At 43.8% G+C, this 70,504-nt stretch overlaps 5 protein-coding genes, 1 long non-coding RNA gene and 1 other non-coding gene across 12 annotated transcripts in view; 5 read left to right on the top strand and 2 right to left on the bottom strand.

Annotated features, from left to right (window-relative positions):
* The window catches only part of slc12a5a (solute carrier family 12 member 5a), a 126,870-nt gene extending 125,469 nt beyond the window's left edge, over window positions 1–1,401 (bottom strand). For 2 of the 4 annotated variants that reach the window (XM_035630457.2, XM_035630459.2), the window contains exon 1: window positions 958–1,374. In XM_035630457.2, coding sequence (XP_035486350.1) covers window positions 958–1,111 — 154 coding nt within the window. In that variant the 5' untranslated portion in view covers window positions 1,112–1,374. Of the gene's footprint in view, window positions 1–957 lie in introns of all 4 variants that reach the window. The other 2 variants (XM_035630458.2, XM_035630460.2) reach the window with 2 other exon arrangements.
* Window positions 1,008–6,128, top strand: LOC118308957. The gene is made up of 2 exons (XR_004793371.2): window positions 1,008–1,146; window positions 4,189–6,128. It is a non-coding gene; the product is annotated as an uncharacterized LOC118308957 (long non-coding RNA).
* A 15,861-nt stretch (window positions 6,129–21,989) lies between these two features.
* Window positions 21,990–29,362, top strand: LOC118310037 (1,25-dihydroxyvitamin D(3) 24-hydroxylase, mitochondrial). Its single transcript, XM_035632779.2, has 12 exons — window positions 21,990–22,361; window positions 22,499–22,689; window positions 22,961–23,054; window positions 23,160–23,253; window positions 23,887–23,978; window positions 24,414–24,525; window positions 25,814–25,959; window positions 26,628–26,794; window positions 27,839–27,917; window positions 28,250–28,447; window positions 28,595–28,706; window positions 28,931–29,362. Exons 1-11 carry the CDS (start codon window positions 22,110–22,112, stop codon window positions 28,703–28,705), a joined length of 1,536 nt encoding a protein of 511 aa, XP_035488672.2. The 5' UTR covers window positions 21,990–22,109; the 3' UTR covers window position 28,706; window positions 28,931–29,362.
* Window positions 29,363–31,851: 2,489 nt separating this feature from the next.
* On the bottom strand, window positions 31,852–31,924 carry trnat-ugu. The gene has a single exon. It is a non-coding gene; the product is annotated as a tRNA-Thr (tRNA).
* An 830-nt stretch (window positions 31,925–32,754) lies between these two features.
* LOC118309132 (nuclear factor of activated T-cells, cytoplasmic 2) lies at window positions 32,755–43,700 on the top strand. The gene is made up of 10 exons (XM_035630886.2): window positions 32,755–33,100; window positions 34,053–35,019; window positions 35,203–35,374; window positions 36,386–36,588; window positions 37,175–37,344; window positions 37,614–37,754; window positions 38,944–38,999; window positions 39,238–39,370; window positions 40,360–40,971; window positions 43,216–43,700. Exons 1-10 carry the CDS (start codon window positions 32,980–32,982, stop codon window positions 43,260–43,262), a joined length of 2,622 nt encoding a protein of 873 aa, XP_035486779.1. The 5' UTR covers window positions 32,755–32,979; the 3' UTR covers window positions 43,263–43,700.
* Window positions 43,701–43,923: 223 nt separating this feature from the next.
* manbal (mannosidase beta like) lies at window positions 43,924–46,181 on the top strand. Of its 2 annotated transcripts, none has more exons than XM_035630891.2 (3): window positions 43,924–44,095; window positions 44,737–44,890; window positions 45,656–46,181. In XM_035630891.2, exons 2-3 carry the CDS (start codon window positions 44,741–44,743, stop codon window positions 45,764–45,766), a joined length of 261 nt encoding a protein of 86 aa, XP_035486784.1. In that variant the 5' UTR covers window positions 43,924–44,095; window positions 44,737–44,740; the 3' UTR covers window positions 45,767–46,181. The 2 variants fall into 2 exon arrangements, with proteins under 2 accessions (XP_035486784.1, XP_035486782.1); XM_035630889.2 differs by having other exon boundaries at window positions 43,927–44,095; window positions 44,734–44,890.
* A 1,142-nt stretch (window positions 46,182–47,323) lies between these two features.
* Window positions 47,324–68,503, top strand: LOC118309134 (proto-oncogene tyrosine-protein kinase Src-like). 2 transcript variants are annotated; one of them, XM_035630887.2, is made up of 13 exons: window positions 47,324–47,959; window positions 56,225–56,503; window positions 57,638–57,737; window positions 58,659–58,676; window positions 60,441–60,539; window positions 60,856–60,959; window positions 62,898–63,047; window positions 63,173–63,328; window positions 63,583–63,762; window positions 63,905–63,981; window positions 64,479–64,632; window positions 64,796–64,927; window positions 65,490–68,503. In XM_035630887.2, exons 2-13 carry the CDS (start codon window positions 56,233–56,235, stop codon window positions 65,696–65,698), a joined length of 1,650 nt encoding a protein of 549 aa, XP_035486780.1. In that variant the 5' UTR covers window positions 47,324–47,959; window positions 56,225–56,232; the 3' UTR covers window positions 65,699–68,503. The 2 variants fall into 2 exon arrangements, with proteins under 2 accessions (XP_035486780.1, XP_047188734.1); XM_047332778.1 differs by lacking the exon at window positions 58,659–58,676 and having other exon boundaries at window positions 47,326–47,959.
* Window positions 68,504–70,504: the final 2,001 nt, after the last annotated feature.

The following is a 70,504-nucleotide window of genomic DNA, read 5'->3' as shown; positions in this document are numbered from 1 at the left end:
CAGCTTCATTCATCCTTTGTTTTGTGCGCAGGGGGCGTCTGCAAACTCACGATCGGACCACTTTGGCACTGGTTCGGCTGGGACTCCTAGAGGGAATTGACACAACTTCACGGTTGAACCTGACCCAAAACCCTTCTTTTAGGATGGACACTGTGATTTTCCTGTGTTTTGATAGACTGTAACACGCACACACGGGAGTCACTAAAGAGCCACATAACACACTTTGCAAGCCGTCATCTTGCACCATCTACTGCTAGTGTCCGTGTACATATATATATATATATATATGTATATATATATATATATATATATCTAAGGAAAGCCACAAGACTGGAGAGCACTTGACATTGACATCTCCTGGTTAAACACCGGGGAAGCAGGTAGTGTCCCCGCTCACATGCTGAGGTTTCAAGTGCTATGACAAAGCCTGCAGCATAGAGGAGGATTACTACTGGGATATGTAAGCATAAAGAATCAGGACACGTATACATTAGGGTTTCACACACTGGGAGCTGGAGATGAGCACCTACTGTCTGACAGTGACACAGGAAATATAAGGAAAATAAAACGATGCCCTTCAGACATTGGAAAGCGTGCAACATGTCTGAGGTCGTACACCGCCATCGACAGGTGTGAAAAACAAAGAACAACAAGACCAAGGTAGACGTGGACTACAGATGTGCAACTTCCCAATATTTCGCGCAACACACCTGTAACGTGTGCAAAAAAAACAAAAAAAAAACGGGCTTTGTTCCTGTGCACTGTGCGCACATTACGAATTCAAGGCACACACACACACACATCTGTCCACACACACACACACACACACACACACACACACACACACACACTGTCAAGCATCAGGACCGCTAGCATGCTAGCTTGCAGCTAACAAACAGCGCGTTGAGGATGAATGAAGCCGGCGCGCGCGCCGCGCGCGCGCGCGCGTGTCGTTACCTTTCAGCACCACCACCACCTCGGCTGCGTCGTCCCCCTCCGCCCCGCCGCCGGACGCGGGCTCGTCGCCCTCGAACAGCTGGTTCACCTCCCCCTGGATGTCGGAGGGGCGCCGCTCGCCGTCGCTCTTGGAGACGGTGAACCTCTGGCTCATGGCTGTCGCCCGGTGAGACAAGCGGCGACCGCGAGGTGACGTTGACACACACACACACACACACACACGGGGGGATGACAACTGCTCCGGCTTCTCTGTCGGTACAACGGTCCCGTACCACCCCCCCCAAAAAAGTCGTCCGCCTGCTGACTTCACCTCTGACTGCTGCGTCCCGGGCGAACCGCCGCTCGTCGTCGCCTTGTCAGATGTGTGTCACGCAGACTGGACCGTCTCATCAACCGGTGTCTGCTGGCCGCCGCCGCCGCCGCGCCGCCTGGGTCCTAACGCCGATCGGCCACACTCTGTGGCGCCGTATAAAAAAAAAAAACCTGAAACACAAAAACAATAACTGAGAACACACTTTGTAAATCACGGGAGACGTTTTTAGTGTCACACATCCACTGACTGTTTTAACCCGGCGTTATTCTACGCGTGTTTCTAATTGCAGCGTTCTAAAACCAAAGCATCCCTCTCACCGTGCCATGTGCTGAGTTGGCGTCGCTAGGCAACCGCAGAGTAAGATGAAGCCCTGCCTGAACCGGCCGCAGTTTATCAGTTCTATGAAGTTTATGAAGTATTCAACTTACAGTCAACTTACTGAGACAGACAACCATTCAAACATTGTGTGTGTTAGGGCTGCAACTAACGAGTCTTTTCATGATCGATTAATCTGTTGATTATTCTCTCGATCGATTTCCTTTATCAATTTCTAATCGATTTTGGTTGTTTGGTCATAAAATGGTGAAAAATGTCGATGGCGTTTCCCTAATCCTCAAAATGACGTTTAGTTTTGTCCACACACCAAAATATTCAGTTTACTGTCATAAAGGAGCAAGGAACATATTCACATTTAAGAAGCTGAAATCAGAGAATTTTGACTTATTTTTCATAACAGCTGACTGATTATCAAAATAGTTGGCGATTAATTTAGTAATCGATTACTAATAGATTAATGGATTAACTGTTGCAGCTCTACAGTAGAAGAGATATGTCAGAGAAATAATTTAATATTGTTGACTCAGAATCGGAGCAGATTATTTCTTGCCGTCTGTTTGCAGCCTGCTTAATACCAAAAAAATTCAAAAGTGGTGTACAATCCGATTAAATGTTCAAATGCAAACATTATACAAGACTTATTTCTGCTAAATACAGGCTCTACAGATTGTTGCTAATGATAAACAGTAGAGGGCACCATTTACCTATATTACACTGAAACACCTTCAATGTGAGTTTCAACAGCATTGTATTCACAGATTTACAGAACATGATCATGAGATTATGAGGTAAAATATCTGGAATACACAGGTACATATCACTGTATTGTTAAGATTGAAAAGCAAAAGCAACAATAACTCAAGTAATGTACTGTACTCAAGTAATAGAAAAAGACAATTTTGTGTGCAGGGGCTCATAATGTTGTTTTTGTTGTGTGGTAACTTTAATAGGCTTGTTGTAGTTGTACTTTATATAAACGCATGCATGTGATTTGCCTGTATCTTTTGTATTATTCGGATACCATAAATTGTTGGGCTTTTTGTAATCAACAATCCTGTTCAAAATTGGTGTGGTCTGTTTTGGTTTTGTCTCCTTTATTCAGGTGCCATATTTGTTCATCATATTATAAATTTGAGTGGAACCTAGAACATACAGACTCGGGACTCTTTGCCACAGATTTGAAAAAAATCTATCAAATTAATACTCCACATTAACAGTGTGAGAATTTCACTTGTATTCAGATACTCACAAGTAATAGTAACAGAAGTAAAAGTAGCAACACAGTGAAGTGCTGGTACTTTTATGTCAGTTTCATCTCAGTTTGCCTTGATGTCATTTCTGATTTGACCACTAGGAGGAGCCAGTTTTTAAATCCACTGACAAAAATTTGATCAGACTAAAATACACATTTATGATATCCCCCTTTAATTTCTTTTTTAAATTAAAGCCCAATAATAACTTCACTTAAAGAGATATTGACGGGAAATATTAGTGTCTGTGAGTTTTTTTGAGATTGTAATGTTACTCCCATTTGTATGGGGAATTTTCCAGTTGATCCATGTGTTTCCTCCCAGAGAACATACTGTACACTTCAGGTGAATGAATAGCAAATCTGCCTCTGTTTCCTGAAGCAACAGGAACCTTTTGAGGAACTCAGTTCCACGGCCTGAGGTTCCACATGATGAACAATGATCTCAATTAGGTTCCTTGGATATGGGGCAGAGGTTGCAGTACTGAATGTTTCTGATTTAAAAACAAACATGTGACTACAATAGTTTGTGACCAACATTAGCCTGACATCGCCAGAAGGCCCAGACCAATTTGTATTTGCAAACAGGTCTGGACCCTCTCAGTTTACATGCAATTTCCAAGGGGTGTTATCAAAAGTCACAGACACAACTGGACCTCTTTCACCTTAACTAATAGCAAAATGACTGGAGATGCATTTGCTTATTTTTACTTTGTTGTATTGCTGCATTTACTGTAATAGCGAATCTGAATATTTCTTCTACCATGCACAGGCACCCAACCAAAGTTTTAGAGGAGTCTTAAATATCACAAATAAACACACATAGAATACAAATAGATCAGGTGGAAACAGCAGTACATAAACATTATTAAATTGTATTGGGCCAACTGAGAGATTTATGGTTTTGTCATCATGATGAGAAAGTGTCTCATCATGATAATCCCGTTTGTCAAACTTATGGTTTTGTCATCATGATGAGAAAGTGTCTCATCATGATAATCCTGTTTGTCAAACTTTAAGTTACAGAGATGGATAATGATCAAAGTTGAGCACATATGATGAGCTGTCGGTTGTACATACAAAATATTATAATGATACTAAATAATCCAGTTATAAAAAGTTACTTTTCAGATACTTATTATAAAAAACATTGGTTTATATGGTTAATTTTACTAAATATATTGTATTGTTTTACATGACTTGAAATTAAGAAGTCTATTATTAAAAAATTGTAAAAAGTGGCATTACAACTTTTACCATAACTAAATGATCAGAATTCCTTTTCCCACCACTTCCTCTACTCAGCAAGATGTTGTTTTTGTAACCTTCGCAGAACACTTCCAGAAGGGATTTTTTTGGAGAAAACAAGTGACCCACATGCCCCAGCAGAAGGCCAGTCAACAACTCACTCAGCAGGACAGAGGGCCGCTGGCTCCATTGAAACAACATAACTATGCCACAGTATATTACCTTATTTACTACCAGGTGGAAAAAGCTCTGAATGAATCCAATAAGGCTTGTAATAAATGTTTTATCTGTAATTCCCAATGGGGATTTAATGTTGTTGTTTTCACTTTAAAGGCCCAGTAAACGTATTGTTTCTCAATCAGCCTTTCACTGTTAGTAATGGCATCCTACACGAACACAGCGTTTGACAGTTTTGTTGTTTTCACATTTCTCTTTTCACGCGTCTGAAGTGTCATCAGCTCATGAGAAAAGGCTGATGTCACGTACATCTGTGCACCATCAGGATTTAAAAATATCACATATATTTGCAGAGTATGTAACTCTCTTAATCAATAATACCAAAATATGTTCTGTAACTTTGATTGTTGCTTATTTATTCAGGAATGTTTTATGACAGATTGGAATAAATAATGATCAATATTTTTAGAACAACAATATGTCAAATGGTAATGTGAGAGGGGGTAACTCAATGTGATGAACCAACTGAATGTGCCGCTCCCCCTTGACTCTACAAGACTCTATTGTTCAAATTCATTGTTTCTCTGCGTGGCTACAACTGTACTTGTGTTGGTTCACTCTCATTCCTTTTTCGTTTCTGGCAAAGCAGGCAGCTGTTTTTCAGCCAAAGTTGATCATTGTATGCAAATGTTACCAGCTTCCACAAAGGTATAATCTGATATATGAGGGTACTTCATTTCATCAGGGAATTAGAAGTCAAGTTAAGTCACGCTTTATTGTAACGCACATTTAAAAACAAGGGGTTGAGTAAAGTGCTTTATGTAGCAAAGGGAAGGCAAAAAAGTACAGATGAAGAGAATAAGTAGTGCAATGATCTGAATCTTCAATAGTGGGGAGAGATTATTCCCAAACTTGGGAGCAGCAACAGAGAAAGTCTGGCTCCCTTTAGTTTTAGGAAAGGATTTCACCTTCATTTGAAAGTTTGTGTGTCTGACATTGGATGAATGGAATTCATGTCAACTAGCCAGTTAGTTAAAGTAGCCAGCATCCCAATGAGCATCTTTCAGACATGCACTGAAGTCCGGACATTTTCCAGAACTTTTCTGGATGTGAGAATGCAAATGTTGCTCACAACCTCCTGTTTTCCAGAACTCTTCCTGCCAGCCCCACTTGTAAAATTGAAGAAGAATGTCCCAGAAACTTTCCTGCTGATGTGAATGTGTCTGACTTCGACACTCTCCTGCTGCGTTTTTCATATACAAACAGCAAATCTCTGGAAAATGTCTTCTCGACAACTCATTCACAGATCCACATCCCCTTTCTCCTGGATTTTCATTAAAAACTTGCTGAACTGCTCATAATTCTGCTCTTTGGTCCCCAATCTGCTCAGCCCTAACAACATGTAGTGCATAGTTCTGCAACAGTAAAAACACTGATTTCTTAAATATGATAACACAAAAATCTCATTTTAAATTCGTTTAAAATTGTTACCCTGCTAGTAATCCCAATTTTTAAAAAAAAGCATCTGTAATCTGAACGCCGTTCCATGTATTCCGTTACTCCCCAAATTTTGAGCGCACCCACAAACTCCACACGGTGCTTTTGTATCTTTAAACATGCGTATATATATTTATATATATTCAAAGGTGTAAGGCTACCTGTATATGATATAAGTTTGATAGAATAATTACTGTGATATGGTAATGAATGTAATATAATTTCTATTATTACTAGTAATTACTACAATTGTCTTATATTATTATTGCATATCCTTACTATGTTTACCCATATGTGCCTTTCTATTCTATGCTGATCTGTGCTCATTCAATAAAGAAATGGTTGAATTTCTTTTTTTTTACTATTTTGTCCACTTTCTTTCCACACAGGCAGCAATCTTCACCCCATTAAAGGGTTTGCTGATTCCTTCTGTCGGTGCGTCTCATCTACATCTCTCTGAACAACCCTGTACCCACAAAATCAACACATGACACTTGTTTTGAGTTCATCTCCACACACATTTCAGGTGAATGACACTTGGCAGCACTCCAAAGTAAAGAGTGCGACTGAGAAGCCAAAGGTAAAGTTACTCCTGCCTGTGTTATAACACTTGGCAGTGTGTTTGTGTGCTCTCTATCTGTCCGTAAAAGGCTTTGAGTTCAACACTTGTGAAAAAGCCAAACCAGATGGCAACACTGAATCTGTGTCAGTTGTTGAAGCGGCTCGGGGGACAAACATGCCATGGTCTGTATTGTTAAAGGCCTTGAGAGTCAACACACTGCACGTTTACACGCTGTACTTTTACAGATATGTACAACTTGTCATCATGACTAAGCACATTGTTGATGTTGAATTTTATAAGAACAAAGTTTACAGTATTCATTTGACAGTCAAGACAGCTCTTCAATTCCTCGTGAGGAAGACACAGGGATGAGGAGCAAACCCAAAAGTGGATCACAGAAGAAGATGCAAGGATGTTAGGAGCCTAGTGAGCAGCAGAAACATGTAAAATGATGAAGTCCATTACAACAATAAATCCACTTCCTCTGGATTCAACCATCAATGTTGCGACCTGATACACTGTGAAAGATAAATGCTATTCGTTTTGCATTAGTAATTTAAATCATCAACATTTAATATTTAAAATGTTTAATTGTAAACCAAATCAAGCTTGTCTAATACAGCAAGAGACATCAAGCTAATTTTCAACAAAAGCGTGTAAGTAATATTTTATTAGTGCATATGCTGATGACATTTATTTGTAATGCTTAGAATAAGCACACACATCTCGGTTGTCAGAGTTTTGCAAGAGGAGGGTCAGGGTTACGAGCCACATTCAAAGCTGGAATGGTTGAAGAACTGAACTCGAGGACATGCGAATTGAGAAGTGATCTCTGTTATACTGAAGATGAAAACAAGTGTTTCTTTTGTAAGAGATTTATAAGGAAGCAAGGAAGGAAGGAAGGAAGGAAGGGAGCTTTCAAGATTCACGAAGCAAAGATAACTACACGCAGGTCCAAGGTAGATGAGATAGTTCTGCAAAGAGGTGAAATTGCTCAATTGGCCGCATTGTGACCACATGATTATACAGACCCCCAAAAAAGAGGGCTTAATTTAGCTTGATTAACTTCCAGGGGTTGTGTCGGACGGGTTTGGCAGATTTTTTATTTTTTACAGGCGTCCGCAAACCCTCTACACGTTCAGAAAGTGGTGCAATAAGAAGATCTAATATGGAAGAGAGACAGGTGAAGATTTATTCAGATGGTGTCAGTATAGGCTCATAAATTCCCCTGTTACCTTTTGTTGTTTGTGTGTGTGTGTGTGTGTGTGTGTGTGTGTGTGTGTGTGTGTGTGTGTGTGTGGCCTTGGTTCTGGACTCCCTTACAATCCAACTCGCATGCCTTTTTATATTTATTGGACTCCGACAGTACAGAAAGAGACAGAAAAAGGGGGGGGGGGGCGATATTAGGATTTGAATGTGGGACTGAGCATATATACGGGAAACTTTTTAGGCACTTAAAGTAACGTGAGGGCGCTTTACTTGTCAATTAATTTTATTGCAGCGCAGTAAACTTTTACAATTTGAGGTTGATTGTTCCCTGAATCTTGAAGAAAAAGTCACTCTGGGGATTTCGGCAGAATGATTTCAGGCCGGCCCTGGATCGGGGCTCTGTAGGGCCCACGCCATCTGCGAGAGGACCCCTTGTTTTGTTGTTTTGTTTTTCAATGAAGAACGTTCTGTATGACTCTGGCTGCATGTTTGGGGCTATACTTGGATCCATGATATGGATGATAATAGAGAGACATCTAAAAATGGCCTGAACTTGTGCACAGTACTTATGGCCAGGGTGAGAGCCCGCCCCTCGTCTCATCTTCAAGGCAAAGTAAGCAGACCAGGCATGACCGGAGGTTCTTGAACGTCTGAGGTCAAGTAAAGCAGAGGCCGCGACCGCACAAGAAAACCACCGTGGTTTCCAGGCTGCCTTGTTCATTAGGAGAGCAACACAAAACTGAGAGGGTCAAGCACTGAGGCGAGTTTTTCTCAGCAAAAGCAGCACTGTATGTATCAATTTGCTGTTTTGATCGTTGCAATGACGCTGATGCATTATCTTACCCAACCGACAAACATCTGCGCACACATGCGTCCAACGAAAGGAACAGAGAGTTCGGTTTCACAACTCTGGATTACTTACTTACTAGTCACCCTGGCAAACATCCTCCAGTTGCACAAAAAGAGGGGACAAATGCCCAAGTACACACACACACACACACACACACACACACACACTGATACAGGTATGAACACAACACCACCAAAATGTGTAATAGTGTGTTTGATCGGGTCATGTTGACAGATCGACCCTTTAACGATAAACAGACGGGCATCTCCTCTGTGCCCCCCAGGAGGCAGCAGACCGCAGGACCCCGACTTCCTCTGCGGGCAGTTAACGGAGAACGCAGCTTGGGTCAAACAAATAAACAGGCCGCTGGACACGCACAGAGACCTCCCCGCTCCAAGTTTACCATTTGTGGGGTGTTTTTTTTAAATTTATTTTGTTACCGTAAACGGGCGACATGAACAAAATGTTTTTCTGACAGCCTTGACCCTCTGAGCCAATAGGCTTGATAAGGCGATAGAGGATGTCAATTCAAAAAGGACCAGTCCAGCAAAGTTTGACCTGAAGCAATAACAGACGATGATATACTGTGAAATAGATAGATGAATAAAATACTATTTAGATATCATGAGGTAATCGTGATGCCAAAACTTTTTCATGGTAAATACTAATCAGTTGATAGGAGTTATTTTAGTTAAAGCAAAAACGATGAAACAGCTGAAAAAAATACTAGCAAATATATTTCATGTAGGATGTACTGTATATTCAAGTATTATTTTTATATTGAGGATTGACATGGCTGCTTCATGAAGCGTTCAGACCCCTTGGCCTTTTTCGAGTTCATCGATCTGATCCAAAATTGACACAGCAACCCGTAAAGACAGAGCTTAAACTGGAGCACATATCTTTAGCATTTGTTTACAAATGTGTTATGAAAATGAATCACGTTCTTGAGATATCTTGAACATCGTTGGACTAAACAGGACGTATGTGAGCCGAGGTTTGAAGTGCGGTTGCAAACGATCTGAATGCTTTTGAACAGGAGCGATAAATACTGTTGTTGAAAATTGCTCAGTTGTTGTGGACCTTTAGACATTTAAGTGCCTTTAGCTCGACTCTTGCACGAAAGGTTAAAAGTTTGATCATTTACTTTTCCAATGACAAATGAGTGGACTGATGAAGACCATGCGATACAATCAAAAGACTGTGGAAAGAAGGTTCGTTTTTGTCAATTAAAACTTTTCTCTGTAATCTCCTTTCTTCCTGAACTCCTGGTTTTCATTTCTGGTAATCCTACATGGCAACAAAAAATGAACTTTTCACTCTGGGACACACTTACAGGTTTTGTGCAGCTCCACACTGTAACTCAACACAAATGACAGCAATTAAATCAGGCCTCATAGCGGCTTAACTTAATGCTGAACAGAGCCGTATAACGTTTAACAGTGCTCTTTTGGAGAAAATGACTTCCGCTACGGTGAAATAATATTTACCACCCGATAAACTGTCACTAATGCATTATTAAGATTAACTACACCTCACAACTTTTATAAGAAACTTTTACCGGCAGTTAAACTGCTCCGAGTGCTCTTCCGATTACAGAAAGCTAACCCACAGAGACACGCGACGCCGCCTCCCTCCCACTGACAGCGTGTTTTCCGACTTTCTGCAAGTGGTAAAAAAAATTAATTAAAAAAAGAAGGAAGAAGAAAAAAAGATCACAACAAGTTTACGGCAGATCAGAGTCCTCCGGTTGGAGACCTTGAGGAGGTGGCCCAGGCAGAAATCGATACCGTCAAATGAAATACAGTAGCAACAACAGAGTTAGGAAAGAGCGAGAGAGATGGAGAGAGACGCAGAGGAGACTACACACACACACACACACACACACACACACACACATGTTGGTGTGATTACGCAGCGAGGGGTTAACGATCAGATGGGCGGCCTCATTGGTGTAATAACATCTGTGCAGAGGTCAGTCACTCTGCTGCCCCGCTGGCCCCCGACAAGTCGTCCGACGTGAGCCTTTAACCGCACGCACTGTACACATGTAGTTCATACATCAACATTTGAACAAAAACAAGTCAACGAGAGCAAATTGCAACCACTGCGGCCTCCTGCGTGTTTTTTAGAAGTGATTAAAAAAAAAAATCACAGTCAGGCAAGAGTTCAGACAAACAAGTCGTACCGGCCCACGTTCATCAAGTTACCAGTGCCAATGGTTTATAGTCAGTTCAGCTCATCAAACTAAGCAGTCGATAAGTAAAAACTTTTTTAGAAACTTTTTCTTAGGACCGAAAATACTTCTCAAGTGTGTGGCACCTTCCAATCAGCATGGAAAATTCCAGACCCACAGGGGCACGAAAAAGAGTGAGAGAGAGAAAAAAAAGTTCATTCTGTATCATATGGATCTAGGTCCTTTTATTTATTTCAAATCTGTCAGAAATTTGCTCCACGGTTGTGGAATATTACCCTTGACAGGTGGCCCTGTTCTTGTAGAGTTTTTCTCTGTCAGGAAATGTGCTTGCAGGAAACCTATCCCAGCATTTCATCAACACACTGTATTGTCATCTCACAATTGTTTTCATCATATCATTTAGTACAGTTTGGAGGTTGTATCCAGAAAGTGCTGCTTTGTTTATTGGGTTAATGTGACTGCAAATATCGTTTGCTGCATATGGGGAGGGTGGGAGTGTGTGGGACAGGCTTTTATTTCCCTGTAATATGAAGAATCATAGAAATATATCAAAAATAGAGACATTCTTTTATGTGTTTTATATATTTGCTGTTCGCCCATGTAACAGACAGATAAACCGCTGCCGCTTGTAACTTCAGCATGGACATCTACAGGAAACGCCGCAGCTCAGACATATGTTTTCGGGAGGTTCTGCATGTTATCACCGTCACATCCACACAAGTGAGTGTTGAGGCAAACATGGGCAAAGTGTGCGTATGTGTGTGTGTGTGTGTGTGTGTGTGTGTGTGTGTCGGGGAGGGGAGGGGGCACCACTCTCCACCTCGTTGGCAGAGGCAAGGTCGACCAGTGCATGTTTTTTAGCTCATTCACTCATTTACTTACCACCACCACCCCTTTCACCCCTTTCACCCCCCCCACACACACACACACACACACGCACGCACGCACGCACACACGCACACACAGAGGTTGCAAGAGTTCAGCGCAGGGTACACAAGGACCCCTGTGAACTCGACAGGCTGGCTCCCTTCGCAGCGAACATCTCATCTCAATTGCACAGCTCATAACACAGCAGAGTCTCCGTGCCCTCGCTACCTCGTGCATTCACAGGCTCACACACACCGCACACGAATATAAGAAAAAAAGAAAAAACACAGCTCAGTATACTGCCGTACTTTCCAAAACAACCGGGTTAGTCCTGCCCAAATGTACTAAACAAGCATTTTAAAACCCTCTTTTGATCAGACTGGATGAGCCCGGGGGCGCCGTTGCTCTGCGACATCAACACACAGCATGGACAACGTCAAACACATGTTGTGACAACCAGCGTAAATGATGAGATGGTTGAAGCCGCATCAGACTTCATAAACAAGTGGGAAGATGACGGGAAAACAAGAGATAACAAAAAATGGTAAGGGTGCAGAATGATCACGTACTGCATGACGTCAAGCACGTGTTAAAACACGAATGTATGGTTCTTCAAAGTTCATTTCCAAGCATGCCTGTACACTGTGTGTAGCATATGAAAAAAGACTCCTACGGCTCACATTTTGTGAATTAATTGTATTTGCAAAACACCTTTCGAGCAAGAAGTACAGTACACGGTCAGTCATACGCACACAAAAGACACCCTCAAAAACATGTAAAGAAACAATAATACCAACAAATAAAAATAACAAAAGGTGATACACAGAGATAACGGAACTATTTAAAACAAATTACCAGTAAACTAACAGTGTACGCTCACAATGACAATCCTAACATGCTAATGTTAAACAGGCATAATGTTTACCATCTTATTTTTCTTGTTAGAATGCCAACAGTTGCTTCAGTTGCCGCTGACGGGAATATCGTTAGTTAAGCAATTATTTGAAATAAACTTTTGACTTGATTATGAAAAGTCAGGGGAACACAAGAGTTAAAAACCTTCAAGTCATCCTGAGGGGGGGACATGACTGTTTGTCAAGTCCGTTAAATATTGAGATATTTCTCAATAAGTACATTTAGTGTAGGATTAAGCCATTAGGATTCCTTCTCTGGGGACCATTGATAATTCAAAGAAACCTGTACCAGATATTTCAGTCCTCACCGAAGTGGTGGACCAACCAACCAACCAATATTGGCATCCCTTGTTCCATTCCACATGTGGAAATTCATACGTAACTAACACTCCCGCTGTTGATGGCTACAGTTAAACTCAAGATTCTTTTAATTTTTCATGTTGTGAATGACTGTGAAGGTAAAACTGACTTTATTCTCCATCTCGTCAGGTGGTTGGTCGGATGGCTTGGAAAACCAGCTCGCCCGCACCTTTCCAACGTTTAGTTAATGGAGACTCCGCGTCCGACCATTTCTTTAACTCATGCCCCTGAAGTGGATGCAGCATTCACATCCACTTCAGGGCGTGATTGGCCGACGGCACAGAGGTGACAGTGGAGTTTAGATTTTTACTCAAGATTTCATTTGTTACAAGATTGCTGCTGCACATTCCATACGAACAACTGGGCTCAACAAAATGTACATTTTGCCTGAAGAGACTGAATAAAATGTTCAATGCCGAAATTTAATCTATACGATGGCCGACTTTCACTCCACCGTCCAGTGTTGCTGTTTGCATCCGACCATTGAACCAACCCTAACAACCCTTGACAGCTCCATCAAAGTTCAAGTGCAAAAAACGACAAAAAGGATTGCCGTTCTTTCGTGATTTTGCCGAGCTGAATACGCAGAACTGCAAGTAAACACCTTCTGCTGACGACAGGTATGTCTCCACATTGCCACACGTTGGGTTTTTTTCACTCTCTCTCTCTCATTCCCCTCTTTCCTTTGCCCTAACGACTACGGTAGATCGGCACACAGAGCCTTCAAAACACCGCCTTGCACAACTCACTTCCACAGGAGTAGAAGTAGTTGTAATAACTTGTTGTGCCTGCAAAACCTCCCTCACACACACTTTTCCGCTCAGAGCCCCTGGATGTTAGTGGAAGAGTCAAGTTTGAGTTACTGCACTGCCTCAACATGCTTGTTTTGATGGTCTTGTATCTCAATTTTCAAGTTCCTCTCCTTGCGTTTACTACGTCAGTGAGCAATGAAGTTCCTTTCCCAATGAAACCCGATATTGTTACTGTACGCTCAGGAATGTTTTTCAACCGGTGAGCGGCAGGGTGTGTTCACATCTCTTTGCCTGTCCCCAAAAAGCCCCCTCGTGTGAGGCTCCTCTATTTTTTCACTCTGTCTTTATGAATGGGAAGAAACATGTCATGCAGAACTGAAGGCACAACTTTTCCTGGAAGTTTGTGGAGGGGCTCTTCTCAGTAAGCCGTTGCTCTGGTTATCCTCGTAACAGATGATACACAAGTGCAAAACAGTCCATCCTTCAGAAGGAAACACACACAAAAAAGCGAGGGGGCGGGGGGGGGGGGGGGGGGGGGGGGGGGTGTTGTTATGATCTTATCCTTGACACCGTTTCATCACTTAACACACACTATAAATCAAGAGCAAGAACCGAAGGCCATAGTGACGGTGAGAAGATGGTTGTTGTTCCCAAAAGCAGCGCTGGATGTGTCCGTTTGTGGATGTGTCAGAAAGTCTGTCTCCCTGTTGATTTGTACCCCCCCCCCCCCTCAACATCAACCTGACCCCAATCATTCATCTCATGTTTCCCATTGAGCCAACATCACAAGAATTAACAATGTAGATGGGCTGTGTGCCAGACAACACTCAGTTTACATCCCTAAAGTCGATACACAGTATTGCCCTTCAATATAGACTCGGGTTGGTGGTGGCAAACATGAATTCACAGATATGAGCCATGATCCAAGGGTGTCTACTATACATCAAGGTATCGGATCTCGACTGGCGCTTTGTGCTTCTAAACAAGGCTCCAAACTAACTTTTCAGGTCCTTGTTCACCAAACTTTGTACAGATATTTATGGTTCCCAGAGGATAGATCCCTATAGACTTTGGCGATCCCCTGAGTTATACTCTAGCACCAACACAAGGTTGACGTTTGTGGTTCAGTATGAAATACTGTTGAAAGCAGTGGTGCCACTGTACAGCCTCACAGAGCTGCTAGTATGGCTACGGACACTCACTTTCAGACTTTGTATCCCTAGCAATGATTATTTATCAAGATAGAATTGCATCAAGGTGATTTAACTTATCAAGTTAACACTCAGCTTGGATGAACACTTGATACCAAACCCTCAATCTTCAAAGAGGACCATAAGACAAACAACTTTGGGAACCTCTGGTATACTAAACTTGTGCAGCATACAAATTCATCTGGACTCATTATAATAGTAGTAGCATTGGTCATTTGAAACTTAACTGGTTCATATTTAGAGTTAGCTACAGAACAAATGCTTCATTTTCCTGCTCAATATTCTTCAGGGCCAGCGGGAGGATCTGCTTTTTTATTTACCAACCACCATGAAGCTCACACAAGGCAATCTGAGGTGCGTACGACCCTGGGGCCCCAAACTTGTGTGTGAATTTTGCTGTTGCGTACTGCCTCCTTTGAATGCCCACCACCAGGCAGGCTGACAGGACATGGGTGCATGATGACATCCACCCGGAGCTTCTGTTTATAATAGATAACAGAGGCAGGGCGATGAGTTGATGGGGCCACGGGGTAATACTGTATCTGTGGGTCAAAACTTTGACAAATTTACCTCTGAGGTGCAGGTCATTGGAGAGGTCAAAGTGTACCGCGACGATGCAATCAACGAGATTGATTGGGGCCAAGGCAGCAATGGTGACATAACACCGGCATGGTGATCACAGTGTAAGATTTATTTTTCATCAGTGAGATGTATCATTATAGCATGCGGAGCACACTTGCTTACTTAAAACAAATGACAGGTTCAAAAAGCGGTGGCATTACACGCTCTCTCGCGAACTCAAGATTGGACTTTTCTAAATGTCATAATGACAATATGAACTAAAAACGACATGACGTGCTTCGTAGTAACCATTGTCCCTTGTCAAACACTACCGCTACTTGTTGCACTCCTTCACCAACAGGCCTTTACATTCTACAGACGATCATACCTGCGAACCTATTGGCTCCATCTATGCAGAACGTAGGGCAGCGCACAGTTACAGTAAATCTGTGCATTTATGTGCACAACAGATCGACCTGCCTTCTACCTTTGGTCAGATAGTCTTTGTTCCTTTAAGGTGCTGCAGCTCTGTAGTAAGGGGGTAAGTGTTCATGACCCGCTAACCCTCTGAAAATACAATCGATACTATTCTATTTAGCATTGCACACCGCTGAAGATTGATGGGAATAACATTACTTTCAATGCAGGCGTTTCAATTAAAAATATATAGATAAAAAGCTGGGGGATCATCAAAGATGGCCTCTTACAATTCATCTTCGGGGGAACATAAATGTCGATGGCCAACCAATAGTTGTTCAACTCTCAAATCTCTTCAAATCAATGATACAACACTAAAATAACACAACTACAGATATATAGTTTTTCAGCTTGCTGTAAGTATATTGTATATTTTGAGCTGATGCCTACTGTTGCCTCCCGACGTTTCAAGAGCAAGCGTGCCCCCGGTGCTCTCTAGTCCTCCGGCTTGTTGCCGTCAGAGAGGAGAAGGGTGGGTCCTCCTCTATCCAGGGAATCCTGACCCAGATACTGAGCAGGCCTTCCCCTACACACTGTTGAACGCAGCCAGGAGGCAACAGCAGCCCCAGTGTATAGGAGGAGGTCAGGGAGTTCACAGAAATCTCCCTTCCTTACAGTTCCAGCTCTTCCGCATCATCTCTATCAATAGGAACGACCTACTTACCGGCCAGAGGCAGCAATCTATGGGCTATTGTGAGAGCCATGGAAACAAAAATTACAACTCTTGTTTGTCAGCGTCACAAATCTTTTATGTTTGGTGATATGAACATTGGCCTGATATCAAGAATTTTAATGCTCAATCGTGGCCAAACAGAAAGTGCAACGAATCGGGACGCATGTGAGAAACTGTGAGGTGAAAGGCGGAGTGACAGTTCAAGTTGTTAAAAAGGCGAGAGAGGGGGGGGGGAGAGTCTTTTGCCTACACTGTCAACACAGTTTAGGAATAGTTCAGTGAGAGCCTGAGTTCATGTGATGTAGGGCAGAGGGTGGAGGATGCATTACTTCACTCCTGCTCCGTTGTAAATATTTTCATTCTTAGAGTAAGGGTGGGCTTCGCGGAAGGGGGCACCTCACATTCCAGGTCAGTGCCGTTATGCGACCACTCAGGCTGAGGTGACTGTACGAAGCATTTCCATCTCTACCAAGGATCCCGACTAATCTCCTCCTCTGAGGGCCTCCACGCACGAGCACGGTGGTCTCGAGCGGCGACACATGAATGTGTGCCTGTGCTCTCACAAATGAATGTGCATCTTTGTGTGCACGCATGGCCGTGTTTGTCCTTCGCGTGTGCCCGTGCGGAGTAGTCCTCCACCCAGAACCCGATCGCCGAACTCACTGACCTGTCAGTCAATTTGAATGCGAGTGAGTTTGAGTCATCAGGTTTGCCTGCCCTGTGTGCTGATGACTCCAATGCTGCCCGAAAGGGTGAGCTGCCCCCCCCATCTCAGTTCATCACTTATCTCTCCATCGGCTGATGTACCGGCTACAAAGCTTTCGCTGATTTGAGTGTAAGAAACAGAGAAGATTGAGTCGGACTGTGATCAAAGAGATATCGGAATGAGATGAGGAGATGATGCGACCTGAGAGCTGAGAGTCCAGCGGGACAAGAATCAGGATTCCTCAGCTTCACTTTAAACGAATCATCCAGCCGGCAGCGAAGATGACAGTGTATCTTGACGCTAGAGATATGAATCTAAAAAGGAAGAATCTGTTGGAAAACAGTTAGTTTAGCACAATAACGTGATAATGTTCTAGGGGTACAAGTATAGGGTGAAGGCATTTTTTGTTGTTGCTGTTTGTTAAATACTATAAAGAGCCAAGAAATGGATGATGATATTTCTGGTTTGCTATGAAGGTATTTCTTTATTCTGTGAATTCTATTTTGTTGGTTATGTTCCTTCAAACTCAACGAACTACTTCAGAAAATCCGATCAAAGACAGACACAACAAAAGACGGTGGGGGGGGGGGGGGGGGGGGGGGGGGGGACACACTTCACTTTTGAAAATTCCTTGTTTGTAACTTCTGGCAAAAATGTAATTCCTCCATGAATTGTATAGCGGTAACAATGATAATGCTCGTACCACAGCTCATATTTTATATGGAATTACAAAAAAGTGGTGTGACAGAGAATGGCTTCGGACCTTTGATGAAGAAATCGAACAAACACATGTCCGCGTTCACATGTATTACAATTCGGCCTTCAGTCACTACATGGGGCCATAGAGGAGGGTATTGCGTAGTACTGTATTTGCCCACAGACAACCTGACGAGAAAACATGTTTTCTCTACGACTTGCGCGCTGCGCAGTGCCAGCTGTCAGTGACACTGCCAGTGTTGCCTCGTGTCCAATATACCGGACCAGACCAGGACACTGCGAGGTTGAAGTCCTGGGATAAAGCCTTGCTCAACAACCTGCTCTGCGTGCACTTTTTTTGCTATTCGGGTAATAACAGGAATAACATTAAAAGTGTGGACATTTTCTCCTCAAGTTATGGAAATACCCGTGTCACACCAATGCAGAAAAAAATATTACTGGCTGTAACTGGCTCTGGATAAATGCCATCTTTCGCAATATTAATTATTCATATTTCCATTGTTTTAAAAAAAAAGTTTTGTTAGTAGCGTACTTAAGTGTCACATCATTTTCACCTGGGCTTCTTTGTAATGATGTAGGCTGCAACTTATCATTTTCTTGACAAAGCTACATCTTTTACATGAAATGAAATTTACCATTTTTCATTTTGCAGATCCTACACAACCTTTTTTTGTCCAAGTCCCTTATACGGTTTGTCATATATGACAAATATGGCAAATTCTCACATTTATGACACTGGGACAGACAGAAATTTGGGGCATTTTGCTCAAAGAAAGTGAGACTATCAAAAAAGTTGCTGATTAACTTTCTGTTGGTCAACTGACAGATTAATTGGCAAATTGTTTGCGCTCTATAATGAGTAGCTCTATACGTGTAGTGTCAGTTTAATCAAAGTATTGGTGAAAAACAAAGCAATTTTTTATTTATTTTGTATAATTGACTTCTTACCTTTCAGATTTTCATAATAAGTATTGAAATGCACCAATTTCAAATTTATTGAACACTAATTTAAATGAGATTTTGACATGAGTGATAACATGAAATGAAGGGGGAGATATTTGAAATGCCGTGCACCAAAGATCCCGGACCGGAGTAGAGGGATGGTGCAATAACCCCTGAACCAATTTTACTTTTACATCAGTTTATTGAAAGTACTATTCAGCTGATGAACACAGTTGTATAATTTCTTCGGTGGCTCTAGATGTGGTTTTAAAAGTCAGAAAATCTTTGGGCTCAAGCCTTCTAATTTTCAGGGATGTTCTTTTATAAATTGGAAACACATGAACGGTTCTAAATCAGTTACAGTTGATTCAGAGAGCTGCTGCCCGAGTGCCGTTATTCTATATTGACAGAGGCTCGGTGTCGTTCTCAATATTGATTTTTATTGTTTTACTTTGTTTTAGACGTGTCTCCGTGGTCTTGCACCAGCAGACATGCTCGTAATGGATGAACAAGTACGACCGCTCAGTCCTCTGGCACAATTGTTTTAGTGTGTGCAGGACAAAAGCTTTAATTGAAACCGCTTTCAGTTTTTATGTTCTGAGTTTTTGGAACAGTCTTTATAGTAAATGCAAACATAAAACGTCCTTGGCCGGGCTTTCAATATCAATGTTTTACAGGCATTATTTATTGTCTTTTTTCAAAACTTGTTTTATTGTGTTTATGTTTTAAAATGTTTCATTCCCTCGTATATTTTATTTGTCATTATCTTTTGAATCCAAAAAATGTGTTTGTGTGTTCCTGTTTGCCTTTTTCCAAAAAATCTTTTTTTCAATTGCTTTAGTTTCAGGTTGTTCCCAACTTATTACAGTACACATTTGTTCTGTTTTATTATTGGCTTGTGAGTCAACTGTAACGCTCTTTGGACTGCATGAACCGTTACCAAACGCCCGATAATCAAAGTTTGATGAAGTTTGAAATGCATGGACATTTACCTGTAAGGGTCTGATGAAACACTTTTATGGAACAAGTCCTCCACATTAAAAGACAAAATATATCACTCGGATCGATCTCCTCAAGAACAACAGACACACACGTCGTTTCTGATTGGTAGGACCACATCATTTGTCTTTGTCAAATTGATTCTGTTTCATTGTGTCCTCCGTGTATTGCAGGCCAACTGCCGACTTCTGATACTTATAGCCAGACAATAAATGCGCAAATGTGTGTGTACACAAAAATGTGGTATTTTTGTTATGGATTATAATGTAATTTGAGTAGAGGCAACATTCTTTTTTTAAATAAATGAAGCGTCACTGGCGTAGCTTGCTGTGGCGGATGCAGGTGGAAACCCACCGTGACGTCAGCCAGTGGTTTGTGAACTTCTGTTTCGAAGCCCCCAAGTTTAACAGTTTGACCAGCGCCATCTTGGTTTAACAGTGTTTGCAACCAGACGTATGGAGCAGGGCACCGATTGGACGGTACCAGCTGTCAATCACGCTGTATCCACGCTCCAATCTATATGGTGCTTTGTCGTCTATTTTTCCTCTGAATCAGAATGCAATTTACAAAATGAACATCACGCTGTATTGGAGAAGCTGGAGACTATAATGTTAGTGATTTGCCAAAAACACAAGTTAATAACATCCTCAGTAAAGTCGTAGAAAATGTGATATTGTTCCATCTGTGTTTTTGCTATGGCTAATTAGTTGTAAGTTCTAGCCGACAGAGCAAGATGAGAAGACCAATTCCACTCCACCGTGTGTTAATGATGACTATGAACATATGTTCTCTTCAACATTGAGCCTGACTGTTCAAAGGTAATAAATCCACCTTGTGGCGTCTCTGAACCTCATTATTTGCTTAATCTGTACCGACGGAAACCGAACGAAGTCACCGTGTCCTGCCAAAACATACACCTGCACGTAACGTTTTGTGCGGCTCGGACAAGCAAACAAAGTTATGACAGCAAACGCGTTAAATGGCTGAGCTTTAATACTGACGTTTCATCTGCTTTCCAGACCGGCTGTTTGAGGCGCTATTGACCTTCTCGTCTGACATTAGGCAAAAGAAGCTGAAGATTTTAAACTCCACCTCCTTTGCCAACAGGCTGTGGATAATATTAATAACAATTTGACAAAAAAGCGGCCCTACATCATGTGATGATGCCACTTAATGTCAGGCGTGCTCCGAGTCCCCCGAGAGCCAAAGCAAGTGAACACTGTGCGTTTGTGCTGCTTCTTTCTTTCTGGGAGGGTGGGGGTGATTGGTGTGTGTGTGTGTGTGTGTGTGTTACACCTGGGGAGGCTCTTACTCACTCCCCAACACTCCTCGGAGATCAAGGTTGCTCCGATGCCACCTGAGAGTCTGTGAATGAGGACTTTTAACGGGGTAATAACACGGGGCCCCTGCACATGTTATTTAAGTCATGCCAGCTCTATGGGGGCGGTGTGTGTGTGTGTGTGTGTGTGTGTGTGTGTGTGTGTGTGTGTGTGTGTGTGTGATAAGTTTCACTGCTGGTTAACCCATCTATCCATGTCAATGATCCAAACAAATGTTGAAGTGCTAAATTCTTTACAGCCTTTTGCTTAGAATAGACATAAAATTCTGAATCTTTCTGCTTCCCCCCTAAAGAAGTGAAAAGACTGTTCACATTTGATTGAAACGATCTGAAAAGCTTAAGATTGTTTGGATCAGCTTTTACGGAAAGGTCAGTTTTATACTCACGCAATAATGAGGCGGCAACCTGCCAAATTGTGCAACTGTCAAAAACTTGAAAAAAAAATTCCCTGTTACCCCCCTTCACCCCTCCACAAAGAACACACACTCCAAAACACGAGCAGAGCAAACACACACACACACACACACACACACACAACCTGCAATCGGTCAAATATTTGCCCACGGTGCAGAAGTGTGGCACTAGTATTTGCTCTGCCAAAGTTTCGGTTCTCCATCGGCGGGTCGCTTCTGAAACACGGTTCAAGCGAACCGCGTCACCTCCGCTGTGTGTTTATTTATAATGCGAGGGGGGGGGGGGGGGGGGTCCTCGGTGTATCCGGGGTCAGATCCTCTCAACGTGGATCCATAAATGAATGGTGGGCTCGACGGCCACACCATGCAGCACTGGCCCCTGATTGGTTCGGTGCACGGCGGCAATAAACACTCGCAGGGTATATATACAATGCAGTAAGGTGTGACAGTTCCAAGAAACAAGGAACCCCCCCCCCCCCCCAAAACCAACCCAACCCCCCCCACCAGAGATAACAAAGCAGAACCATTACTTTAATATCCTGCATTCCGGAAAGGAAAAGGAGAACGAAGAACAAAATCGAGGATGAGGGCGCAGATCCAAAAGGTCCCTCAGATACTCGAGGTGCTGAGGAGGAAGAAGTCCGTGGCCCTGCAGCAGCTCCAGCCCACGTCCTCCGCGTGCGTCCTGGAGGAGAAGGACGTGGCGCCGTGCGCCCGCGCCGCGCCCAGGGCGCACAGCCTGGCCTCCATGCCGGGACCCACCAACCTGCCGCTGGTCGGCAGCCTGGTGGAGCTGCTGTGGCGAGGAGGTCTCCGGCGACAGCACGACTCACTGGTACGGCCGCTGGTACACTTGGACACCTCCTCATCCTGCCGCCGCCGCGACGGGTTGTGTGCGTAAAACTGGAAAAAACAAAACCTCTAATCTGTTTTGTTTCTGTTGTTGTTGTTTTGTTTTTTTTAATTTTTCAGGTTCATTATCATAAGAAATTCGGGAAGATTTTCCGCATGAAGCTGGGCTCGTTTGAGTCGGTGCAGATCGGCGCACCTTGCCTGCTGGAGGCGCTCTACAGGAAGGAGGCAAACCACCCGCAGCGCCTGGAGATCAAACCCTGGACGGCGTACAGAGACCTGCGGGACGAGGCGTACGGGCTGCTCATCCTGTAAGTACGGGCCCTTTCCCCCCCCCTGCTGCGCTGCTCGCGGGTCGGGAGGACGCGTTCTCCTCCTCCTCCTCCTCCGGTGGCGGAGATGGAGCGATGGAGACGCGCACCTCCTCCGGTGGCGGAGATGGAGCGATGGAGACGCGCACCTCCTCCGGTGGCGGAGATGGAGCGATGGAGACGCGCACCTCCTCCGGTGGCGGAGATGGAGCGATGGAGACGCGCACGCTCTGATCCGAGGTGTCGGTGTGTGTGTGGTTCTTTTACGCAGGGAGGGGAAAGACTGGCAGCGGGTGAGGAGCGCCTTCCAGCAGAAACTCATGAAGCCCACGGAGGTGGTGAAGCTCGACGGCAAAATCAATGCGGTGAGACTCCGAGCAAATCTGCAAGTGGGGTTTTTTTTTGTCCACTGCCTCCGGGGTCGGCGAGTGTCTGACACTGTGTGCTTGTACCAAAAAAACAAAAAACAGGTGCTGGCGGATTTCGTTGGCAGAGTTGGACAAATAAACATCTGCGGGAGGATCGACGATCTGTACTACGAGCTGAACAAATGGTCGTTTGAGAGTAAGTTCACATTATCCTGCCAATCAACTGTTTTGGTCTGAAAATAATGCAAGGAGAAATTGCAACTTCAAAAAGTGTCTTAATTTGTCGAAAAAAACCCAAAGAGATTAAATGACTATGACATAATGTGACAGAGTATTTCTTTTCATCCATTCATTTTTCTAAACTAATACATTGATGGACCGATCAATTGGCCCATCAAGTTTTACTATTTATTATTTTGTTGAATGCATCATCTACTATTTATTATTTTGTTGTATGAATCATCTACTATTTATTATTTTGTTGTATGCATCATCTACTATTTATTATTTTTGTTGTATGCATCATCTACTATTTATTATTTTGTTGTATGCATCATCTACTATTTATTATTTTTGTTGTATGCATCATCTACTATTTATTATTTTGTTGTATGCATCATCTACTATTTATTATTTTGTTGTATGCATCATCTACTATTTATTATTTTTGTTGTATGCATCATAACTGATTTTATGTTATTTTCTGACTACTAACAATACACCTACAAGAATGTCAATTCAATCCCTCTCTCCTATTGTGTTCCCAACCTGTCCCTGCGTTTAACTTTAATCTCACTGTCTGCTTCCTCTTCTCCTTTTTGCCATGCAGCCATTTGCCTCGTCCTCTACGACAAGAGATTTGGTCTGCTGCAGGAGGAGGTCAACGAGGAGGCCATGAACTTCATCACAGCTGTGAAAACGGTGAGTGCGCGTGTTGTTGTTGTTGTTGTTGTTGTTGTTGTTGTTCCCCTCGCGTAGTGGCAGTGTGCGTCCTGCGCGGAGAGGACGCTCGTGACGATCTGTGTGTGACACCGGGGCTGACTGAGGCGCTGCGGTTCACCGGGTTCACTGTGAGCCGGGGGTGGGGGTGGGGGGGTGGGGGGGTCGGGTGAACTGCAGCGGTTCAGTGTCTGACTGACGCCGCTTGCTGTATTTACTGGGGCAAACCGATATCATCCAAAGTCAGCAGATGATACGTGCAGGCTCACAGAGGTCCCACGGGGGAGCGGGTGCAAGAAAAAGCCTCGGAAAAGATTGAATCAAAGATTTTCAGGGAGGGTGATGATGATTACTTTGACCTAATCCTTCTCTCTCTCTCTCTCTCCCCCCCCTCCATTGCTATGTGCTTCTGTGTAGATGATGAGCAAATTTGGCAAGATGATGGTCACACCGGTGGAGGTCCACAAGTACCTCAACACCAGGACATGGCAGGCACACACTGCAGCATGGGACCGCATTTTCAGCACAGGTACAAACACAAGTTCACGCTTCCACACAAAATTACACCAACGCAACCCCCCAAACCCCTCAAGTCCTGCTTCACTTGTGTGAAAAGGGCATGTCACTTTCCAGGACATTTTGCGCGTCATGACCGCACAGCTTCAGTGTTTCGCATGTCATTTGACATCAGTCTTAGTGAGGGGTTCGGCGTTAGCGAGTAGACAAATGAAGTGGCACGAAATGACACGCCAAAAAAAAGAGGAAAAGTGCCACGATATCATGCAAAACAACCGACGAAATCGTCGTTCTACCCACGTGTCGCTCGGTGACGGCGGGCTGTTGTCTGAGCCCACTCCCAGTGTAGATGGATAGATAGATAGGGAAGCGCGGAGGGAGGGCAGGAGTGATATCTGAACGGGGGCGCTTCAGGGTTTGTGTACTTGGCACTCTTGGTAAATGTCAGAGTTGTAGTAAACTGCATGACCTAATCTGCCAAATATTTGTAGAGACGGGGGGGGGGGGGCACAGAGGGAGAAGGGATGATAGTGCTGGATGTGCTGTTTACTCGACTGTATGCTTACAACCTCTCACTAACACACACACACGAACACACACTTTTCCAACAAGATACTTGCCGGGAGAATGAACACGAGTGAGGTAGTTTTCATAATTCGTCCAGTGTACTTTTAGTTGCAGCTGACTTGCCAGTCATTCAGTCCGTTTAGTTCCTTTTTGTGTGATGCGATTTAAATGATGCCCAGGCCTCATAAGCTTGTGACACACACAAACGGTCAGGGATCAAACGAGTGCAACTATAGGACGGCAGTGGCCCGGAACAGCGAGGCCCTGGTGCCGTGCAGTCTCATGCGATCCCGTTCGTACGGACAACATGTCACGCGTGCGTGCACAGCATCAGACCTACACATTCAAAAGTAGATATTCAATGTCACCCACTATCTTTGGAAATACCTTGAGGGAATTCCTTCAAATTGGGCACGAGCATTCACTTGGATTTCGGATACAAGTTATCAGGACATCTGGCACAAACGTCCACTTGGGCTCAAGGGTGAACTGATTAGTATTTGGTTGTCCGAGGTCAAAGTCCCTGTTTATGATAATTGTTATCAAATGAGTCATTTAAAAGAGATTAATTACTGTGAAAAGAGACGATTAATACTTAATGAGTCTGGGTAGACAAGGCAGTAAACAGCAACTTGAATGGTTGTTGGAGACAAACAACCTTGAGGTGCTAATTCAAGTTTGCTCATGAACTGTGGACACGCGTCTTACATCTTTACTCCCGTGTGGTCCCTCAGCCAAAGTCTACATTGACAGGAAGCTGAAGAGGAACGCCGACAGATCTCCGGACGATTTGATCGGTGACATCTTGCACCAATGCAGCCTTTCGAAGAAGGAGCTGTACGCAGCCATCACGGAGCTGCAGATCGGAGGAGTCGAGACGGTGAGCGATATTTTGTACCACAAAGACACTACGTTCAATTCACAGCAGTAGTTCCGCAGCTTTATCTTTGGACAGAGTGGGGCTAGTTCTTCCCCTTTCTTTCCAGTCTTTATGCCAAGCTGAACAAACTCTTTATGTCCTTAGATCCAACAAAACCGCGTCAAAGAGTGCTCATCATTCTTATCATCCAACTCTTGGCAAAAAAAAAAAAAGGCAAATGTTTCTCCAAACTGTCAAACTCTTTCTGCCTGTTTTCCGGCTTTTGATTTATTGACATTCTACGCGCATTTCCTCTTCATGGAGCTGTGTAGAGTGATTACGTGGCTGAAACACGCCACCATTTTGTCAGGAACAGGAGTTGACCTTTTAAATGTTTTACCTTTCGCCTATTTTGCCTCAAGTGGGGAGGGAGAGAAAAAACTGTTCAACCTCCGAAACAAACAGGTGGTGCAGCTACGGCGCTTCAGAGGGCAGAAAATGAATGTGGTGTGGATGTAACCGAGGGGCCTTTGAGGAACCCCAAACATTCCTTAGCTCCTTTCAGGACCCCACAGAGGAATGTACTTAAAGTAGCTGCCGCACTAAGTGACATTTCCTCTCTGCCTCTTTCTTCCTTTCTCTCTCTCACTCTCTCTCTCTCTCTCTCTATCGGTGTTTATTTTTCCCAGACTGCCAACAGTATGCTGTGGGCTATTTTCAACCTGTCACGTAACCCTGTAGCCCAGAAGAGGCTGCTGGAGGAGATTAAACGGGAGGTGCCCCAAGGCCAGGACCCGTGTGGAGAGCACCTCAAGAGCATGCCCTACCTCAAAGCATGCCTCAAGGAGTCTATGAGGTACAGTGCGACGGTGTCACACAGAAAGCTGCTGCCTGCTAACGCACCTACACGAGGGCAGCCAGTCCCCTAGCTTTTCAAAACCCTATTTCTGACGCTAAATTAATTGTGAGTTCACTTTTAATTTTTTGATTTGCCCCGGGTTTCACCTTGCAGGCAGCCCTGGGCTTTAAGCCCCCTGAAAGAGATGCCTGCAGACATAACTCAAGGGACGTGTCAAAATCTGAGCCAATTCAGTTTTTCTGTTAATGTTTATATTTACAGTTAACGCCGTCATAAAAGAAAACATCATTTTCGAACATCAGTCAAAGGAGGAGGCAGTAAAGCAAAGTTTTCTTTAAATAAATACAAATATGACTTTGACTTTGTCTATTAGTAAGATTTAGGTTTGTATGAAGAAAAAAGTTAGACATTTAGAATTAGGCCATTAAAAATGTAGCATTCCTTTGCTACCATTATTATGAATAGTACAATAATCAATTTTGTCCCAAATTTTGTACTTTTTAAACTTTTCAATGTATATAAATGCTGGAAATAAGGAGCATGACGTATAATAATAATAATTAATAATTGTAAAATACAGTTAAACCCCAAAACTGTTTTTCTGAGACAGTTATCATACCATGAAACTCTCGTCAGCAGTTGCATCATTTCTACCCAGTTCCACGGAGATTAAGAGGTAAACCTCACGCACATGACCGACTCAAAAACAAGCTTCATGAGATACGGTGGCATGACGAGCAACAGCCAGTGGTCCCAGCTTAAAATATACCATGTGGTCACGTTCAGATCACGTCCTAACCCCCATACAGTCGACGCTCTCCCGTCGCGAGTCACGAGGAAAAGTTGTCTTAGGTGATATTTAAGGCTAATTCCTTCACCGCAGCCATCGAGGGAATGTTTATGACCTCAGACTGGAGATAATATCTCACCCTTTCTTGCTCTGTGTGTTTAGCTCCCGTTAAACAGCTTAAAAATGTGTGTCATATTATACCAGTCCATATTCCCATGCTCTTTTTCTTTTTTTTTTTCAAATTCTTACAGGTTATCGCCATCAGTTCCATTCACCAGCCGGACCCTGGACAAAGACACTGTGTTGGGAGATTATGCCATTCCCAAAGGGGTAAGTGGCTTAGTCTTTAGTTTCCATACACCTAACAAGAGCAGATTACCCCTTTTGCATTAATATACATTTTACTGAATAAGGAAGCATACTAGAAAAACCTGCTCAAGTACTGTACAAAGTCTAAATGGAGCAACACAGCATGTGTACTTCAGCAAGCTGGAAGGGTTAGTTTACAGTAACAAGATCTTTATTGGACTTGAACTTTGTGATCTACTGTACTATATTTCATTTTTTCTCAAGCAAATTGTGAGAATCTTTCTACGGTACTTTTTTTCAGCGAAATCCGTACAATCGTAATAACATTTGATGTTTTTTTTCTCCAAATACAGACTGTTTTAATGCTAAACACCCATGCACTGAGCTCCAATGAGGAATACTTTGATGACGGCAAGCAGTTCAAACCTGAGCGATGGCTGCGAGAGAACAGCACCATCAACCCCTTTGCCCACACGCCCTTTGGCATTGGGAAGAGGATGTGCATCGGCCGGCGGCTGGCTGAGCTGCAGCTGCAGCTGGCCTTGTGCTGGGTAAGATAAGCCAAGTTCAGTATATAGAATAAATCAACTTGGAATATTTTAGATACCGTACATTAAATATATTTTGGGGTCACATGAGCATCTGAGAAATTTGAATTGACCAGATTCATTCATTTCCGTTTGGTTCGCTCTCTACAGCTGATCAGAGACTACGAGATCGTGGCAACAGATAATGAGCCGCTCAATGTGATCCACTCAGGACTGCTGGTCCCCAAAAGAGAACTGCCCGTCGCCTTCCTGAGGAGATGAGGTAAGAGGAAAAGTCCGATCTAAATGGTTCGAAGCCGAGAAAAAGTCGGACACACAACTGTTGCCAAATGCCAGTTTTGTGCTGAGCTAATTGGCTGCCCACTTCATATTTACCAGACAAACTTGAGTGGCATTGCGTTGATATTGAGTTCTTAAGTTGAATCATTCACTGTAACAACACAACGACCTCAGAACTAATGAATTATTCCTTCTTGCCCTTTTCAGGCTCCACGTTCAACTCCTCTGGACATAGTGACGGAAAGATGATACCTGTTTCCATGGCCCTGATGGTCCAGTGACTCCCTGTATTGCTGCTCTGTAAATAGAACAAAAACGACAACAACATTATACACGTAATCATGCCACAATTACCTCAAACTTATTTAAGACTATTACTTATGACTGTTAATGGCTGACCAAAATCCCCTTTGTAATGAACAAATTGAATGTCTTACGAAGGCAGCTGTCCTGAAATCTTAATGTAATGTCCTCATCTCAGACACGTGTATGTAGATGTCAAACTACTTCTTCATGCTATGCTTTTCTTGTAACAGTGTATATAATAATAATAATATTTTAATAATGTACATTGTTTTATGTAGAGAAATATTTTATTCACTTCTATGGATACAATAATAAATGTATTAAAGACTCAAAGCCTGTGCTTATATTTCAAACTGGTGCATTAACAAGTCTTTGACTGATTTGAACTTTTCATTGAAGTTTTACAGCTCAAGAAATGGGGCTATATAAATATTTAAAAGCTTAGTTCAGCATGTGGGCAAACTGCTTCTTTTAAGTTGGGATTAATACTCGATTCAAATAAATATAGGCCGACTCAAGTGTTATTCAAGCAGCTTAGCTTTAACATCAAATGAATCTAAATCCTATTCAGGAAGGTTGAGTGTAGTTAAATAGAAAGAAAGTCATTTGAGTGGTCACATGTTCAGAATAATATATATTTATTTGGCTGTAAGGAGTTCCCAACCTCTTTACCTTGTGACTCTTAAAATGAAGATAGGTCTACTCGTGACAGGTTCTGGCCTCAGTGTGGACATGACTTAATAGTTTTTCTTCTCAGACTCTTTCAAAAGTATCCAGTATCAGACAAGAAACAAACTAGCGGCTCTCTGAGGCTGTACCTGCACACAGCGATGCTTTGAGCTAAATGTTAACATCAACATGCTCAAAATGATGATTCTGTCGTGTCTTCTATGTTCATAATCGCAAATATTTATTCATTAACAAGAAACAAACGGGATAGCAGAGGCCGGTGGGAATGTCATTACTTTTGTAGGTCTTGATTGAATGTTGAATCCCACAACCCTTTGACTTGAATATGGTGCACGAGGAAAGGTTAGGGGATAGTCTAAGTCGTCATAGTTTATCTTGAGGGGGGTATGAATGTTTGTACGAGAGGAATTATAAGGTCACCAAAATCAGTAGGATAACAAAAAAACAACAACAGGTAAATGTGCTAATTTCAAAAAAATGAAAACAAGTAAGACATAAACCGGTAACAGAATAAGGAGAAGAACTAATAAAAGGGTCGTCCACCAATCGGAGAGTCAGTGGTTCGATTCTCGGCTTGTCCACTCCACAGGTGTCCTTGAACCCCAGCGTGTGAATGCGCTGCACGGCTGATAAGACAAGGCACTGTATGAATGTGTGTGCGAAAGGGGGGAATGTTTGCCGCGCTCTAGAGGGCTTTGAGAGGGCGAGAAGACAAAGAAAGTGCTTCATAAATGCAGTTGATTCCATTTACCAACTTGTCTGAAGTGAATTGGTGTAAAAGTCTTTTTTTTCTTACCAGATTTTATGCTTTTGACCCCAGATTGACTGGAAACCAAAACTGTCAGTGGTGAATTACACCTGCAGCATGTTATGATGTAATGACCGGAAATATAGCACTAATAAGTGAGAATGTTTAGGATTCATAATAATGATATAAAGAGAATAGGGCTAGTTTAGTTTGGACCCTGTTCTTGAGTATTAATAAAACACATGACAAAGAACTATGGTTACCAGTATTGTATTGAAAACAGAACAAAAAACACTTATAGTTAATCAAGGTGAAATTTACAAAAGATATATATATATATATATATATATATATATATATATACACACACACACACACACACACACATATATAAGTTGCTTCTAGTAGTCAGTAAATTAATTCTTTTACAGTGCACGTTTAATGATTGTTCATAAAACAAACATTTCCATTAACATGCTCTCCCACAAACTTCACACTTCTGTGTTTGAAATGTTTCAAGGTGTGTGGATAACGTTGATGAGAGTTCAGGAAATCTGGTGACCAAGGCTAGTGAGACGAGTTCCAAAAGTGTTATCTTCCAAAAGGTTTTTCCTCCATATTCAGAAGATTTCCTCGGGGGAAAATGCAATCACAAATTTCACATCTTAATGTTCATCATCGTGGCTCACCAGAGTTCATCCAAAAGACTCCTCATCCACAGCAGCACAGCAGCAATTCCAGTAGTGGTGTGAAACTGTTGAACAACGGTGGAGGCATGGATTGCTAGCATTAGCTTTGTTAGCAGTGCTAAATTAGCAGCGGTGCTAAAGTGCTTCCACAAGGTGCAGTTGGTTGAGAGTGAAAGGAGTATGGAGAGTGTCAGAGGGTTTCAACTGCTAGGTGAGATCCTTCAGTTCCTGTGGCCGGCTAGGTAACGTTTGAATGATTTGTGTTTCCTCTTTCCAAAGGAAGTAATGCAAGGCCGAGAGAGCTGATTGGCTCACAGCTGCAAGGTGGAGAAAGGTGATTGGCTGCAGGTGTGGCTCAGGTGTTTTGATTGACAGATGACAGATTGGAGCGTCAACCATGGTGGGACAGCCATGAACTATTCCAGAGTGAATGAAAATGAACTAGGATGATCATTTATTTTACCAGTTACAGAAACACATGTGGATTCATTCCTTTAAATAAAGACTCACAACTAATTAGGTGTATTTAATCAAGTACTGTGCTGTTTGCATATAATGAGATACACGAATGTCACTTGAGTATTTTCATTTTATGGCACTTTGAACATTATCCGAGCAAGCTTAACTAACTAATGACTTTTCAGGTGGAATTAGGATATAGCTACATTAGGAATCATGATCAGAGGATTATAAAGAGGCTCCAGTGAGGATTGAACTCACGACCCCTGGTTTACAAGACCAGTGCTCTAACCACTGAGCTATGAAGCCAGATATAATCTAATTAATATCACTTGAAATGCTAATCAGTGTGATACAAAGCCTCAGAGACAGGAGACACATATATATTGAGGAACAAATCATTTTAAAGTTCACATACAGAGTTATGGAAATCATAGCATCACTGAATTATATTTATTGATAATATATTACAACAATGTGGAAAGTACTGACAAATATCTCAGAACCACAGCTTTGATATCTACAATACCGCATACTACAACAGAGAAGCGAGAAAAGTATATACAGTGAAAGCTTTCTTTTTTAAAATTTGGGTGAACTGACCCTTTAAATCTGAGTTAGTTTGTACAATACTGGCACTCAGTGGCCAAAAGCTCCTTGTGCTTTTCTATTTTATTTGACGTTGTATTGTATTTATTCATTGTAGGTGTGAACAACTTACACATTTTAATTTTTTTAACTTTTTCTTTTCTAGATAAGATTAAATTAAAATCCACCTTATTGTCCTTGTGCAGAATACAGATAGAAAGCCATAGACAAACAGTTAACATCTAACTATAAGTGCAAAGAAACTTCTTTTGTAGTTGTCTACTACAAAATACATTATACTATATCTTATAATATGTGCAGTGTGTATGATGCAATAGAGGATATTAACCATTACATTGACTCAGCCTAAATTCATTTCCTGTAGATTCTAACTGTCTTGTCTCCACAAGGAAGACAGGTCCTTACATGTGACTGTGTAAACTGTTTTTGGTCCCCACAACCTGAGTAATACCCACCCACCCACCCACACACACACACACACACACACACACACACACAGACACACACACACACACACACCTCCTGTCTGCTTGTCATCGTCAGCAGTGACAGGAAGCGTCGACTCTCATTTTCTCGTGCAGGATGTTTTATTTGAGCAGCTGCTGATATTTTAAACGCACCTTTGATGAGCTTCTTTTTTTAAAAACACATTAGCTACCTGGCTTTTAAAAAAGAAACTTTGTTTATTTGGTGAGTTAGAAAGTTACTGTAACGTGTTGAGGAGGGGGAATATATAGATATATTTAGAGCTGGACATGACTTCTGGAGGTTTGGGGCTTGCCGAGAGCCTGGGTCAAGACATCAATCAGGAGGAGCTGGACTTTAACGACCTTTTTATGTATAATCCACCTGGAGAGGATTTTGGCTGTGACAAGGGTAAGCTTTGTTTGTGTGCAGTTGATATTCGGCTTTTGTCGAAAATTGACATTGTATTGACATTGCATAGTGAATATGTAACTGTGATTAATTGGCTTTGTGAGTAGCCTAAAGCACTTGGCTGTCAGGTACTGATGTCAATTCCCCTTTCAGAGCCACTGAAGGTGAAATCAGGGCCCTTCGGTCCAATTTAGGAACAATATTTTTAGAAACCTTAGTTTCTAAAAATAAAACATTTAATATGAATTGAAATTTGAATTATCCTTCAGTATAAAAAAACATAATTTAATGTATTAAACTGTGCAATACCATTTATTTGGAAATTGTGAAACTAGAAAACACCTTTCTCTGTGCTCAACTTTTTTTTTAATGTATTTTTTTATGTATCTATCCTTTATTTAACCAGGAAGTTCCCATTGAATACCTCGTCCTTGTCAAAAAGCGGCAGCAAAGACAATGAAAAAGGTTCACTGCAGGGAAAGATAACACAAAAAACATACTAAAACACAGCGAACAGTTCTCTTAAATCTGAGCTTAGGACATATGTATATACCTGCATGATTTACCGACATCAAAACTAGTTTGATATCCAGTCCTATGCAAAGGAAGGAAATTTTTACGAGAAAAGTTAAAGATTCTGGAATACAGACTTTTGCTGTATGAGACACTTTGCAAGCTGTAATTTCAAGGATTTTTAATGTGGTAATTAAATGTATATAAGACACAGTTACTTATATTTCTTTCCAAAGTGACTTACAACCATTGAGGCCACTAGTCAAACCCCAAACTCCTGTACCCAAGTCAGCCATGCAACCCACTAAGCTATACGTGCTACAAACACAAACTTCATTCTTTAATGTGTCTGGATGGGATCTTTAAGTTATCTCATGGTACAAGTAGTTGTGAGGTGATCACGTGTGCACAAATGAATCTTCGCTTTTGTTATCGACAGATGATCCAGGTGCCCTCTTTCAGAATGACAAGCAGCCTCCTGTGCTGGTGTACGACCATCACACTGAGTACGTGTCCAACTCCAGCCAGAACCCCTCCTCTCACAGCGCCACCAAAGAGAACCTGTTAGGGGGCGTGTACGACTCTCTGGGGCTGGCGTCAAGACCAGGGAACATACCTGCTCCCAGCCCCAGGATTGAGATCACTCCGTCAGGCGACTCTCTCAGCTCTCAGACCCTGCAGCTCAGCCCTGCCTCCAAAGTCCTGGGAGCCTACAGGGAGTGTGTGAGCCCTGCCAGCAGCAACTCCTCCACAGGGTGGCCAGTGGAGTCATACTCCCCTGTGGCATCACCATGCATCTCACCTTCCGTTGTCGGTGGCTGTGGCATGGGGTTGTCCGCCTTAGACCTCTGCCCCGGCCTCCAGGGCATCCACACTTCCTCTGCCCACTCCTCTCCGGGGGCCTCGCCTCGCAACAGCATCATAGACGAGACCTTTCTCCTGCCGCAAACCCAACACGCCGCTGCATCCTTTCCCCAACAGCGCTCTCGGTCTGTCTCGCCACATGGAAAGCGAGCCTATGAGCAGGCCCACTCCTGCCAGGGGGGCACCCCTGTCAAGCAGCGCTCCCGGAGCCCAAGCCCCATCCCCTCGCCGCATGAGCAACAGGGGTCCCACTACCTTCACCAATACCAGGCCCAAGCTGAGTTTCAGGCCCAAGTTCAGACCGCCTCCCCGAGTCTGGAGGAGGAATGGAGCTCCGGTCTGTCCAGAGCAGCGCCCTCTGTAGTGGTGCAAAGTGCACACGGGCAGGCCCAGAGGCAGGACTGTGTGTATGGAGAGGTATACGACTGGGCCGTTGAGCAGGAGAGGACTGACAGGGCTGGAGCTGGGATCAAGCCTGAAGCCATCTATATGGTCCCAGCGGTGTGGCCTCCTTCTCATCCATACCATCACACAACATTCAGGTGAGTTGTTTTTCCTGTTTGATGACTTTCAGGCAATTCATGTCTTTCTAATTAGCTCAAATGTCGAACACAAATGAGAGTTCATGGAGTCCATCTTTTAGTTTTTACATCTTGCAATAATTTGTTGTCACTCTCATACATTTTTCCCCCCCTATTGCCTCTCTCTCTCTTATTCTCTCCCAGTGGTCTCTCTGTGGCCCCCTTTCTCTCTTTCGAGTGGTCATTGCCCAGTGAGTCTGGTCAGTATGAACTACTGATGGAGCAACAGCCCAGATCTCATCACAGAGCTCACTATGAGACTGAGGGCAGCCGCGGGGCAGTGAAGACACCTAAAGGAGGGCATCCGGAAGTGCAGGTAGCTTTACACTATGCCACGCTGTAGTCAAAGTCAAGGTCACAGCATGGCGTCAGACTTTTAGCCTTTTATGTAATATTTTTTGACTTTATTAACACCAAAATGGGTATGCAGGTCATAAACTATGGCCAGCATCAACCAATCTATTTTTGCAAAGGGTGGGGCTTAGCAAGTGTGGGCTTCAACTCTTTGAGAAATTGTCCAGTCATCCTAAATTTTGGTAGATATGGACAGACCTTGAATGGAAATAGGAGACTTCACAAACACCAAAAATGTGTACCTCAATGTATTATTATTTTTACAGGCCTTCATCCCTCTTATAAATGTAAAGTCATAATGATTTCATTCAATGAAATCCACCTATCCGCCTACAAGTCAAAACTATTGACATTTCAGCAACGTAGCACACATTGAATATCCAGGACTGCATGCGGTGTGGGTGTAGGATCACCGCGAGTGCATCTCTAGTTTTGTTTTGCGCTTGGAAGGTGTGGGGGATTGTGTGTGTGTGAATGCAAGAAAGGAAACTGAAAAAAAAGATCACTCTCACCTCACACCTCTGTCACTGCCCTGGGAGAGGAGAGTGGGAGGATGAGGTTGTTGTAAATGTAAGTTGGTATTTTCCTGTTAAGCCAGCATTCATGCAAATGAAAGAAAGAGCCTAATGTCACTGTCACGTCGGTGCTCCTGCAAGGACAAATTATTAAGGCATGCATTGTTTCAATCAGCTAAAAATCCAGAGGTAGTTAGAATTAAGGTATATTGACAAACCATACAAGCACTGGCACATGGGTCTACTTAATTCACTCCTCTGATGAGTTGATTGATAAGCCATCACCGTTGTTTTGCTGGCATTGTTGCTATGCAATGTCCTTGCTTTGCCAATTAGACCTGGGAAATTGGCCCCACGGGGAAAAGAGATTTTCTCTGCGGTCATGCAAGTCAATGGCATTATAGTTCATTTAATTCAGTGTGAGGCATGTAATCAATTGTCTCCATTGGCCCCACCAGCTCCGTGGGTATCAAGGCACAGCTCCTCTGGGGCTGCAGGTCTTCATAGGGACAGCAGACGAGAGGCTGCTGAAACCCCACGCCTTCTACCAGGTCCACCGCATCACTGGCAAAACAGTCACCACGCCCAGCATGGAGAGGATGATCAACGGGACCAAAGTGCTGGAGATCCCTCTGGAGCCGAAAAACCACATGAGAGTCATGTGAGTAAAATAAGGAAGATGTGAAATACATGCTGGCCGAAAATAAATCACAAGTAAATCACAAAAGTACCGATTGAGTGTTTAAGTGTGTGTGTGTGTGTGTGTGTGTGTGTGTGTGTGTGTGTGTGTGAGTGTGTGTGTGTGTTTAATGCTCTTTCTTTCTATACTCAGTCATAGTGGCTATTCCTGCCAGTGACAACTACAAGGTTTCTTTTTAAATCATTATTCCTTCTAACAAGTTGCAGTTGGCGGTGACAGAAACTTGAAATGCATCACTTCCTGTGTGCCACTGGAGTTCTTCCAGGAAAGACCTACCAGGCACTGGGTTTTTTACAGCAGCAAATATGAATGCTTTGATGATAATGACATATGATTACTGTAAAACTTATTCGAATGAAAATGTCAAAGGTCACCACTTTGACAGAACAAAACTAGAACTAGGTTATAAGTAACTAATGATTTGAAACAGCAGCTGACTCTCAGTTGACTGGGACTTTTTGTGATTTTGATGAGAATCAGGGAGATCTAACTGAGGCATCATTTCAGAAGCCTTTTCATCTTATCTGTCTTTTCTTACTCTTCGCAGGATTGACTGTGTTGGGATCCTGAAGCTGAGAAATGCCGACATTGAACTGAGGAACGGTGAGACGGACATCGGACGAAAAAACACGCGCGTGCGTTTGGTGTTCCGTGTCCACATTCCATCCGGAGGCCAACTCGTGTCTCTTCAAGTTGCCTCTGATCCTATCGAATGCTGTAAGGAGTGTTTAATTCCTCAGACACACTTGCTAACATTGACGACTCTTTTTTTGCTTGTGCAACTGCTCAACATTCAACATGATCATGCAATTATCATGTACTGTTTCCCTATGGCATTTAATGTGAGTGTGCCCCAGGCTATACCAGTGGATATTGCACTTCTGGATGTTAATTATCAAAAAAGTGGCCAAATGCCCTGAACATTTTGCCAGTAGGTGTTTGTTTTTCTTACACCTTCATACAGCTGTGTTTTCCTGTTTCCTCAGCCCAGCGTTCAGCTCAGGAGCTCCCTTCGGTTGAGAGGCAGGACCTGGACCGATGCTCAGTACTCGGTGGACAACAAATGGTCCTCACCGGGCAAAATTTCACTCCTGACTCCAAGGTGATGTTCTCTGAGAAGACACAAGGTGAGGAAGAGATCCTTTTTTTCCCTGGCCAACAGGTGTGAGAACTCTAACCTCTTGTATACTTATTTGTTTTCTTGCTGAAAGTTAGACGAGATACCACGTCTCATGTCTGCACAGTAAAGCCAGCGTTCCTGTTAGCTTTGCACGAAGACGGGGAATGGGGAAACGGCCAATGCGGGCCCTGGTACCTACGGTACCAGCACCTCCGGTGCTCACAAAACACCTTTTGCGTATTGGTTGTGTGCAGTAACAGACTCCAGGAAGTCAATGGTCTCGACCAAGAAATAGTCAAGCGTCATGCTGTAAAACCACAAATTCTTGATTGCACACTCAAGAGATAAAACGTGTTAATGAGCTTCAGAGATGCAAACATTCAGACTGAGCCTGCAGGCTGTTTCCCCCTTTTGTAGTCTAAACGTAACGACAGCTGGCTGTAGCTGCCCATGACCATGTAGAAATGTAATTTTCGACTAAATATACAATTATAGTATATTCCCTTAAATGTTGAGCTATTCCTTAAATACATATTACTATGCCTCTAGTTAATATGACTATTTTTGATGTATTTAATGTTATATTAAGTTGACCTGTGATTGTTACAGTATATCTGGAAGTGGTGTCAATGATTGAAATAGTGTAATATTTTATGAAACACTAATATACGTCCTTTTCAATATCCTGCTCGAATGTATCGCTCGGGCAACATCCTCCCTCAGCCCCCACTGATGACAAGATGAAACTTTAGAATAAACTTAGTCTTTTTATTTCTAGATGGAAATTTCACACTCTGTTAGCGCTGGGTCTGCCCACACAAAATTGTTGGGTCACATGGCTCCAGAGCAGAATGTGTACAGTTGACTGCATAACTGCATGTACAGGTTTTCATGCAACAGGATGTGGTTAGACAGACGGATTTTTGTGTGGGTAGAAAACAGAAACAGCAGGTAAAAACTGAGGTGGGAATGAAACACGTAACCAACCATAAAGTAGACGATCGATTTCCACTGTCTATGTATACATGTGTTCATATGCTGTGAAGTGAGTTAATCGGTTTCCCCCCAAAAACGTATTTCTGGTACGATCAATCTTCCTATCTAACATTAAGCAGGAGAGAAAACATGGATTTTCAAAAATGTCAAACATTTATTTGTAACATCCACTATTTCTGGGCATTGCCTTTTAATTTCAGACGGGCAGCAAATCTGGGAGGTGGACGCGACTGTGGACAAAGACAAAACACAGGCGGTGAGTTAACTTCCACTTATCTGTAGTGCTAAAAAATGAACACTTTTTAGCACTAAATTCACACGTACTCAAAACAGAAAACAACACGCACAACCTTTGGCTACACTCATATTCCAAGAATTTTATTTATCGTGCCGATTTTTGATCTTAATCTCACATGGGGCGGCAGACGCCTCTCTGTGGTACATGACTGTTTGTTTGATGCATTATCTTCCTTTCTGTGGCAATCCCTGTCTAGAACATGCTGTTCGTTGAGGTCCCTCCGTATCGGGACTCGACCATTTGCCACCCAGCCAAAGTCAACTTCTATGTCATCAACGGGAAGAAGAAACGCAGTCAGCCGCAGCACTTCGTCTACACTCCTGTGATAGGTAGATAGATATCTGTTAGCTCAGGTCCGTTACTGCAGGAGGAGAAGGAGGGGAAACACGAAGGCTGGGAAGGTCACAGATAGGTTACTGAATTCCCACCCTGGTTTGGCAGACACGGTGTTGGCGTTGTGAGGAAACGTTGTTCGCACCTCTTCCAATACAAACCTCTTGCTGAAAGACATGATGCAACACATTTAACCTGCCTTTAGACATTTACACCAGCTAATTAACACAAAAGTAAAGACTAAACACTTTCAACCTTAAACTGCTATAATGTCAGTGAAAAGCAGTTCATGTGTTGCCCGTCCCCTTTTTAATTCAGACATAGAGAATAAAGGAAATAGTCACACTTTAATCAGATTAGATCAAACACAGTTACAGGAATACAGCGATTTCAACCGGAGGACCTATGGTCATCATTTCAAACCGATGTTCTATAGTCCTAGCCCTCCCAAGTCACAACAACTCAATCGATCAATTGCTGCTGGCAGTGAACTGCAGCCACGGCACAAAAACTATTACAGGAAATACTCAAAACTTTGAAACAGCTTTGGATGAGGAAGATGAGAAAGAAATGGTTGCATGAAAAGCAAATTTTAAAAAAATCTAGAGAACTGTTCGATTGATTCAGCAAGCAATTTTATGTAGGTATTCATGGTCCCAAGAGGATGAATTCTAATGACTTTGTTGATGTCCTGACTTTTCCCCCACCGTCGTCATCATATCATAATTAACTCAGTACTTTGGTTTTAGACCAGATACCTGTCATTCTCATCTTCCTCCCCTGTACTGTGTGCTCAGTGTGAGAATGCTAACATGCAGAAGTTAGTGCACATTGTGATCACTATATCTGCTAAACACCAGCACGTTACCATTTAGCCCAACACCGCTGTTTGACCTCACAGAGATGCTGGCATGGCCGTAGTCTCTGTTTCTGTACTTGCAGTCTGCTAATTGAGCTGATGATAATCTTTGTTTTTTCATTCCAGCCATTAAAGCGGAGCCTCCTGAAGATTATCAGTTGAATTCATATGGCTACTCAGATAACTGGTCGCTGTCTGGCCTGTCGGTCAAGTCACGCTACCATCACCAGGAGCAGGACAACAACCTTGAGGCCGTCAATGTTTCTCCGACCATGTACCATCTAGCCACTGTCGGCCCCAGAGTCCACGTGTTAACACCCGATCCGCTGGATGACCAGTCGGCCTATTACCAGTCCAGATCCGGCTCTCTGCTCAACAGTGCCATGCTGTACCACACCGCGAACCAACATTACAGCAGCTGCGGTGCCACCCCGCTGGGCAGCTCCCCAATGGCCTCCCACTCTGCCTCCACTCCCAGCCAGTGCGTCGGTACCAGAAGCCCTGCGGGTAAACCCATCGAAGGTCCTCAGGTCGGTGACACCTTCGAGGCCTGTTTGACGTCCAGGCAGCAGACAACGCTGCCACTGGGGAAGTCCCCTCCTTCAAGATACATCCACGCTCAAGCTCAAGCGAAGGCCGGATGCAGAGCAGACGCAGGTGGAGGAAACCACGAGGATTGGCCTCCAGAGAGGGTCACGGTCAAGCAAGAGAACCTCAGCTATGCCTACCTGGAGGATGGTGAGTATCACTCTTTGATACTGTTCTGCTAAATGGGCCAGTGTGCTCAGAAAGGAATTGTCGGTCAGATTGTCGAACGTCATCCGAGTCAACTCTGACCCTCACATCTCTCAGTCATCAGCAATAAGGGAGCAGCGTCCGACAATCTGTGTAGCCTTTCAAAACCGACAGTCTGACAATCACTTCCACTCAAAGCCACAGTATGCAACCTTTTTTCAAATATCTATTTAGTGGAAAATATGCTCCAAAATATTTCTCAGTGGGGAGATGTGCTGTCAAAGGCCTCTGTAACTGAAGCTGTTCACAAACCACGGAAAATTTTCCGTAGTTTGCCTTTTCACATGTGACCAACTGGGCGCAAGATTCACGCGTTCACAACAGCAAGAAAATACATCTGGGAGATTCTGATGACGTCTGGGTAGAGCACGCAGGAGGTCATCGGTCATCTGCACGGCCACTTGCTTGCTGTGAATTTCCCTGCTGTATTCTCACACGGGCTCCTGTGGGAAAAACTGCAGGAAAATATCTGGCCTTCTGTGCATGCAGAGCAGCTCCAGACTCACTGAACAGGCTGGCAGCAGTGCTGAGGTGTTTAGCCTCATCCTGCGGAGCAATTAGATAAGGCCAAAGCCAAGGGCGGGAGCTTGAGGCACTTCTGGTCTATGCTGCACCTCTCGCACTAGGGCTTCAGGCTAGAAGCTGAAGGACAACAACACCATGCACTGACTCACTGTTGAGCAAGCGCTCGGCTCCTGCATTTGCTGAGACGGAATCGCATGCAGGTGAAGCGGTTGGCAGAGTGTAGCTGAGCAGGGAAGAGGGAGGAGTTGAGTGGTTTGAACTTTCATAGTGAAACTGGGGAGAAAGTAGTCAGAGCTTCAGCTTCTCTCCCTAGTGCTTGTTTTCACATGTTTGAAGAAGTGCAGGCCTCGAGACGAGACAGATGAAAAGTGTGAACTGTTATCCTCATTATAGCAAGAATCACTTTTTTCTCTTTCTATAACAGTAGACTTTTTTGCACCGCCTGTGGGTGTAGCCCTAATGATATAGACACTTGCCTCCAGATATGTAACAAGTAGTACAAAGTAGTTCATTTTAACCATGCCTTGGCCGTAAAGGATTGGTTCTCAGGTTCTCAAGTGCTTTCAATGTAAGTGATGGATGACAAAATCCCAAATCCCCATTCTGTGTAAAAATGTGTTCAAAAGAAATTTGGTGTTATCTAAAGCTGAAGTTGCTATGACGATTTGGCAGTATTTGTGGTCGTGTTTGCAAACGCATACAAGCAAAGTGCAACTGTACGCCTGCAGATCCTGTGTTGTGGTTTTCTGTTGGGCCGTTCGATCGACTTTCCAAAATGTTTCAGTCTGACTTGAACTCTGTCGCACAAACATACACACACACACACACTTGCAGAACCTCCATGAGCATGCCAAAGCTCATGTGAAATAAATGTCTACTAATAGCTTTCAATTTCGGATCTCAAGTGAAGAGAGGAGAAAGAAGCTTTCATCAGCATGAAGTGAGGGAACAAGCAATCTACCCCGACCTTGTTGGCTGTGGGTGAAGTTTCTCTTTACACCTTCGTGATGGAAGACAGAAACAGGAAGTGTATTGTAAAGGCAGACATTTGTAGACACTCCTGTGGGTTAAAACATAAAATGTCTTATTCTTTCGGTCAAAAGACGAATGTCTAAGAACTGTAGTTGTTTTTTGTTAGGAAAGAGATCCTTGATCAGTCCAGAAATAACTGCTGCTAATCTGTGTTATAGAAAAATAGAGACATCTTGTGGACATAAATATAATGCAATATTTCACATCTTGGTAGTTAAGGAACCAACCACAACACATAAAAAACCATAATGTGCCCAGTTCAAGTTCTAGTGAGCACCACAACTCACTCCCCTATCATTTCCTGTCATCTTTCTACTGTGTGCACGATCATATAAAAGCATAAGATGCTCCCAAAAATCGGACTTTGGTGCATACGATTGTAGACGGGTTCATTCTGGATAAAATCAAACAAGTGACATGACGATAAACTAGGCAAGAGCAAAAACAGTTTTGACTGGAATTGCCTTTTTTTGTCCACGAACAAAAATTCATGTCATAAAAAAATGGATCTGACCTTTGACTATTGGGTATCCAAGACATACACCATAAAATGAATCTTGTCTTGCTCTATTTATATATTGTTGTGAATATTAAAGTTGCTCATCTCAATTTTTTCTGCATGTTTTCCAGTGAATGACATCATAAGAAGGGACCTGAAAGGCCACAATGGAGAGTGAACGTGGAGGCCTGCAGCAGCCTTGACGTCCATCACATTCAACGTTTAAGCAGTTCAAACATAATCTGAAGACTTCAGCATCTATATACATATAAAATCTTTATTGTCTCAGAGGAAGCTTGTACCTGTAATGTTTGCTATTGAAAAATTATGCTGAATTAAAGAAACATTTAAGGCAAACAGAGAGGAAGAAATGAATCAACAAGAGGCTTATGTTGACAGTAATTCAAGAGTACATCATTTTTCTGGGTGGTTTTTCATCATCCAAACATTTTAAATCAAAGAATTGGTCAGCTCACTGTTACTTTGTTATATTGTTTCGCCTCTGCAAAGATAGAAGTACATTTACCTTTGTTTGATTTCTCTTTGTTTATATATTTGTACAACTGCTAATTGTAAGCATGTGTAAATATTGTTATAATAAATTTGTTTATATGAATCAATGTGTGTGCAGCGAGAGCAGATCTAATATTCTCAATTATTAAATTTCTATGGATTAGGGTTCATGAAAAAGTCTTTTGATTTTATATGAATTTCTTGTTTTAGTAATAGTTCCCTGTAGTTCTAAAGGGGACCGTTGGAGTTGATGCGTTTTTTTGTGCGAACTCTAGGGGGCGACATTTTCAAATCAATCATCCACCAGGCCGGAAGCGGGGCATCGGTGTGTGACGTCACTTCCGAGAAGCGGAAGATATTTCCCCCCTCCTACTCTTTGAAAGATAAACAAGCGTCTTTCGGGTTAGGCGTTTTACAGCATTGGTTTTGTTTTTCGACCTGATTTTATTGTTTGCAGTCCTGCAACGAGGAACAAGAGTGGGAATATTCCCGCCTCAGGTAAGGTTTTCCCTCCACGCAGAGAGAAAAGACTGTGTCTACGTGTTGAAGAATGTAACGTAATCCCAGTGTTTTGCTCCACTGTGACGTTTGGATGTATCCAAATTAATAATCTCCAGTGACCATATTCATCAGAAAGGTCGATTGACTCGTGTAAGAACAGTGTCTTCGTCAGGAATGTATATGTATCATTACGAAGTGCCGCCACCACTAGTGCAACCATCGATTTGTCGATTTAAAGGAAATGAATTGGCTACAAACCAAATGTCCAAACACTCGCTGGTTTTAATTTTCACGTGTGAACACGTGCTCCTTATTCTGGCTACAGACAAAAGTCAACGTGAAGAATTAGCTGTGGATGTTCATCTGGACGATTTTACGAGCATTTCATAAAAGTGTGACACTTCATAAGATGAATTATTATTATTATTATTATTATTATTAGCCAGCAGGAGGCTGGCGAAGGCCCTCTTGTTCATCAATACATTTAGTGTATAACTGGCAGATGAATCAATCATTGAACTAGTCAGTGTTTGAATGTACTATGTCGTACTATAGCTACATTCAATGAAGGGAAATATATTCTGCAGATGTTTCCCCCCTCAGTTTTGTATTGACATTGATTTCCCTTCCAACAGCAGCGCCATGTCGGCCGATCTGGACCTGTCCCCCCCTGAGGTCCCGGAGCCCACCTTCCTCGAGAGCGTGCTGCGCTACGGGCTGTTCCTGGGCGCCATCTTTCAGCTCATCTGCATCCTGGCTGTCATCTTCCCCACATCCAAGGGGCATGAACTGGTAAGGATTCCTATAGATATGTTGGTCTGTTCATTATCTAATCATAAAAAACTTTTGCACAGTGGCTTGACAGACAAAGAGATTCTGCTATTAACAAAATCTTGGATTTTTTTTTTTTACCAGTTTACCTCTCTGCAAGACGTCAATCAGCAAGAGTGTTGCTGAGTATCTTATTGTCGTATATTATCCATGAAGACAGAGCTACCATGGGCTACTTTCACAGTCTCGATACTAACAACTGTCAAGAGAGATTATTTATAGGCAAGACCCATTAAATCCAGTGTCTAATTATTCTATTTTCAGCCATCGTCATTAGATGTACTGATTACATTCCTCAGTATGTCGCCATTTCATCCTTTATAGCATCCTGCTGTCATTCTTCCCTGCTTTAAAAATTGGAAAGATTGCAATCGCAGCAACAGTGCTGACAGTGGGAAAGTACTGAAACACCTCTGAATTTCCTTTTTTGTGTGTGACAAAAAAACTCCAGTTTCGTTGAACCATCCATTTAATGTAGATTATTAGAACCCAAGCTATCTGGAAAACTGCGAACTGAAAAACAGCTGTATCAAAATGTATTATGTATAGTTATGAAACAATTTCATTACTTGATGAACTTGGAAAGCAATGCCACGTCTTGTATACTGTATGTCGACAAACAGATCAACTAAAATTATCCTTTGCAATCTTGTATTTTCACAACACAATTCAATGAAAGATTTACATTAAAATTGTGTTTTATGTCATCACGTGTTTGCATTGTAGGAGGAAACCGAGTCCGCTGATAGCAAAGCTGCTGAACAGATGAAGAAGCCTAAAGGACCAGCAACTCAGATTCGACAGAAACCTAAGAAAGAAAGCAAAAAGAAGCGATAGACAGCGCTGTGTGTGTGTGTGTGTGTGTGTGTGTGTGTGTGTGTGTGTGTGTGTGTGTGTGTGTGTGTGTGTGTGTGTGTGTGTGTGTGTGTGTGTGTGTGTGTGTGTGTGTGTGTGTGTGTGTGTGTGTGTGTGTGTGTGTGTGTGTGTTAGTTATTACTACACTTATTATGACACTAACATTGTTGTGTACTGAATTTGAGACATTTCAGAATGACCTGGAACTGTGTCCTGTTCACAATCAACACTATTACAAGGAGCAAACTGCTATGGCGTTTCGCTGCCTGCTTTATATTTTCGATACACATTTCAATGGGTAAATGTTTTGCATTTATTTTCTTTTATAGTTGAACATCATTGATTGGAATTCTGTTTGAATTAAGGCAGACAATTAAAGCATTTTGCTGTCATTCAACTTAGTTGTGGTCATTCATTTCTAAATTTTTCAGTTTGGTTTAATGAGTTAGAATGAGATTGTGTCCTATAATCATCAATAACTCCTTTTGAATGGTAGAGCACATCATACCTTAATTATAATGCAACAGTTTTTGTTCAGCTCCAGAACAGCATGTTTTTTTGCAGGTAGCTGGATGTAATGATTATTTTTAGAAAAATTCCAAACACATTTTTTCTGGGTACCCAATCCCCAAGATGAAGTAAAAAGCTAAGATTAAGCCAAGTGAGTATCTTATGTTTATGTTGTAAGGCTTTCTTTCCAATTTATATTTGCCAATGTATAATTATAAGGACTCAATAAGTAACATAGGCTTCAAAATGTCATACAGATCAGGCTCTCAAGTGTCTGGAAAACTAACAGTTACATTAAATACAATACTGGAGTTGGTCACGTCAGTCAAAACAATAATTGACAACTTTTTTGAATTGTTTCATTTGGAGCAGAAAAAAATTTGACCTTCTACAATGGAGGGAGGGATTTGCTACTTTATATTATTATTATCACACTGAAAAATGACTTCTGAAGACACCTCGTGGACTCCAGTTATTTATATTTATATCAATCGAATTACAAATTATTATTGATGAACGTAATCGTTGGTTGCAATTCCAAATTCTCACTGCTCGAGGAATGTGGTACAAGTAGCCTTTAATTCGAACAACACCAACTATACGAATCATTTCCATAAACCATTTCTCGAATCTTAAGCTTAAAAAGAACATGGTCACGCTGACTCGAGTCGTTTCCAGGAAGTAGTTCCGACCGTCGGCTGTGATTGGCTGACTCGCGTTCGCGACCGGTGACAAACATCCCAAACCACAGCTGCGTCTCGTGAAACCTTTGTGTCGCTCGGGAGGAACGGCGAGGCGCGTGTCGCCTAGCAACCGATGTCACCACAGCGCCGTGGCGGAACGAGGCGGGTCGCTGCCACTGCACCTTTTGTGTCGTTATCTTTTTATTAGAAGTTTTGATTATAAAAAAAACACATCATCACTCGAGATGATAATAAACGGGGGGGGGGGGGGGGGGGGGGGGGGGGGGGGGGGGGTGTCGTGGCTGGCAACGCCTCCGTGAATTCAACCACTTATCCCGGCGTCAGTGGCGTATGCGTGTTACGCAACGCGACGTGAATCCCCTCCTCCCTCCTCCCTCCTCCTCCCTCCGCTGCTGCGTAAACGGCGTAAAAAAAAGATCCAGAGCTCGTCACATCGCGCTCTCCGGTGATGCACGATCCCGTGGCTCTGCCCCCTGCGAGGCATGTCTTCTCCCCGCTACGCCGCCGCCGCCGCCGCTCCTGCTTTGTCGCGTGAAACCACCGCGCCGTCGACCCTCCCCAGCTGAACCGGCCTGCCCGCCCCCCCCCCCGTCCTCCCGCCCCCCCCGACCGCCCGGTCGTCGGTCCGGTGTTTGTCCGGCCCCACACCGCAGCAGCAGCAGCAGTCGCCCCGGCAGCTGTGCCCTTTGCTCCTGAGCGCGGCTCCCATCATGACCTCCTCCTCCTCTTCCTCCTCCTCCTCCTCCTCCTCTTCCTCCTCCGAAATTCGCTAATGGGATTCGCGGCCGCTCCGAGGTTTCCACAGCAACTGGCCGCCCGCTTCCATTCGGCCCCTCGATGAGGACGGGGACAGACACGCTCACCTAACACGGCTCCTCGCTGCGCGTCTCTGATCTTTCTTTCTTTTTTTTTATTGAGGGAGGGAGGGGGGGGGAGACTTGAGACCCGAGACGCGTCAAAGGTGAGTTGATTAAAGCTTGTGACGTTTTTTTTTTGTGTGTATTAAATCTCAGGATATTACAATTTATGTCAGAATCAACCGGCATGTGGGGGGGGGGGGGGGCGTCATACTGACTTGTGATTCATTGTTGCGCTGGGCCACTCGGTCAGTGCCACTCCGGTCTGTGCCAGGGCTACCGACGCACACACTTGTTTCATTTCAAATATATATGCATTTCAAAAATTCCAAAATCTTTGTCACGACCATGTATAGTCCGTGGAAGACGCATTAAATCGCGTGCGCACAGACAAATAACGCCAACAAATCCATGGAAATTCAAAATGGAGCTGTACCAGCACCTGTTTTGATCCATCAGGCCGCATATGCGCCGTGCGTGCAGCCTCAGCAGCCTCGTCGCCTGCTCGTCCCTGTTCCCATTCAAGAAAAATCCCCGTTTACGTGTCCGTTTGGTAAACACTGGCCTTGGGAATGCTCCTTTCTTTTTTTATTTTAATTCATTTACAAAAAAAATGAATTCCCTCCCCATCATGCACAGACGTTATCAATGGGACAGCTGTAGGCATGCTACCACCCCACCCCTTGTCTCTCCCTTTTTAAAGCAGCTTTGCTGACAACAACTGGTGTTTAATCCCGTGGAAATAGAATTTTAATTATGTGGCTAATCTATTTACAGTGGGGGGTTTTGTGGGGACTCTTCCAGCTAATTTCCATATGGCAGCGTGATTCAGGTTCGCTTTGATTTGATTTGAGGAAACGAAAACATACGGGGGAGCTCAACGTTGGAGCTCTAGCACTGGACAACGAGATACAATAGAAGACATCATGATAATGCAATAGCCTCATTTGATAAACACAAGCGTGAGGAAAAACATCCAAAATACATGTTTGGATCAGTGGTTCTTAAAGTGACCTGGGCTCAAAGCTGAGAGGGAATCAAAATGCACAATGTTGCCTTCCACATGGCTGTGAAAGATTGATGTCGGTCTTACAGCTTCTACCAAAAGACAATTTTCCCGATGGACCAATATACCAAGTGTTGTCTCGATTAATTGTTTAATCTGAAAAAAAAAAACGCTAATCACAGGTCCTCGGAGCGCAAGGTTACATCTTCATTACATCGTCTTTTGGGGTCAGAATCCCCAAATGTTCCGTTTACTCTCATAAAAGACAAAGAAAATATTCCCATTGAGACATTAAAGATAGTCCGTTATCAAAAATGTTGCTGGTCCGACCATTGACCTTCCGATTAATCAAGTCATTGTTGTAGCTGTGGGTTTAAATGTAGAACAGGCTCCAAGGTACATGGGCAAAGATTGAATATTCCCCTTAAATCTATATTTAATATCATGTAAATCACAAAGAGACGCTTGTCTGTGCGCGTGGCTCCTCTGACATGAAACAGCCCTTGTGTGCGTCCTCTTTCAGAGAATCCATCATGCTGTAGCAGCCGTTTCTCATAGTCTGGAGCATTTCAGCCTCCAGTGAAAGACGGACAGAGAACGGAAGTGTGTTTTGTCAGCTGAATGCCACGATCCCCCATCTCTTCCTCCTCCTCCTCCTCCTCTCACGTGTCCTCTGTGTGTTTGTCACTGAGAAAGACGGACACATGAGAACGTGAAACAGCTTGAGACAGGCTCAGGATTCCTACGGTGTGTGTGTAGGGTTAACAAAAGATTCAGGGAGATCTGATCATGGCACTGACACGACTCCGATTGGTCGACTTGATAGTGACATTAAGTGACATTATTGTCTTTTCTTTGGCCCTTTTTGTTTTTAAATCAACTGCCCATTCTCTCTTTCTCTCTCTCTCTGACACAGGCTATATATATATATATATATATATATATATATATATATATATATATATATATATATATATATATATAGATGATTTGTGTATTAAACATGTATGCGGACTGCATTGTTCCATGTTGTCATCCAGCGAATGGCAAGAGGAAGACAGTGATGCTAATGTGCACATTTCCTTTCATTTTGATCTTGAGGGAGCCATCATTGCTCCTCCTCCCTCGCCTCGCCTCCCCTCCCCTGGGCAAACTGTAATTTTCCCATTTGACTGAAACATTGGCTCCAACTCCCTCACTCTCTGCAGCGCAGTGGCAACTGTTACCGTCTGTTGTGACTCAGTGAGGTTTGTCGACGCCAAACGTGCTCACGTGCCTTAACCAGATCTGTACAGCAAGTCTGCTCCGCTTCAGATGGAGGTTTGCAAACGTTGATCAAGCATTGAATGTATGGAGAGAGAGAGAGAGAGAGAGAGAGAGAAGAAAAAAACACGTGCAATTTCATAGTTGGGAACTTTTAACTTGGACATGATCCTTGAATTTAAGTTGCACATAAATGCAGCAGAATCCAGGATCGTCTGCCATTTGGCAACTAGTTGTTGCAACAAATTGCCACATTTAGAGTATGGGTCTTTATCATCTAAGCTCATTGCTTTTTCGATTTCTATTATACGACACAATTAGTAATGTTGAATTCAAGTCTGTCTTGATACAGCACTTGTGTGTTAACCCCTAATTCTAACCTTTGGCAAAAAGGGTACTAATATGCTAGAAGGCTGCGAGACTGGATATAGGTCATGTGCATGTGTCAATACTATTATGCTGATGTCAACAAGGTTTTTATAATTACTGATGATTTGACCATGAGTAATGTCTGTAACAAAATGTCATCATGACCAATCCAGAAGTTTTTGAAATATTTCAGTCTGGACCAAAGTGACGGACTGATTTAACAGGCAGAGCTGCCGTCCCCATAACCATGCTGCTGGTATTTATTTATAAAAGATTGTAACTGTGGTAGATATCCACTTGATCTGACCTGCTTAACCCTTAAAGGGAAATGAGTTTCATCTGAAGTTTATGATAAACAGGATCTCTTGAAGCTGCTTTCAGACATGCACTGAAGTCTGGACATTGTCCTGAACTTTTCTCACTTATATGTGAGGATGCAAATGTTCCTTGGGAAATTGTTGAATGGGCCCCATGTGAGAATACAGCAGGAAAATCTCCGGGGGGAGATGCTGCTGTTGTGAACGTGTCTGACTCGGACAATCTCCTGCTGCGTTCTCCGTAGGTGAACGGCACATTTTCCGGACATTTGTCCAGAGTTCATGTCCGAAAACAGCTTTTCCGGTCGGGGCGGAAAGGAGGAGCAATTGACGTGACCAAAAACTGTCTCAGTGTACACATGGGCGTGTAAATGTTGTTGCATTCCTTTTAATATTAGGAATCAGTTTAATTTTAGAATCAGTTTCCCAATGACCGTGTATTTCCCAAGGCAGATTGCAGCACACGCACTGGTGACACATGATGAAAATATTGGCCTGATGTGATGCCGTTTAGTTCACCTGGAAGGTGTCAGGACTTGCCTGCTTTACTAACTGACGTTCCTCTCTGGCGCGAAGATCTCTCGTCCCTTTACCCCTTCTCCTGTCTCCACCGTGTGTTCGCCGCCTCATGTGCCGTGTTGGTTTTTATAGATTATTTTGCACGGTGGATGTTGCTCTCGAGGCTCTGAGGTGCATTCCACACAGAGAACGGCCGTTGAACGAAAGCCTCTATTTGTCCCGATTCAACTGGTTTTAGCCTTTTGGTTAAAGGTGAATTTTAGCTGTCCCCATCCTTTTTTGCACAGTTACCCCGGTTACAGGTGTCTCTGGCAAGGTGCCCGTGTCGCCCCTGCACCTCGGGGAATCCAGTTATCATTTACAAACGTGTCCGTCTAAACACAACCTCTGTCGCTAATCTTCAGAACAGTTGTTCCTGTTAACCCAGCAACACCGCAGCTACCTGTTGCAGTTCACTGCAGGACAGCGAGTCACTCAGGAGCTGGACTCAATACCGTTCATGATCTGGTTTTGGACGGGACACAATGTTGTCGGGTGGATACCGTGATGAAGAGGACGGTGGAGTTTGACAGCTGACGTTATTGGCGGCGCTTACTCTGGCTCGCTGATGGCGACACGAAAGAAAGGTCACCGAAACTAACGTTGACGTTACCTCCGCATGCACAGCACCACATAGTTGCGTTAACTTCCCTTTTCTTTAAATGCCAGTGTGTTTTATTAGATGTTTTTTTTTCTCCCGGCAGTTTGACTAGCTGTCTAGTTCTCTCTGGATTACGACGTTTAATTCATTTGTAGTCTTATTTGCGTCACGATAAATAGGGCTACAAATGTTTCTTTTGTCATTTTTTTCCCCCTAACGAAATTAAGGCACAGCTGTACTTCACATAATCAACGAGCCTCTGTTGTATCACGTTGAATACTGCCTCATTTATTTATTTATTACAGCACTTTCTATGAAAGAAAACTTTCAATATCCATTCATACATGTGGTATTTTTAAATTTACAATTCAAGTGATTTATTATAAATACCATGACCATAATGCCAGATGGAAAACAGATCGGTTTTCTTTTCTTTTTAGAAAAATGGAATTTTCATTAATATCCTGGGAAAACCAGATAAAAAGAAGCGTCTTTGTTACCCCCCTCCTCATCTCTCTCCTCGCTTCCTTCCTCCCATCCTGGCCTCCCACTGCTCAGGTGCCTGTTCTTGTTGCAGTCTCTGGCAGTCGCAGCGGTGCGGCGCAATCTGGTTTTCCCACATTCCTCCGCGCTCCGCTCGGATGGAGCGACTCACGAGCAATTGAAATCTCTCTTCATCTCGCTCTCCTTTAGTTTTTTTAAAACATTTTTTATTTCTCGCCTCCTAATATTTTCCTCAGACTTTGCAGCATCTAATCTTTTTTTACTCATTGGGTCTATCTGTCAGTGTTGGAAGGACTCGCATGTTAGCACTTCTTGTTACGCGGGCACTTTGACACCATATTAGGGAAAAGGTGGGGGGCTCGGCTCAAGTGCTATGTGCTCTGTTGTTTACATATGCAGGCTCTGAGGCTCTCGAGCCGTATGCTGGTGCGAGTGCAGCGTCCCGAAGAAGAGAAGTGTTGGACGGTGTTTGCACTGTGACTCTCAAAGGACGTGAATTCTGCTCTCACTGTGACGGGCGTGTTTGCAGAGCCAGTTGTGGATCATTGCCTCCCTTCGTCAGTGTGTGCTTAAACGCGATGATGAAGTCTCTTTTTCCGATCCTGTTCTGACAAGCACTCGGCCTACTGACCTGTCCATGAGGGCGATATTAGCCGTGTCCAAACTGCTTATACTATAGAGTAGTTAAAGTATTAAATAGTAAGTAGAAGGAGAGTGAATTGGTATTCATATAAAAATGTGTTGCTTTTCTGGGACTTACAATATAGCAAGTTTAATATTTTGGGGGTTTTGCATGCTGGACAAAACAATACATATGAAGACATTCTTTAGAAAATTGTGATGGGCATTTTTCACTGTTTTATAGATGCTCACAGCCATAATTCATCTTGATGAAATCAACACCGCTGCAGTAACCGCCATAAAATCTAAATACATTAACCTCAGTAATATCAAATGATTTAAAAATCAGTCTATTCTCCAGACTGTTCATTATTAATGTTCTAATCTAAATGTCTGTCAATTCCAGTGTGGTCATTAAGAGAGCGACTTTGCAGGGATATTTTTAGGCATTCGGCGTCAGTTGTAAGCGCTGATGAGCATGCGAGCGGTAGTTAGTTGTTAATGCCCGTCACTTGTTGCTGCGTCTGTTGTATTTCGTTACTCTGGCAAATGCCTCCGAGACTCCTAATTTGACGTACTGCGATAACTGTGCATAACTTATTTAATGATTAACTCTGACTCCCTCACCTCTTCTAAAGCACCGTACTTCCACTGTGGAACTGATGCGAGTTGCGGTCGCGAAGCAGAACTGAATGGGGAAGCTCTGGGTCAGTAACGGCAGAAGTCAGGATTGTGGCCCATAAATAACCTTTTATCAGCTGGTGTGGATCGATCTGACAGTAAGTTGACAGTTCCTCTTAATGTAGCCAGTGGTAGAACTGCACTTACAGACATTGCAGTTTGATGCTTCAAGGGAAAATTCCATCTCAAAATGCAGTATTTTTTTGGGGGGGGGGCTCCGATTCAAGCGACCGAGTATCAGTTTGTTTGCGTATATTGACTACGTGGGCTGCTAAATATATCTGTTGCATAAGTGCCTCCATTATGGCTTTAAATCTGCCAAGGCTGCAATCCATTGTGCTGCGCTCCCGCTTTCATCATGTTCTATTCCTCACATATCTGGGGCTTCACCCTGATCACCATTGAGCTGGTAGATGCACGAGGTACGAGCCGTGCCAAATCAGTTTACCGGTCACACAGTTCACCCGCTCCTGTCCGCCTTTTTTTCCCGCAGGCCTATCTCTGGGTGACTCAGTGTTGCGCCATGGGAAACGTTCACCCCCCAGTGAGCCAGATTTCATCCTGGCAGGAGTTGAATCAAGAGCTTGCATGACTGTACGTGTGCGCTCGAACATCTCTCGCGCACGTCCACGCGCACCCGGCAGCTCACGCGCCCCCGCACACCTCTCTCTCCGCAGTGGGATCCTTCCGTATCTTTGAGAATCCCCATACCTGTGTAATTATGTTCTGCTTGCGCGTTACACTTAAAACACCCACTAAGCCTCAGCTGTCCGCGCAGCACACAACAACCACCTCCTACACGCTCCTTTTCCCAGCCACCGCCGGCTCCTGTCTCCTCGTCTGTGTGTAACCTTTCCCCGCTCTGTTTCGATCCGACTCGCACCAGTGTGTTGGAAAGCACTTGCATGGATACACGCATGTGTTGGAAAAAAAGGGGATGTGAAACGCAACTGTGGTTGAGTGTCAGTGGGCGACAGGGCCTTGTTTCCCAAAGAGACCAAGGAACAGCTGCTCACACACATCAACACACACGCACACACACACACGCGCGCACACGTCGACTACACATATGGTGAATACACTCTGTCTGGAACTGAGACTCTATTCTCAAAGGAGCAAGGCTGATTCGTGTGCGTGTGTGTGCGTGCGTGTGTGTGCGTGCGTGCGTGCGTGTGTGTGTGTGTGTGTGTGTGTGTGTGTGTGTGTGTGTGTGTGTGTGTGTGTGTGTGTGTGTGTGTGTGTGTGTGTGTGTGTGTGTGTGTGTGTGTGTGTGTGTGTGTGTGTGTGTGTGTGTGTGTGTGTGAGGGTGTTTCAGCTGGCCTGAAGTAGCCAGTCCCGCAGTGAGTCACTCTACCGGGCCTCGGGGGGGGGGGGGATCGCACTCGGTGTGCGGACACGGCACTCCAGCTTTCTGTGGCCGCACTTCACTGTCTGAGCATTTTGTCTTTGTCTGCGCTCTCCATGACAGTGCGCTCTTGACTTGTTGCATTTATCTGGCCACAATAGACGCGTTGGGCATCGGGGTGGAAAGGAGGCAGCGACGTTACGCAGTAATTATCTGTCGGAAGACAGAGCAGTTTGTCTTTGTCAGTTCACCAGCACTAAAGCTCCTTTGTTCGAGGGCTTTGTTTTCCTTCGTAGATGCGTATTGATTCAGAAGCAGATTGAATCAACGGATAGGAGCGACCTTGAATGTATGCGCGTTGACCGTTTCAAGGTGTCCCGTTCTCAGAGCATTTGCGTGCTGAGTGGTTCCGACTGAACCTGGAACCGCTCCAAGGACTGGACGAGGAAGGCAAACATGAATGTGAGGATGGTTTCGGTTAAGAAAGGCCAATGAATAGAAACTGAATCGGCGTCGGTTCCTGTTCCTGAATGAATTGGAGTTATTTTAAACGGCTTTAAAAACAATTGTATGGATGAATTGGGGTGAGGTGTGTGTGGTTCAAACCAAATTTGAACTCTGATAAGAGTTTATAAGTAGACTGACATCTGAATGTCTGTGAGCCGAGCGGATTTGTGGGTTTTACATGAAGGCAGAGGTTAGTTGAGGCTCCAAAATAATCATTCAATAAACATAGACAGTTTTTGACTTGGGAAGGATGGGATTTTGCTACAAATTGTTTGAATGCTGCCACTGATGATTATTTTTGTTGATGTCTAAAAATGTCTGGCCAACACTTCAAAAGTCCAAAGATAATTAAATCACATTGACATAAAAGAGAGAAAATGCTGCAAATTGTCACACTGGAGAAGTTAAAGCTATGTTTTTCGTACGATCGGATTATTTCATCAATTATCCTGATTATTATAATAGTTGGCATTTATTTTCTATTTTTCTAATCATTGCTGTCCACATAAAGATGATAACAACCCAAACAAGGCCTTGCTTTCATCCACTGGGACTTTCAAGTATTTCACCGATACTCATCGCTCGCTCTCGTCCCAGGTCTGCACATGGGGGCGGGCAAGAGCAAGCCCAAGGAGCCGGGCCAGCGCTCGATGAGCCTGGACGGCACCATCGGCACAGGCTCCGACAGCGGGCGCTTCCACCACCTGGGCCCCGCCCAGCAGACCCAAACCCCCAACCGGAGCCCCGCGGTCGGGACGGGCAGGCGGGGGCATCAGGGGCACCAGCACGCCCCGACAAACACTCCCGAGCTGGCTCTCTTCGGGGGCGTGGACCACATGGGCACCATCACCTCACCTCAGAGGGGACCTCTGTCAGGTAGGGAGCACGTGAGATCGGTAAAGTGCGGAGCTGCTCATTTAACATAAATGCTGCTGGAAACTAGAGTTTGACACTTCGAATAGTTCCATTTCATCAGCAGTTCCACATTATGGGAAATAAGATTGCTCTCTGCCTGAGAGTTCATGTGCTTACAAATCTGTGTAAAAACTGAAGCGTGACAACAGATATTTTACTTCATCTTTTTTTTTTTTTGAAGACAGGCTTGTTTTTTTCGCCCATTTCCAGTCTTTCTGCTGAGCTAACAATTCCCTCGCTCCAGATTTATATATTATATTTAACGCACAGAAGTGTTATCTTCTCATCTAACCATGGGCAAGAAAGGTTATTTCCAAGATTGTTGAACTACTTCTTTAAATTTGAATTACAAATTATCACCATAGTCATCATTACTCATCTCTGAGTAAACCCACGGACTTGTGTAGTTTCAAAAATGTCTTTTCGGGGAAAATAAAGGTTCACAGTGAGTCAGTTTTTCCACACCATCAGCCTCAAAACCTTTGAAGTTCGTGTCAGACTGACTAGATTTTACTTGACATTAAGCTGTAATGTGTCTAGACGTGGCCAGATGGTTCGGTTAATGTCGCCCCATTCAGGGATCGGAGGGACTCGCCGGGGCCGCCTCCTCCTGCCGTGCATCTAATGACCCGATCGATGATCAGCTGGAGAGTTCCCGGGTTTAGATCAAAGGTTCATTAAAAAGGAAGGGGGTAGAAAGCTAAACAGAAAATGAAAACCACCGATATGATGGCTTTGTCCTTCACGGGCGATCGGTCACAAGCAAGACTTGTAGTCGATATTTCTCATTAGGGTTTGGCAAATTGTTTCATACTGATATGGAGCAGAGGCGAAATCGATTTATAGTTTTTACAGTGGGTGGAGCGAATTATTATCCAGGACCAGACTTGCATTCTGAAAGCTGGATTGTGGAAGTTAAATGTGAGTAGGGCACAAAGGGAAGTCTCAAATTACATTGTTCCCTAAATATGTATTTATTTGTGTGTGTGTGTGTGTGTGTGTGTGTGTGTGTGTGTGTGTGTGTGTGTGTGTGTGTGTGTGTGTGTGTGTGTGTGTGTGTGCGTGTGCGTGTGCGCGTGTGTGTGGTTCCTGCAGGAGGTGTCACTACATTTGTGGCTCTGTATGACTATGAGTCACGGACAGCGTCTGATCTGACCTTCCGGAAAGGCGACAGGCTGCAGATTGTCAACAACACGTAAGATTCAAGTCATCTGTCTCTCTCTCTCTCTCTCTCTCTCTCTGTCTCTCTCTGATGCCAGGACTTCACAAAAATCTTAATGAAAGGATTTGTTTACACACGTGAGCGTGCACAATCGTGTCCATGAATGAACACAGTCAGTCAGCAGCTGTGGAATAGTCCAGAAGACGGAGTCTGATGCTTCCCATCTGTTGACTAAAGCAGAACAGCACTTTGCAAACACATCGCAGGGAGACTGTCGTCATCACGGTCTCTGGGACGATAACGTGGCAAGATTTCCACTCACATTCCTGAAGGGACAGAACATAGATTTCAAATGCTGCAGCCTAATTCACACACACACACACACACACACACGCACACACACGCAAATCAGAACAATGGTGGTTTTTATCTTTTCCTTTGCACTCTTTCCATAACTTCCTGCCATAAGTCTGGTCTGCTGTTCTTTATACATATAAATATATATATATATATATAGTCCGGCACTACATAGAAGGGCTTAAAAAATGATATAATATAATAATGAATATTGCAAAATGAAACCGCACATCTACAACCGTTTTTATATCTTTTAAAAAAAAAATGCAACAATGAATTGGAATCAGTAACAGTGTTCCCATGCGCGTATGAAGTGAGCCCGTAAATCCCACATGATTTGACGAGTTGATCATTAATGCAAAGTAAATACGAGACGCTTGTATTGTAGAATTTCTGATCTAACGTTAAACTTTTTAAGAACCGCTGCGGTTTGTGCAGCCCACACTGTGCAGTCCCACGGCACGTCCCGCTCCTCTGCTTTTCTGTCTGTGCCGCGCCGCTCGCCCTGCTGTGTCTCCTTGCCGTGTTTTGATGTGTCTGCTGTGTCTGTTATCTCTCCCCCTCTCTTTCTTTCTCATGCTTCATGGTTTCTCCTAGGAAAAAGTACAGCTTCAGGTCAGTAATACTTAATGCAATATAAAAAGGAAATAAAAGATCTTGTGCAACCTTTTGTTCACAGTCCCTTTGCCGCTGCACGGATTTGGTCTGGTCAAGCTTGTTGTGCAACTGAGATGAATTGGTGAATACGGGAAATATATGGAGGGATTTGATGCACTAATAAATCTGGATATAAAGTTCAAGGCCTAAAATGTAAAGTGGGGGGCTAAAGTGGAATCAAAGGTTGCCTATGTCTGTCCCTTTCCTCTCTGAACAATGTGCTATTCGTCACATCACTGTGCACTGGGGTGTGAAGATTTTTTTTTCATTTCTCCTTTTTTGTATAGAACATTATAGGCTACTTGATTCAACTTTTAAAAAAAATTCAGATTCAGGCTCTCTCACTTAACCTGCTTTCAGACATGCACGGAAGTCTGGACATTTTGGTGGGAGGGGCCGTATGTGAGAATGCATATGTCGCCGGGGATATTTTCCAGAACTCATCCTTTCAGTCCCTTTTGTAAAATTCCCAGATAATGTTTGAGTGAGCCCATGTGAAAATACAGCAGGAAAATCTCTGGAAAGATTCATGGCGATTCATGTGCGCTCCACCCAGGCGCCACCCCTCGCCTGAACGTTACAGACATCATCCTGCCGTTGTGAACGCGTCTGGCTCGGACAATGTCCTGCTGCGTTTGTCATATGTGCACGGCAAACTCCGGAAAATGCCCAGTCTCAATTTCGCAGAGTTCATGTCTGAAAGCAGCTATTTTTCTTAGTGGCAACAAATCCAGTGAAAAGAAAAAAGAAAAAAAAACTGTGGATTGATGAGTGTTGTTGTTTAGCCAATATATGTCTTATTCCCCTGTCCCGCAGTCTTTTGTTTTTGTCTTAAAAAAGAATATTTTGGGGGGGAGGGTTCAAATATTTGCATCTTTAGTAGGAACCGGTTGGCTCGGGACTGAATTCCACTGACGGGATACGAACGTCAGCAAGTAGCAGAGTATTCCCTGGTTTTGGTCTTTTCATGGAATTTGTCGACAGTAAAGAGAGAAAATAATAAGAAAAAACAACAGTGTTATGTTTTTTTTGAATTCTTCTATTTTAACGTCATCTGTCTGAAACCAGAAGATCATTAAACCAAGACATTTTAAGAGTTGCAGTCAGTTTTCTGTTTGTTGTTGACTGTCATGCTCTCTCTCTCTCTCTCTCTCTCTGTCTCTCTCTGTCTCTCTCTCTCTCTCTCTCTCTGTCTCTGTCTCTCTCTGTCTCTCTCTCTCTCTGTCTCTCTCTCTGTCTCTCTCGGTCTCTCTCTCTGTCTCTCTCTCTGTCTCTCTCTCTCTCTCTGTCTCTCTCTCTCTGTCTCTGTCTCTCTCTGTCTCTCTCTCTGTCTCTCTCGGTCTCTCTCTCTGTCTCTCTCGGTCTCTCTCTCTGTCTCTCTCTCTGTCTCTCTCTCTCTCTCTGTCTCTCTCTCTCTGTCTCTCTCTCTGTCTCTCTCTCTGTCTCTCTCTCTCTCTCTCTGTCTCTCTCTCTCTGTCTCTCTCTCTGTCTCTCTCTCTCTCTCTCTGTCTCTCTCTCTCTGTCTCTCTCTCTGTCTCTCTCTGTCTCTCTCTCTCTCTCTCTCTCTCTCGCTCTCTGTCTCTGTCTCTCTCTCTCTCTCTCTCTCTCTGTCTCTGTCTCTCTGTCTCTCTCTCTCTCTCTCTCTCTCGCTCTCTCTCTCTGTCTCTCTCTCTCTCTCTCTCTCTCTGTCTCTCTCTCTCTCTCTCTCTCTCTCTGTCACAGAGAAGGGGACTGGTGGCTCGCTCGCTCGCTAACGACAGGCGAGAGTGGTTATATCCCCAGCAACTATGTGGCTCCGTCCGACTCCATCCAAGCAGAAGAGTACATTACCCCGTCCTTGTTTCACTGTTGCAGTTTGCCGTGTAGTTTTTTGTCCTTCCCTACAGCGATTCTCCTAAATTCATTTTTCAGTGCAAAACAAATGTAGTTGAACTCTCTTTGCGTTGTGACAATGCTCAGATAGCAAGACTCCCTCCACAAGCTAATATAAAGAATACAGAGACACTATTATCACCTATATACCATACTATATATATATATATATATATTATACTATATAATATATATATGTATACAGTTGTCTAAATTTCAGTTGTAGCTTCTCGCTGATCTTATTCTCCCTGGCCCACTTTCGCAGGTGGTATTTTGGGAAGATCACCCGGCGGGACTCGGAGAGGCTCCTTCTGAACCTACAGAACAGACGAGGAACCTTCTTGGTGCGGGAGAGCGAGACCACTAAAGGTGAGACGTCCGCATCCCTGCAGAGGCTCCACTTGTAAACGACATGGTCCTCTGAATTGTTTCTCTGTAGGGTCTCGTTTTGTCAGCGCAAGCAAGTAGAAAGAAGATTCTGTCCCTTCAAAACATAATTAAGAAGAAACGGAAATCTTTATTTTCGCTCTCAACGGAAGTCGTGACATTCTCTCGGTGTCCCTGGAGCTCACTCCGTGCAGCGGATCCCGCTTTGAAATGAGTTCTTCGGGGACTCGATCTAAGAGGCAGAAGCCCTATAATTAAGTGATTTTGTTAACTTTCACACGGGCCTGTGGCGCCGTAATCTGTGCTTTCTGTGTTTGTGGCAGAGATCGTACATCTTTCTCTGAAAGTCTGGAGTGAGATCTGGTCCCTGCGACATAGGTGGACTCTGTTCAGGGGTTGTTTTGGAGGTGGTGTGTGTGCAAGGGGGAGAAAAGGAGGGGAGTGGATTGGGGCTTGTGAATGGATAGGGGTGAATCACTCTGCCAGAACTAGGTCAACCTAGGAGGGTGCTGGATTTCTCCCCGGCTTTAAGTCTTTCCTCTCTCAACACACACACACACACACACACACACAAACTCACATACATGCTGAGAGAGGGCAGGAGAGGCATACTGAGTGGGTCGAACAGTAAAGGGGGAGACGCTGAGGACCGTGGGAGGAGCTCGGGCAGTGAGGGCTTCAGAGTGCGTCTGGTATTGGATGTCAAATGTGAGGCTCACAGTGTGACAGATGAGCAAGAGCCTGCCGGCCATGTGGCGTATGAAGTGTACGTATCATGTTAGACTGCAGGACACATCTGATCATTTGCACAGCTCAGGGATACAAGAACAAAAGTCCTGACCCACTTACTGCTCTCTAATCATGGAGGTGGGGGGGGGGGGGGGGGGGGGGGGGGGTGCTTTTCTCAGATCTGTTTGTGGTCGTCATCTAATGAGGATAAAATGCCATGAAATGATTTAAATGTTAGAGTTATTGTGTCCATACATAGTGTTTAATTTAAGCTGTCAACACTGCCTCTTTGCATGGAAGTCATAGATTGGTGGTTAAGCTGCTGGAATAGTATTGTGTGTGTATATATATATATATATATATATGTATATATATATATACTGTGAGTTCAGTGGATGAAATCTGTGAGAGGCGTTTGTGTTAACAACACAGGATTTTCTTTTTGTCGAGGGAAGATTAATGATCATCAGTCAGCAAAAGACAATTGATTTTATGTTTTCAGGTTCTCTGTCGTATGTGCATGTGTCCCATTCTTTACTTTCTAATTTGGAACGAACGTTCACCTGGACTCAAGGATGAGCTCATTAGAAATTGCTGGTCAAAGGTCAAGGTTACTGACCTCACAAAACATGTTTTTTTGTGTGTGTGTGTGGGGGGGGGGGGGGGGCATAACTCTGAATCCACACCCTTATTATGATCAAATTTCACTCAATGTCTAGAAGGATAAAATTATGAAGTGATGACATGCTATATCCAGAAAGGTCAAAGGTCAACTTCAATGTGACACCGTAATGTTCTGATAAAACACCTTTTTAGCAATTATTCAAGGTCAAAACTAATAAGGTGTCATTTGACCATTTTTCCGGAAATTTGACTTTGGTTGGTGAAGTTCAGTAATACTGGTTCATTTTCCTTTGCTCTTTACCATCTCTGTGTGAGGCTTAGCTTTACTTTGACTTTGAAATCGCTGTTCAAATCAAATGAATTAAACTTGGTCAAATCAGACCTCACTCGGCAGTGCGCCATGTACAGGGACACGACGGCTCAGCTGAATTTCCAGGGGCCCTCAGGGGCCAAAGGGGGCGAACAGCTGCTTAGGAAACTCCAGAGAGCAGCTGTCACACAGGCCCAGATTCGCCTGCTTTTATTGTCCTAACCTGTCCGTGTCTGTCGTCTCTGCCTCGTTCGCAGGGGCATATTGCCTGTCAGTGCTGGATTATGACAACACCAAAGGCCTGAACGTTAAGCATTACAAGATCAGGAAGCTCGACAGCGGCGGTTTCTACATCACCTCCCGCACCCAGTTCACCAGCCTACAGCAGCTAGTCTTCCACTACCGCAGTGAGTAATCCCACGCGTGCTTTCCCACGGCTAAGAGGTGTCAGTTCAACCTTTTCTTTTTTTCTTTTTTTTTTTTACAATGCTCTTAACCTTGCCCTTTCCCTTTTATTCTCTTCCTCTTTCAGAGCACTCCGACGGGCTGTGTCATGCTCTGTCGGACGTGTGTCCGGTGGCCAAACCTCAGACTCAGGGACTGGCCAGGGACGCCTGGGAGATCCCCCGAGAATCCCTCCGCCTCGACCTCAAACTGGGACAGGGCTGCTTCGGAGAAGTCTGGATGGGTTAGTACCACACACCATGAATTAAACGAATCCCTCTAACAGGGTGTTCACGGAATGCACTAACTCTGAGGATGGATTGCTTTCTTCTGATACCAGTCTCCTGTCTGTCGGTTAAATAAAAGGCTAAAATCGGATCTGCACAAAGTCCCGAAACAGTAAAATGGTTTTGTCCAACAGTTACAAAATTAGGTGGCTACCAAGAGCTTTTTTAAACAAGTCCTACTCTGAAATTATAACGCTGTGCTTCCCGACAGGTACGTGGAATGGCACAACGCGAGTGGCCATCAAAACCCTGAAGACCGGCACCATGTCTCCGGAGGCCTTCCTCCAGGAGGCACAGGTCATGAAGAAGCTGAGGCACGAGAAGCTGGTGCAGCTGTACGCCGTGGTGTCCGAGGAACCCATCTACATCGTGACCGAGTACATGAGCCAAGGTAGCGCAGGACAAAGTGGTGCCAGAATATTTGTTTTGGTGTTAAAAACAAATGTGTGTGTGTGTGTGTGTGTGTGTGTGTAGCTGCATCACACTGTGAAGTACTGAAAGTAGATAATCTAATTCTGGCCCTGCACTCACAGGTAGCTTATTGGACTTCCTTAAAGGAGAAGCAGGAAAGATGCTTCGCCTGCCTCAGCTGGTAGACATGGCTGCTCAGGTAATATTATACAAGTGTGCATCACATTATGGTTTGTTGTGCTCTACCTCCATATAACCCACCCAGAATTCACACACATACAAAAAACCTTTATATAATCTGAAAAAGAAAGCCGCGTCCCAATTCAAGGAGCCACATCCTTCGGAGGTCGGGGTCTTTGCGGCCGACCAAAGGCCAAACTGAACAGATTTGCGAGCTACTGTTGCCAAACGGTATGAGAAAGTTTGTCACCGGTGTGCGCAATGAATCCGGAGATTTATTTGGGCCAGGGCGGATCCACCCGTGTGGATCCTTCATTGCTCTGAAAGGGGAAGGACGCATTTGAAAGGCGGCTTCGAAGTGGGACAGCCGAGGCGCGCCGCTGTGATGCAATCTGTCTTCAAATGCAGCTTCCAAAAGGAGGCGGGCCCTGAATGGGGACGGGACACAGCGAATATATGTTGATGTACCTTTTAAATATCTGGATTTTCCAATATCCCTACCCTTGATCTGCGCAGATCGCTGCGGGCATGGCCTATGTGGAGAGGATGAACTACGTGCACAGAGATCTGCGTGCTGCCAACATCCTGGTGGGAGACAGCCTGGTGTGCAAGGTGGCTGACTTTGGTCTGGCAAGACTCATCGAGGACAACGAGTACACAGCGAGACAGGGTGAGTCCACGCTGCCTCCGACGAGACACATGGGAGGAAATCGTCTACTCTTAAACAAGTCAGAGAGAAGTTTAGGTTTAGTTACTGGTGAAAATAATGAAGGAATGGGAAAGGTGTGTTCTGAAATTTAGGCATATTTATTCATATTTCTTTGATCCCTCAGGAGCCAAGTTTCCAATCAAATGGACGGCACCGGAGGCAGCTCTGTACGGCCGCTTCACCATCAAGTCAGACGTCTGGTCCTTTGGTGTGCTGCTCACAGAGCTGGCAACTAAAGGCAGAGTCCCCTATCCAGGTAAAGCCTCCACTAACCAACAAAGACTTGCATAATGTTCTCAAACAAGTGGCCCCTTGACAGAACATGCTCAAACAGCCACGTTGCATGACAATAATCAGTCGATTAACGGCTAAGTGGTTCGACAGAAAATCAGTCTTCGCTTTTTTTAAGCAAAGATTCTATGGATCCAGTTTGTTCCAGCTCTTCCTTATCTCATGTGATCGCAGGCCGATTTTTGGCGTTTTAAAGAAAAGTTTGTCAAAGAAAATGAGCAGTGAAGACATGATGTTGTGCTCTGGGATATTTATTTTCTGATAGTTTGTAGACCAAAAAAAATTAATGCTCAATAATTGATTATGAAACCGGTTATTAGTTGCAGTGTCTGAAAATGATACAACTATAGAACGGAAATCCAAAAAAATCATGATTTAAGACATCCATTTTTGCTACAAACCCAATATTCTTTTTTTTAAGGCGGTGTTTTCTTTTCATCCATCAGATTAGCCGCATTCAAGTGAATGATTTCATTTTGAGGAGTAGGCTCCATGGATTTCTCTAAATTTCCTGTTGCTTTTGGCAGGAATGGTGAACCGCGAGGTGCTGGACCAGGTGGAGCGCGGCTACAGGATGCCCTGCCCGGCCGAGTGCCCCAGCTCCTTGCACGAGCTCATGCTCTCCTGCTGGAGGAAGGACCCGGAGGAGAGGCCTACGTTCGAGTACCTGCAGGGCTTCCTAGAGGACTACTTCACCTCCACAGAACCCCAGTATCAGCCCGGGGAGAACCTATAGAACCACCCACTGGAGGTGGGGCGGGGGGGGAGAACCTCAACACCGCACGATCTGCACTAACCGACCTCAGAGGAAACGCCTGTGAGAGGATCCGAGCCTGTGAAAGTCACGCGGGAGGAACTCGAGGTTCTTCTGTGGAAGCGAAAACAAAAAAAGCAAAAGCCCCGAGATAGCAACTGACGGCAATCGCCTCCGTGCTGTTGAGGAAGCGCTGCAGAAGAACCTGGAGAACCTCCTCCCTGAAATCACTCACTGTTTACTGTGAGCTCTCCCGTAGCTGTAAAAGGAGAACTCCTGCTGGACAAACTCTGGCTCTGATGTGGTGGGGGGTGGGGGGGGGGACCACACTTACAGACAAGAGCAAGAGGGAGCGAAGGAGCCTCCAGTCGAAGAGAGAGAAGGGAGGGGTATTTCAGTCGGCCATGAGCTGTTCAGCGACGCCTCCCTCCTTCCCTCTTCTGTCACGTCCCTCCTGTCGCCCTCGCCTGGAACCTTCTCCACCCGCAGAAGAGCACTGCCACCGGGGCTCAGGTGCCAAATGAGAAAGTCGAATCGCTCCGAAAAAATGTCCCTCATCTCCCTGCTGCCTCTCTCCTCTCTCTATTTCTGTCTGACTTTCAGTATCTCTCTCCAGTTTTCTCAAGTGCTGCTTCTTCACAGTGTGTCCGAATAACTCGGCTCTGGAGCGCTCTACTTTGCGTCTTTATTTATGTTTACTTTGGGGTAACATGCCCAAAGTACAAATAAACTTCTTTCTCTTTTTTTTTTTTTGTCTGTGATTATCAATAGGCAAGGTTGTGAGAACCACTATCACAGTAGTTCCAGGATAATTGTTCTTTACAGGCTGGTTCTGTTACACTGAAAAAAAAAATAAGATTTTTAGGCCTTTAGCGCCTTCATCTTTTTTTTCCCCGGCTGTTTTTTTCTTGACACATGCTGAACAGCCACTGTGACCTGCTGGATCCAACCCCGATGAGAAAAACTGATTTGGATTCTGTTAGTGTTTAAATCCCTGTTGTTGATTTGAACTGGAAACGTTGCAATGCAGATAATCAGCACTGTTGTGGTGGCGGCACTGGGCAGTATTAATAGTCACCAGCTCATTTCCTCGGGGGCACAAATGGCGTATCCAACATTTATGTGATCCACTAAAAGGCTGGTCCGGCTACCAAACCAATCATATTACTGTTTAATAATCCAACTCTGATCAAGATGGGGGGGGAGCCTGCTGTGTTCTGTGCCAAACGAATCACATTTCTTTACTGCTGTCTATGTATATACTGTTTTATTATCAATGGGCTTTCTTAGTTCTTCAACAGGCAAGTGTTTACTTCAAATTTATAATTACACTTTTCCATTTACACTTTTCCATTCCCCCAGTAAACGGCACGTGAGTCGAACGGGACAGACAAGCCCGTCACTGTTCGATGAAGGAATCAAAAGGTTTCCATTTTGCTTCACCGCTGTTACGACCATACGAATATGCAACCAGGCATCTCTAATGAAACTGTCAAACGTTGATCAGGTATAACCCTAATAAAACTGTTTATGACTTGCTATAAGAGTTGATTTTGAAACCAGTTAGCATGCTTTTGTGCCGTTCTTCTCTTTGACCATTGGCTGGGTTTGTATTTATGCTGTAATGTGCATCAACACGTGTTTGTTTCCTTTACTCGAGGCTCGGGCGAGGCGAGGGGATCATAGACAGACTTAGGAACACTTGTGCCATTGACTTATAATTTTTTTTTTAATATATATATCTTATCCACTGACTGCTGCCAGTTCTCGCTGTCATTCTGTACATACTGTAGCTCTCTAGGGTTGGTTTTTACATGTACGCCACTTTCAAATGGCATATTTATGTCCATCATCACACATTTCACAGTGGTTTAGTTTATGACGTAGTTGATACAGCAACAGTATATATGATTATAGAATTTTATTACCAACAAATAGGACTAAACCATCAATTATAATATGAGTCATGCAGCAATAAGAGAGAGGATAGCCCACGCCCATCAAAAACCCCAAAATGATTATCCACGAATAATGATGAACGATGACGGCTAATTGAATCAATAAGGTGGATGACTCTGAAACGCCATTGAAAAAGGAGTTTGGGCCATTAAACGATGTGACAAAACATTTGATGAAGTCAAAGATGTAAATAGTATCTAAAACAAACGACTGTGACGATCATGTAATTTGTTTTTTGTATAGTTTTTCTTCAATCGCACCTCCATGCGGAGGTTTTTACAGTGATGCGCGCCTGCTCCCGAAACGTTTTGATAATTAGACGCTCCTGTAAATGAGTCTTATGGAATGTTAAAAAAAAAATTTAAATGTTGGACTTAATGTGAAATCAGCCCCGTTTGAGATCTCTATCTGCAAAAAAAAGACCATTTAAAATTCGGCCAGGCACCTATAAGTGCTTTCCTCTTTTGAATTTTGGGAATTACCCGGTTTGCTCAGATGCACTGAACCGCCTGTAAGTCATTGGAGCAATGTGGAAGTTGACGGGCTCATGACAAGTATGAGTAGCCAAGGTCTTATTGTGCCATATTTAAGTGTCTCGGCCTTTTTTTTTTTGTTTTTTGTTTTTTGAAATCTATGCAGTTTTGGTCCGATATTCTTGCAATTCTACGGCCATTTTGTTCTTAAGTCAAAAAACCATGATCATAAACAGGTGTGAGCATTTTGTAAGGACTTCTTTTGTCTTTCTTTCTGGTGTAATGGGATTGAAAATGGGTATTGTGCCACTTTATGTTGATCTTATGTTGTGCAATAAATCATATTTCAAATGTGTTTCGATTCAGAGTGTGTGCTGATGTGTGTGTGCTGTCCATCCACCCGGAAAAATGTCCCCGTCACAATTTAGTGAAGCGACGCTGCACCACAAGTCGAGTGTGAGGAGAAGTGAGCATGAGACGAGAGGACCGTGGGTCATTTCAAAAGTCAAATTGAATATAGTGAGACGGGCTAAATATTGTGAAGGAAACTCTTACTGAAAACAGTGGATATTATAGCTGAAGGGGCAGTTGGAATATGTACACTCAAAAAAGTTGAAATGGTTAAAAAAATCACTCAAAGGAGAGGAGAAGGCTGAATGAAATGAAGTGGTCAAGTGCTCGAGCTCATATATAATTTGAGGTGTCGGCCCGAATCGTCAAAGCAGTCGGATCACGTAAGAACAGTGGAAGTCACGAGAGACGAGCTTCGTGATGATTGTTTTTTTTCTGTTGTGCAAACGTGAAGAGCTGAAACCTGAAAAGGGTTTTTAACAGTCTACTTCACTTGGCGAGATCAGGATGTGTGCATAGGAACAAGGGGGAAATGACTGAGACCAGGACTTAATCTTTACATCCTTTCCGATACATTACATTTTCATAAATGTAACTTTACTTACTAACATCCGGGTCACTGTGTCCGTTCACAGGACAGTCAATCGAGATCAAGTTGAGGATGTGACAAGTCATTCCCTTCTTCGCTCACGACAGCTGAGGTGTTTTTTGTCCACATGGGGGCAGTATTTGTTTGGAGTACCGAGGACACTGAGTGGAGGAGGAGGAGGAGGAGGAGGCCACGGACCAACAGCAGCAGATTGTAACCCACCTGCTCCACTAGACAACATTGACCTCTGCTATTCATTTGCAGAAAGTGTGATGGATGATGGCCAGCGACACATTATTCACGAGACCTCTTTCATGACACTGTACTGTAGTTTAAAGTTCATTACGTGTGGAAGACCTCACGGGCACATGGTTAAACCCCCCCCCCCCCCCTCCCCAAAGCAACTGCAGCCGTTAATTGATCACAGATGAGTTCTCCCTGTATCGGCTTGAATCAGCGGCCACGTCGAGCCAATCGGCAGCTGACGTTTTCCACCACTAATGAGAAGCTACTCTTTCCTGCGGTCTCTGCCGCTGTGCTCTGATTACCGGAGTGTTGAAGTTCCAGCAAGTCGAAGTCTCTTTTAATGAGGCGCGTGTTGATCTAGAGTCTGTGCCAAATTGGAATTAATTGGAATTAATTGATTCCCCAAAAAAGATCAAGCGGTAGCTTTATTCACGTACGGACAGGGTGCTCATATGTGTCGATGAATAACGCAGGTATGCACTGGAACATATAGTGTGTGTGTGTGTGTGTGTGTGTGTGTGTGTGTGTGTGTGGCTGTTGCTTTTCCCATCTGCCGAGCCGCAGTGCGAGTCATTTATCTCAGTTATCCAGACAGTGTCAGAGCTCCATCTGTGAAAACAGTAAACACACTGACTCACGCTCTCTAAGTGACTGCCATTGATACCAGACAAGAAAGCCATGTAGATACATACAAGGATATAGTATGTCTGCACGCACGCACGCTCACACACACACACACACACACACGTGCACACACACACACACACACGTGCACACACACACGTGCACACACACACACACACACACACGTGCACACACACACGTGCACACACACATACACACACACACACACACACACACGTGCACACACACACACGTGCACACACACACACACACACACACACACACACACGTGCACACACACACACACACACACACACACACACACGTGCACACACACACGTGCACACACACACACACACGTGCACACACACATACACACACACGTGCACACACACACAGACGTGCACACACACACGTGCACACACACACACACGCTGACACACACACACACACACACATGCACACACACACACACACACACAGGGCTACAGTTACTGTTTGTTTTCATCTCATTACAGTGACAGGAGCATGGCAACCCCAGAGAGA

The sequence above is a fragment of the Scophthalmus maximus genome, chromosome 6, assembly GCF_022379125.1.
Source record: "Scophthalmus maximus strain ysfricsl-2021 chromosome 6, ASM2237912v1, whole genome shotgun sequence".
In the NCBI taxonomy this organism is placed as follows: domain Eukaryota; kingdom Metazoa; phylum Chordata; class Actinopteri; order Pleuronectiformes; family Scophthalmidae; genus Scophthalmus; species Scophthalmus maximus.
Note: the sequence above shows the minus strand (reverse complement) of the source record. Positions and strands in the feature narration are given on the sequence as shown.

Excerpts from the sequence above, each read along its gene's own strand:
- LOC118310037 (XM_035632779.2), top strand. The coding sequence starts at position 22,110 with ATGAGGGCGCAGATCCAAAAGGTCCCTCAGATACTCGAGGTGCTGAGG. Across the intron at positions 23,254-23,886 it reads GAACAAATGGTCGTTTGAGA|CCATTTGCCTCGTCCTCTAC; the intron begins GTAAGTTCACAT and ends TTTGCCATGCAG. Across the intron at positions 28,448-28,594 it reads TGCAGCTGGCCTTGTGCTGG|CTGATCAGAGACTACGAGAT; the intron begins GTAAGATAAGCC and ends CGCTCTCTACAG.
- manbal (XM_035630891.2), top strand. The coding sequence starts at position 44,741 with ATGTCGGCCGATCTGGACCTGTCCCCCCCTGAGGTCCCGGAGCCCACC. Across the intron at positions 44,891-45,655 it reads CATCCAAGGGGCATGAACTG|GAGGAAACCGAGTCCGCTGA; the intron begins GTAAGGATTCCT and ends TTTGCATTGTAG.
- LOC118309132 (XM_035630886.2), top strand. The coding sequence starts at position 32,980 with ATGACTTCTGGAGGTTTGGGGCTTGCCGAGAGCCTGGGTCAAGACATC. Across the intron at positions 35,375-36,385 it reads GAGGGCATCCGGAAGTGCAG|CTCCGTGGGTATCAAGGCAC; the intron begins GTAGCTTTACAC and ends TGGCCCCACCAG. Across the intron at positions 39,000-39,237 it reads ACAAAGACAAAACACAGGCG|AACATGCTGTTCGTTGAGGT; the intron begins GTGAGTTAACTT and ends ATCCCTGTCTAG.
- LOC118309134 (XM_035630887.2), top strand. The coding sequence starts at position 56,233 with ATGGGGGCGGGCAAGAGCAAGCCCAAGGAGCCGGGCCAGCGCTCGATG. Across the intron at positions 63,982-64,478 it reads TGGTAGACATGGCTGCTCAG|ATCGCTGCGGGCATGGCCTA; the intron begins GTAATATTATAC and ends TGATCTGCGCAG. Across the intron at positions 64,928-65,489 it reads AGGCAGAGTCCCCTATCCAG|GAATGGTGAACCGCGAGGTG; the intron begins GTAAAGCCTCCA and ends TGCTTTTGGCAG.